Here is a 72,089-nt window from a genome sequence, read left to right on the forward strand (position 1 = left end):
TCGGTATGAATTTTGGTTTAGGTGTTAAAATCGACAAGAAAGTGACATGTGGTAGAATTCAGTATTTTTTTTTTAAAAGAAATATTCTCACGCAACCGTCAAATTTAAAAGTCAAAAGAGAAGGTGACACGTGGCATTAGAATATCTTTATAAAATCATTAATAAAACCAACCTTATGTAATCAAATTCAAATTAGTTTCCATTTATAATATAAAATAAATATAAATACATAAAGGATAGTTAGTTGGGTCGATAAGTAAGATACGTAAACCGTTTTTATAAAGCTTTGTGACAAAAATGTCGAACAACAACTACTACTACTACTCTACTAAGTAGTTATCATAATCTTATTTGAAAGAGACTTAATGGACTAAACGCGACATAAAAGCCACGATATGACCTATAATAAGTTCAATTATTCTAAAGTTTAAAATCATTTTTCTTGAAAAACAAGTTATAAGTTGATTACGATGGAGATTATTTTGCATTTTTATTATTTTTCTTTAAGAAAGTTTTACCCTACGTGTGTATTGTGGACATGATACACTCTCAACTATATCGAGGACCAATCATTTGGTGGGCCTCATTTTCATATCACTCAAGAAATTTTTCGACGTTATTTTTACATATCTTTGACAATATTTGTACGTTGTAGAAAATTTACAACAACAATAATGATGATGATAGTAAAATCTTATCTCAAAGATATTGGGTAAATCATAATAATCTTGTTTGTTTGTAGAGTTTTCAAACCTTAAGAGGCGTATTGCCTTCGTAAGTAAGTTAAGTCCAATTTTAGTCCTGGCAAATGGGGTTGGATTGGGTTTAAATTTATTTTTAAATTATATAAAAATATTAAATTCATAAAATTATCGAAGTTGTTATTTATATAATAAAATAAGATGTTTGTCCCACTTCTTTTGTCTCAATCTTTATCCCTTCATAAAGAAGAGTTGGAATTTAATCTTGTCACGAATCTCGATTTTTTTTTTTTTTTTTTAACTTTATTGTCTTTTCTTAAATTTCTAAAAATAATCATCCGAGTAGGGTTGACAATGGGTCAAATTTTATCCGATTTTATTCGATTGGAAAAATAGGATTCAGATGTAGAAATTGGGATTTTTTAAAAATCAGATTTAGATTTAAAAATCCGATGAAGTTCAGATTGATTTCATATTAACCTCAACCTAATTCAATGATTTATTAATACAAAAGATATGGAATACAAATTACATTTTTTTGTTCTATTCTTGTGGGTCGAGCACTCAAGATCGCCCTTCTTCTCGTTTGACTAGGCATGCTAGGAACTAGGTTCCTAACAATTGGTATCAGAGCATTATTCTGGGCATGCTGTCAAGGATAAAGCTAACAAAGATGAGTATCGTGGAGGAGCGAGTGGACCGTTTAGAAGAAGCGATCGTCACTATGCAAGTTACGATGGTGTCAATCCAACAGGCTATGGAGAAATTGGTAGTTCAGCAACAACCCCGCTTACCAAATCCACAAGTTCAAGCCACAGGATCTGTTAGTGGAGACGTAAGTGTAGGAGATCAGGGTTGTGTCCATGATAATCAAACGATTCAACGACCTAAGGGAGATCAGCCTGAATGATGATTGCTGCCACGTTTTGCGCGGATCGATTTTCCTCGTTTTGATGGGAATGGTCCACTGGAATTCATCTACAAGGCGGAATAGTTCTTCAATTATCATCAAACCTCCGAGGATGAGAAGATCATTCTTGCATCGTTCCATATGGATGGGATCGCTTTAACAAGGTCTCGATGGTTCAATCAAACCAACCATAAGCCATCTTGGATGCAGATGACAACAACCTTATTGGTGAGGTTTGGCTTAGCCGATTATGATCATTTGGATGTGAGCTTCTCGTGAAGATGCAACAAGGAAACTCTATTGTAATGACTTATCAAGATGAATTGGAGAAGATCGCTAATCGAGTTGATGGATGAACTAACCGAGCTCTTATGGGTACGTTCATAAAAGGCCTTTGAGATGAGATTGGCCAAGAGGTCCTAATGTTTCAACCATCCACTCTTCAAGAGGCAATGGGGCTTTCCCGATGACAAGAAGAGAAGATGATGAAGCTACGCCGTCAGGTGTGGCCAGTGCCATATTGACCGCCTACTTCTAACTCACCCATAGTAGTAGGATCGGCCACTTCTACCCCCTTCCTCATATAATTAAGGCAACTCTAGTATTGTCATTGCACCTTTAAGGAGAATATATGTCGAAGAGATGCGGGCCCACTGTGAGAAGGGTCTTTACTTTAATTGTGATGAGAAGTACACTTCGGGGCATTGGTGTAAACAGATGCAAATTTTTATGTTGAAAGGTGACGATCAGATCGAGGGGATCAAAGAATTAGAGGAAGGTGATGATGCTATTGAAGTTTCTCTTCACGCATTAACTGGGTTGGCTAGTTCACAAACCATGCGGCTGTTAGGTTATGTAAAAAATGCAAAGGTGATATCTTAATCGACTCTAGAAGCATACATAATTTTTTGGCTGGGTCTGCAGCCCAACAGTTGGGTTATCCAATAGAAATGGAGGAGGAGTTTGAAACGATGGTAGCCAATGGAAACAAGCTACATTGTGTGGGAAGGTGCACCAAAGTCTGTCTAAGGCTTGGGCCCTTGCAGGTGGTAATTGATCTTTATGTGTTGCCCTTACAAGGTTCAATATCATATTAGGAACGCATTGGTTGCATACCTTGGGTTCCATTATATGAAACTTTAATGACCCTACGATGGCTTTCACTTATGGAAGAGAATCTTACGTTCTGCAAGTGGTACAAAATTTGTCTGTTCTTGTTATTGATAGTAAGGAGATGCATCGTATGTTTCGTCATCATAACTTCACTCTTTTGATGCAATTGAGTTCAAATGCTTCCCAAGAGGAGATAAGTGTTATATGCCTAATGATTTGACTACTCTTCTAGAGGGGTTCAACGATTTGTTTTCTATTCATAAGACTTTACCACCTTAACGAATCCAAGATAATCGGATTGTGTTGAAGCCTAGAACTCGACCAACAAATGTTCGTCCATATCAATATCCCCATCTACAGAAGGCAAAGATTGAGAAGCTAATTAAACCAATGGTGAAAATGAGTGTGATTAGATTAAGCACTAGCCCCTTCTCTTCACCAGTAGTATTGATAAAGAAGAAAGATGGGTCTTGGAGGATGTGTGTTGATTATCGTGAACTTAATCAGATTATAGTGAAGGATAAGTTTTCAATTCCAGTTATTAACGAGTTCCTAGATGAACTACACAGAGCTAAGTACTTCTCTAAGCTTGTCCTTCGTTCGGGATATCATCAAATTCGTGTGTATGAACTAGATATACACAAAACAACTTTTCACTCTCATGAAAGGTATTATGAGTTTTTAATAATGCCTTTTGGACTCACGAATGCGCCTTCAACATTCTAGAGCCTTATGAACGATGTCTTTTGATCACATCTTCAAAAGTTTGTGCTTGTCTATTTTTATGATATTTTGATATACAGTAGTTGGGCAGAACAATTGGGGCATATGAGGTAAGTATTTGAATTACTCCGCCAAAATCAATTGTTTCTTGACAAGTCCAAGTGCACTTTTGACGGGACCAGGTGGAGTATTTAGGCCACATTATTTCTAGTTCTAGAGTAACCACAGATTTTGATAAAATTAAGGTAATGATCGACTGGCCTAAGCCTAAAACCTTGAAGGCGTTGCGGGGTTTCTTAGGGTTGACAGGCTATTACAGGAAATTTGTAAAGGGGTTTGGTCAGATACACCACTTACTCTTCTTCTCAAGAAGGATGCTTTTTACTAGGATGTAGAAGCTGGTGTAACATTTTCTCAATTAATGGTGGCTATGTTCACTACCCTAGTCTTGAAGCTTCCTGACTTTTCCAAGCCTTTTGTGATCGAATGCGATGCCTCCGATACCAGGATTGGTCAAGTTCTTATGCAGGATGATGGACCAATTGCTTTTTGCAGCAAAAACCTTTCATCTCGTCATCGTGTCCTTTCTACTTATGAAAAGGAGGTGTTAGCTATCGTATACATGGTGCAAAAATGGCGGCATTATGTAACCATGGGAATTTGTCCCTTCCATCGTTTTTTCAATGCCTAGCACCTATCAAACGCCTACTCAACACCCAATTAAGAAATTATTGAAGTCCCCAGCGGCGGATAAACGAAATATGTGCTTCTGCCGGTAGAAATTTGATTGTATAAAAAATAATATAGAATTGAGGAGTCTGCCTAGGGGAGGCATCTCTATTCTTTTTCCACTAGTGAGCGCGTGCCTGCGATCGAACTGCAACTGATTGATCATACGTTTGGGAAGAGACTTCAAAATTAGGACTAATCACCAAAGTCTGAAATATTTGTCAGAGTAAGGGATTGACCCAGACGCAACAAAAGTGACAGGCAAAATTGAAGGGATATGATTACGAGATAGTATACAGAAATAGGAGGGAAAGCCTTGCAGTAGATGCTTCTTCACGCATTGGTGAGACAGAAGATGAGTCCATACAGTTAACGACCTTAACTGTTCCATAATCTACTATTATTGCTGACATCAACAAGGTATTGAGTGAGCACTCCAACACTCATACTATTATTTAGCAGTTTTTCAGGAGTGAAACATTACAGTTATGATGGTAAGATCCTTGGGTACAAGGGTCGTATTGTTGTTCCTTTAACATCAAAGTGGGTGCAAAGGCTCTTACATGAGTTTCACGCTTCCCTGGAGACTAGGCATTTTGGAGTATGCATGACTCACAAACGCTTATTAAGGGCATTCTATTGGCCTGGCATGAAAAGGTCAGTTCAAGATTTTCTGCGAGAATGTGATGTCTGCCAACGCAACAATTCAGAAAGTGTGTTTGTTAATTCTGCAGTCGATTATGTTGCTTACAGGTTAGATTATGCCGTTGATTTCGCTCTGGATTATGTATGGTTAAGCCATTGATGAAGCCATGCCATCAGTTGTTTCTTTTGATTTTCGGAAGGAGTGCTTATAAGATGCATAGGTTACTACCCTGACTATATTGTAGTAGTCAATCCTATAGCATTTCCACCAGAAGCATGAAATGTATCACCCTTAAAAAGGCAGCGGCATCACCCATAAGGGCCATAAGGGCATATATCAACAATAAGCACATCTGGCACTTTATGCACATCGATTGTGTTCCAAGATTTTTCACATCTGTCTCTGTTCCAACTTCATGCACTTTATGCACCAAGACTTTGGTAGTTTACCAGGTCTTTGACGACGGTTTTGTTACCACCCCTCCCATCCCAAAATTAATATGGTCAGATGTTTCTTTAGATTTTATAGAGGGGTTACCGATTTCTCAAGGTAAGACCACTATCATGGTTTTAGTAGATCGATTATCTAAATATGCCCACTTGGTTGCCGTATCTCACCCTTATACTGTTGCATGTATAGCTAGTATTTTCATTCAAGAGATTGTTCGGTTGCATGGCATACCTACTTCTATGGTGAATGATAGGGATCAAGTTTTTCTCAGTTTGTTTTGGCAGGAGCTTTTTCGTATACATGGTACTTAACTATGTATGAGTAGTGCTCACCATCCTCAAAGTGAAGGCCAAACCGAGAGGGTAAACAGTGCATAGAAACTTATCTGCGCTGTTTTGCCAGTACACAACCTAAATAATGGGTTAAATGGTTACCGTGGGCAGAATGGTGGTATAACACCACCTATCATATCTCCATTGGGATGACACCTTTTGAAGCCGTTTATGGTCGGACTCCTCCTGTGCTTGCAACTTATGGTGAGCATGGCACAACTGTGGGATTATTGGAAGAAGAGCTATTGGCACGAGATCGCATTCTGAAGAAACTTAAGGTCATTTGCAAGATGCAAAAGTGTGAATGAAACATCAAGCTGACAAATATAGGATTGGACGGGAGTTTCAAGTGGGTGATTGGGTTTATTTAAGGTTGCAGCCCTACAGCCAGAGTACTATTGTTGTTTGTGCTAACATGAAGCTTTCTTCCAAGTATTTTGGGCCATTCCAAGTTCTAGAGCGCATTGGACCTGTTGCATATTGATTGGACCTTCCTACCTCAACTAGGATGTTTCTTGTCTTAAAAGGAAACTTGGTAAGATAATTCGGCCACTTTCCTCTTACCGAAGAAGGCTACTAACAACCAGAGCCAGAGAAGGTGATTGATTGACGTTTTGTGAAGCAGCAAAACCGAGCTGTTATGGAATGGCTAGTGCAGTGGCATGGCATGCCTCTTGAGGAAGTTACATGGGAGGTTGCTTATCACATTCAGCAACGCTTTCTGAGTTTTGAGCCATGAGGATGTGGCGAGTTTCAAAAGGGAGCATTGTTAGAGACCCACGTCTCTACATCCCTTTACGTCCCCATCTTATTTCCTTTTTTACATAGGATTCTTAGTTTAGTTTAGGTATTTCAGCAAGATTAGATTTCTTTGTTAGATTTGAATTTCTGTTGGAGTTAGATTTGAATTTCTATTTGCACGTAGGGTTGGAGTCTATACATATTATGTTTTTAGAAGGTATGGAATAAGAATTACCCTTTTTTGTTCTATCCTTGTGTGTCAAGCACTTGAGATCATCCTTTCTCTCGTTTGAGTGAGCAAGTTAAGAACTAGGTATCTAACATAAATCGGTTCGATTTTATTTTGGGTTGAGTGAAATCTTAATCAGATCAGATTGGATTCAAAGATTCATTGCACTATTCGGATCAAATCAGATCTAATCTACATCATAGGGCAAGGATTTTGGATTAGTAGTGGTTTGGTACTGACCCGATCCATTGCTAACCCTACCTTGAAAACCTTGAGACCAAAGTGTTCAACATCATCTTAGTGAAAAGGGACTTCTATAGGATGAACCCAACATAAAAGCAGTCCAATTATTGTAAAGCTTAAAACCATTTTATTCTTAACAAGATTACGATGGAAATTATTTGCAGTTTCTCCTCTCTCTCTCTCTCTGTTTTTTTTTTTTAAAAGATGTTTTTAAAGGAGAGATCTACCTTTGTGTGTTGTACACACGATCCACTTTCAACAATATCAAGGACCAACGATTCAGTGGACCCCATCTTTCAAATCACTTCTAAGAAATTTTCCAACATTATGTTGAGTACTATTAATAAAATTTTATTCCAAAGATTTGGGTAAATTGTACAAATCTGGTTCCTCCATAACCACTAGCTTCTATCCATCTAATACCAAAGATACATCCAATTGAGACACCAACACATTTTGATTAACCTTTTACTGAGAAGTAACAGATGTATATAATGCTGGGGTGACATTAGGATTTACTGTGATTCTCACATTTCTGACGTTGGGGTCCGCACATAACTGTAGATGGTTTTTACTTGGATCTCGAGGTTACACATCTATGGCTTGCCTACATGAGAAGTTCAAACGTTGAATATAGGAAAGTACAATAGAACTGAGTGTTTTTCGGCAACCTTAAGGTTTATGCAGGGAACATAAATCTTCAAAGAGTCGTGCTGGAGTGACCTCAAGATAGGACCTCATATCGCACATCTTGACGTGAAAGTGGATAGGAACCATAGATGCTTTTCACTCATATCTTGAGGAAAAGCATCTATGGTTCCTATATACTTTACCATTGCGATGTGAGGTCCACTCTTGAGGTCACTTCAGCATTATTCATCTTCAAAAGTAAGATCCCAACTTGGAGAATATGATTGAAATCAAGCCATTTCACCGAAGAAAAAGCTCATAATCGAATTATTTTGTCAGAGAAGGATCAGAATTCACCTATACTAGTGATGGAGAAGAATCAATCTCCTCAATTTCTAACACAAATCTCGAAGGAGTAGGTAAATAATAATAATAAAAACTTGCCACAAATGGTAAAATAAGATCTGTGGTGACGTTAAAACCCCCAATATGGGAGATATGGAATCAGGAGATATTTACAGTGGGGACACTTGCCCCCACAAGAAGTTATGAGCTATTGCAACAGATAAGGAGTTATTTATTATGAGCGATTGCCCCCTCTCTACTTGATTTGTGCTGAATAATGTATCAAAAATGTATAAAAAGATTATTAGTGTCAACGATGTTGGACACAAAATGTCCAATACCATTCTATGAGAGAGAATATTGAGGTGTATAAGTGCATTCAACTTTCCCTAGGATTATGTTAGTATTCAAACAGGACACTGTAACGAATTGATCCAAGAACAAATAAACAAATATGCAATCACACACACAAACAGTGATTTATGTGGTTCCCTCAAAGATTGAGGAATCTTCCACCAATCTAAACCTATTCCACTATGAGGATAAAACTCTTTATAGAGCAATTAACAATATTGCTTACCGATCAGGCTCCACAAACCATAATAGAAAATTGTGAATATTACAAAAATAATTTTATATTATATAAAAAAAAAATTAATCCATAAATTGTTGCAAAAGATCTCAATAAGAGCCTTCTAACAGCTTTATATTTAATACAAACCAACTTAAAGATTAAGAGTAATATCCTTTTGATGAAACCCAAACAAAATACTGACCTAAGTTTTAAACAAGAGATGGAAGGAGAGACATGGTTAGTTGTTATAAAGTAGTTTAACAATATTATAAATTTAGGCATTTTATAACATGACCTCCATACAAGAAAAATAGAGGAGAAAGGTCAGAAGAGTAATATTAGATTCATAAATTTGCCAACATTTGATGGGTATAACTCAGTTTACTTGTTTGTAGTATGTATCAACATGAATTACTACAAATGCAGTGAGTTGTTATGCTTCTAATTCAAACAAAACAAAGAAATAAATGAAATATGCATGATTTACGACAAAATTGGATTTGAAATAAATATATAATACATGATTCTTACCTTCTGATGCCCGCCTTTCTTTGTAGCCAATGGTTCAACGACTTCCTCGTAACCTTTAGCCTTTGTAAGATTGCAGGTCTCCTGGCTGAAGATTCAAATTTTTTAATGGGCAACTCATTCTTTCTTAGATTTTCTCGGCTTTGAGCTAACTGAAGAGGAATCTCAAGATCATTTCTAATAACTGGAATTCTAGGTACAGCCAATACAACCTCAAGACCTAATTCATCCCGTAAAAGTTTGACTACTGCATCCTGCACCTCAGACTCATGGTTAGCAGAACCTTCTTTCCGGGCTCCTAAGATGATAACCAGGACATCCTTGATCGGATTTCCTGCAAAATAAAAATGGAAAGATGCATTAAATTACTGAGGTGATGGTACAAAATGCTTGTATATTGGATAGTAAAAATGTACGGATCACTAGACATTATTGTCTTTGACATTATTAATGTCTTAACCCAACAGTTTATAGTTGGCACCATGGATATTGTTCTGCTATTTAATTCTATCTAGAATGAAGTCTACATGCCCTGGCATGAGCTTGATTTAATGGAGGGATTCACATAAAAGGAATTGGAAAAAGTTATCCATCAGCATCCAATCTTACAAAACACTCGATCTGGGCTTGGGACCAGCAATGCAAGGGCGCTGCTTGACACTGGTGAACTATACGAATGGTAGAAAAATATTAATGTACTAGAGGTTGCCCGTGCCCATTCTCTTTGGGATTAAAGGGATAAAAGAAGACAAATAATAAAGTTGGAGAGGTATTATTAAAAGGGGGTGGGGGGTGAAGTAGAAAGCCAATAAAGTTGCAAGGGGGGAGAAGAAGAAAGAGAATAAAGCTAAGGGTATTTTTGGAAAGAGGAAGAAGAGAAAAAGGTAAAATTGCAAACTTATCCTCGAGATACATTGTTTATGAGGTATAAATCTTGAGACAAAGAGAGTGGGATCCACAATTGTGTTTTATTATATGGATATCAACATATATTTGATCAAGTAACCCTGGCAAAAATAATGGCAACATTGGTACAAAGATTTTTAACGATTAGAAGAAGATAAATGAAAAAGGAGACCGATGAAGGTAGAAAAACCTAAAGACATGACATAACAGACGATATGATCAGTAGATTAAGTGGACAGGCAGAACAGGATTCGTGCAGCCATCCCCAAATGGTTGTGATTCTGTCTAGCGCAAATACCTTTGAATATTTTAATCCTATCAAGACTTGCAATACAAATCCAGTAATACAATGATATATAAAGACGTCCTGAAGAGAGACAAACAAAAATCAGGCCGCCCAGATAGCTGGAAGACAAGAAATGTAGATAATATTGAAAAAAACAAACTTATCAAAAAAAATTAAATAGATAAAAAATAAAGAAAAGGTTTTCAAGTGGGATTTTATGTAATGAACTTTCAAACTTCAGAAGAACAATTGTGTTAGTGTAATCATACTAAAAAGGAAATTATTCTGACCTATAGAATAGCTCTCTTTGATCATCCGCAGAGCTGCGAGAACAACAATCCGGGCTTCAACCTGTTGATACATAAGATGGAATTTTGAGGACACATATAAAAAATGGTGATAGTAATAAAAATTCTCACCAGAAAGCATGGAAAATACAAATCAATTGAGGTTGATTACAAAATAAAAATAAAAAGGAAAAGAATAAAAATTTACCAGAAAAGGGAAAAAAAGTTGAAGCAAACCCAATTACCATGGATGAGGAAGTGAGACACACTGATGCTATTGTCAGTCAAACAGAAGACTAGCGCCTACCTACGTTTGGTATTTCCACATCAGATGGTACGTATGAGTTACCACCATCAAAGTGATTTTTTAAGCTCATGGTACCTGATCCTTAAAACCCCCATATGGTACCCTTGTTGACACAACATGAAATGGGAATATATTGGAGTTGAGTTGGATATGGTTTGGCTTTCCCCAGATAATTTATATGCAAAATATTAGTGCAATGATTATACTAGAAATTGAAAAAATCTGAAGTGTACAACTTTAATATCCTAATTATAGAAAGCCAAATCACTGTACCCTAGGATTTTGGGGGTCAAAGTCAAATATCCAATACCATTTACCAGGATACAACACCTACACTCGTGTAAAATGGGAAGCAGTCCCTAGAGGACTTTATATCAAAATGCAGCAACTATGCCAACAATTTGCTCATGCCCTAGATCCAATATAAAAATCCTGAATCCTGATGATGATCATTCAGTGCAGCCAACATTGCCTTCAGGAAGAAATATTCTACTAGTTCAACTACTGTCTCTAAGTTATGTTTCAATTGACCATAGTCAACCGTACCTTCGTAAGCCCCCGAAGATCAACAGACAAGCTGTCCGCGATATCTTTTTGCAAGTGCGCTGCAATTTTTTCAAGAAGCATACTTTGAGGTTTCCTTGCGTCAATTTTATTATAAGAATTGCATAGGCCCAGTGTGCCTTGATTTTTGTTGTTATCTTGTATTACTCCTTCACACCACTCCTCGATTAGTTCCTTGAGAAAATAATCATTTGGATTGTACCTGCAATAGCCATGCTTTTTTAGAAAGAAAAATATAACCTGAAACATGATAAAGTAGAATAGCGTTAGGTAATGTCTCCACCTAATTTCTATTAAATGGCAATCAGTAAACATTTTTGAAAAAGGAATGATCTGCTAACCAAATGTGTGTGTTTTTAATTTTATTTTTTTAGTGGTATTTCAGATGTTCTTTTTATTTTGAGCATTAATCATGAAAGCCTTGCTATTTCGTGATGTATATATACATCAAAATTTCCAATTCTAAAAACATAAATGGAATTTTTAAACAAAATGTGCAAAAATAGGCTTAACATACCCTGCTTTACGCATATCCTGGTATATGGCCAGGCATTGCTGTACCTCATGCAAAGATCCATACCTGCTACGAGCTCTAAGAATTGTATTATATGTCACCTGAAATAACAACTTTCCGAATTTACCCATCTTTTCTTGAGTCCATAATCCTTCTAGTTCATAATATACTGATTATTATGAAACCACCATCATCCTTTAAAAATTCTAATTTGTGACTCTCCTTTGGGGATACTCATTTTCCATCAAAGAAAAAAAATACTAAACAGAGCTAGCATAGCATTTTCTGTAATAGAACTAGTGAATGATAAAGACATAAGAGATTGTAATATACTCCAAGAAAGCCTAGCGGACCATTCAGTTGTCAAACAAGGATCTGTGATTGTGATTATAATTGTGTATGGCATTAGTTTTATAATTACAAAAAGCAGTAAGCAGGAATGGTAAATTCAAAATGAGGGATGAAAGATTTTGGATCATTGATTCATTGGTAGGTGGATGAAGTTTCGGAAAAAAATGTTTGTTCATCCATAGATGGTGTATTGAATGTTCTAGCTTGTACACCTCCCACCCTAAGATTTTGTTTTCTTTTTTGTTCTGTAGTCAAGAGTAGTTTATCGGACCATGGACGACTTGGAATATGTTTTATATTCTGGAGCGCTCAACCAATAGAACTATCACACAGATGGAATTATTGAACCGAAGACCTCCATAAGGGGATGGTACACATCCTATTACCCGTGTCTTGTTAGTGAGGGAACAAAACTGACAAATAGGATATAAAGAAAATCAAATGAGGCACAGAAAAACAATCTATCATTTATAAAGCTCACCAAATTTGGTTGTATTCTGTATCGTTTCATCTCTTCAAATAATGAGAATGCTATCTTCAAACTTTTGTTTTCTACACAAGCCTGCGACAAAAAGAGCAAGGTGCGTCAGATTAAAGTGGATGAACAAAAAGAAAGGGGACTGAACATCTTAGCAAACATAAGATTAGGACTACACAAGCATCAACAGAAAACTAAATATAACAAGACGAAAAGAAAGTAAACCTTGATGGCTGTTGTATATGCGACAACGTCAGGTTTAATTCCAGCATCACGCATGGCTTTTACTGCCTGTACCAAAAACACATTAAAAATGCAAAAAGAAGGCCATCAGAGAATCTAGATCTTTATAAAAGCTTTTATAGGAAACACTACAATATCAGGAGGACAGGGGGATTACATTGATATGTTTACAGCATATTACATGGAGTACCCTGCGTAGTACTACCGCAGATTAAGAGAAAATCCCATAATCATTTAGGAGCAGATGTAAATTGTGCTTCCACAATCATGAAATCATGAGGAGGTAATAAGACCAAAAGGGACTTCTAATCAGATTTTTAGACTTGAGGAAGGTCAACAACAGATCCATCGACCTATATTGATGTACGACAATAGTTATGACATGGTGAATGCAAGAGATGGACCCTTTGGTGCTTACTGGTTGACAAACATGTTGAACTCCCAAGGAACAGGAGTTCCAATATCCCTAAGGCCTAAAGGCATATAAAATATCATTTCTAAAACATGAATTAACCACATTAATGTTCAAAAAATAATTAACCACAAGATATGGTTCTGAAAACTAGATCTAGATCATAATTTAGTCGAACTAGTTTCCGAAGCTAAATGGACACAAGAAATGGTATTGAAAACTATATCAAAAGGAAAGAGCAATTATTAGCAGTAATTAGCCTCAAATTTGGCTAATTATGTGTAAGGTAAACCATATATAGTTCTTCAAAGTCCAACTATCTATCAAGTCCAGAACCAACGAAAGGAAAATTATTCACATGAATTCTCTGTAAAACATTTTATTATACTTTTAATTTGTGAAACAATAAAACTACCATTAGCTACACGCTTGAATCAACGAAAGACACAGATTTAAATATAATTTCTAGAAGGAAATAATTTGTTCAGAGACCCCAACAATTTGAAATAAGGCTTTGGAGATGATGATGATGATATTCTAGCATCAGCTAGATTAAAATACTATATTTTTCTCCAGAACTAGAAGCAAAATGGCAGAAATTATGTCATTTAGATTTTTGGGCAAGAAGGACAAAATTAAGGTGTTATTTCAGTATAGAAGCGAGTTATTGTTGGGGGTCAACACACAATTGAAGTTACTATTTTCAGGAAAAAGCATGTTCTTCTTCAATACTATGAAGCCATTAACTGCTACAAGTGAAAATAATTGAACCAAGTAGCAACTGGTGTCAACAGTGTTTAAGAAGAACATACCAGATTTCATAACTTCATTAAAATAAAGGAAAAAACATATCCAAATTATACCTGTATGCTACCCCCTACATTTCCCGAGCTTCCACAAATATCAATCAAAATTGACCAGCTTATGTTGTCAGGAGAAAGACCAGCCATCTTCATCTCATCCATCAGCACTTTGGCACGGTAGTAATCGGTACCACAAGCCTTCATCAAAATATTATACGTAGCTGTTGTAGGTGTGAAGGAAACCTCCTTGGCAAAGCTTAAATGAAGAGGATCAGAATTGCAACTTTGCAAATTAGTAGCAATAACATTTCCACTTGAACGCTCTCTAGTTTTCTGGAACCCACTTTCCTTCCAGGACTGGAAAATTCGAAAAGCTCTGTCATACTGGCATGCTTCGACACAAGCATAAAGAAGGTTGTTGCAACACTGTGAATTGGGTTCACAATCAGACAGTAGCATCTCTTCAAATACTTGAATCGCCTGCTCAACAAGACCCGCATTGGCACATGCACTGATCAATGATGACCATGTAACTACATTAGGTGTAACACCAGCTGAAAGCATATCTTCTTTAATTTTCAATGCCATTTGCCACATTTTTGCATCTGCAAAGACCTTTATAATCGTGCTGTATGTGATGACATCCAATTCTAGTGCCCCTGCTGATGCCTTATGCCTTACTTCCTTATAGATGTCTTGCGCCAAATCAGCTCTTCCAGCAATACAACATGCCTTTAAGAGTATATTATAAGATGCCATATCTGCAGTGACACCTAGATTCTGGATATATGGATGAAAAGAGGGTCAACAAATGTTTGACCAATAAAACAGCTTAATTTTATGTAATAGTCAAGATTTCAACTGAGGATTACAAAGGAAAGGTACTAGCTAAGCCATATGCTTGATTACACATAGCCAAAAAAAAAAAAAAAAGAATTGAAAAAGAAAGAAGACAAAAATAACCAAACAAAACAAAAAGAACAGATCCCTTATCATGGTACATTGTGATTCGATTACCTCCTAATAATTATACATAAAAATAAACCAGAATATGACAAACAGATTTGGGAAGAACTGATTTTAAGGTTTACTGAGACCAATCACATAACACATACACTATTAAAACTAGATCTTCAATAGAACCCACCTATAAAGCAAGATAAAGGAGGAGATAGCATTACTTGCATATGCTTGTAGACATGCAAGGTGTAGCCTAAGTCATGTGCATTCACATTCATGAGACTGTTGAGAACGAAAATATTTGGGGTGACCTTCTGAGCAAGCAACTCCTGCAGTAGTACTCAAAATTTGTCAAAAAAAAAGACCTATCTTGCAGAAGCCTGAAAAATCAACAAACATCCATAAACAAAAGCCGCACATGAATACAAGTTGTGTTTTAAGACAGCATGACATTATAGAAACAGAGAAAGAAGAAGAAAGCAAATTATCAAGAAAGAACCAGAATGCAAGTCAAAGTATTCCCAACTGGTTTCCATGAATTTTTACACATAGAATAGAATATCTTATTCTATGATAGCTCCCAAATCTTTTTATTTGTATAGGCAAGTGATGAAGGTGGATATTGAACCCAGGTCTATGGTATTACCACTCACATAACGAACTTAACAGGCTAACATCTTCGATATCTCCAACTCTTAATTGAATGGGAATAGAAACATTAGGATTAACCAGTGTTTCAAAAATAGTATCAGGCCTACGCTTCAGAGCGGGGCTTCCCCAAAACACTCTACATCTGACTAAAAAGAGTAAAAGCTTGTGAAACATATAAGTCATCCACTGAGGCTTTGGAAGGAGGGCTGGGGGGGGGGGGGGGGGGTTGTTTCTCATGCCTCCTGTACCTTTTTTAAAAGCATTGTGTTATAGGTGTAAACCTTACACTTTTATGCTGGTGGTGGAAATTACACGTTGTAGTAGGTTAAAAAGTTGTATTTTTGTTTCCCCCAAACCTTGGTCAAATAATAGTAAGCTTTCTGCATAAACTAACATCAACGAGAACATCTCTTTTTCCCCATATGAAATGCTTGTTCATAATTTTATTTTCTTTTCAATGTACTTATCCTATTTATTTATTTATATATTTCTATTGTTCATATAAAAAGGCACACTCATGAGGGTTATGCATGATGCTTTAGGCCATTGAAGTGCCTTGTCCCACGCCTTCCACATTCATAAAATTGGGATCAACCATACATAAACCTCTTCCTCCATCTAGAAAATTCAAGACTAATTAAGCATGAAGTAAATCAGGAAAAAAAAAAACAAATCATGATTGGGCACTTTACCTAGCTTTCCATATTCCAACTTCTACTCCATCTCAACTTTTTCATTAGTTCTTTCCCATTTTTTAAATTTATTATAATTTATTTTAGCTTTTTATCAAACTTTTATTCCAAAAGATGTGGCTATGGACAAAATTGAATGGAGGAACAAGATTCATTTAGCCTACTCCAAATCTTTGAGATAAAACTTCAAGAATGATGATCCAACTCTTAAGAAACGACCTGTCAACAGGATACATTTTTGGCACCACAAAACTTGTGACGTTGTAGAAAAAACATGTTGTATGCTATACTTTGTGTAATGGTCAAATTGATCCTGGTTTTCTCGAAGGAAAGTGTCCCCAAGCAAGCAATATGACAACATTCATTTGTGATGTTTTTGTCGATGTTTCCTTCATCTATAACATAAAAGTTGTTTTATAGCCAATCTTTGGAAAGGTTTTCCTTGAAAAAAACAAAAAAGAAAGAAGAAGAAGTCTCTAGCGCCGGTGAGAATGTCTTTCTCCTATTTGGCACTGCTAAATCACACCTTGCTACATCTGAGTCATTTGCCACCCTAAACCTAAATGAAGCAAAATCCTACTAGGAAAATGTGTTTTCTTTGTCACATTTAGCCCAGCAAGTGTAGGTGCGACACAGAACAACTTGATACGCTCCCCTAGAAACGAAGGCGACCATGACAATGGTAGCTCCCTAGAGCAAGCACCACAAGGACAAGAGATTGAACCAGTAATGAGATCACCAGGCTCCCCATAACAAACTTAACTCGAATGGAAGCGGTGGAGAAAACTTAGACAAGCAATTTTTGGATGCTCTCTCATTGAAGATAATGGAATGCCATCTTAACTTGTGATCTGCTAGTATTGCTAACACAAAATTGAAGTAAAGGCCACCTCTTGTGGACAAGTAACTAGATTATTTGTGTACGTGAGATTAAGAATCCTCTATATCAATAAAAAACCCAGTATCCTTTGGAGACTGATGAAATAATCAAAAACATTAACAAGGTCTTCACAGTCCTTAAGTGCAATCGATTACTGATATTCAAAGAATGACAACTCAAATGCAATAGAGGTAGCTAATCATAGCATGGAACAAAGTTATCAAAAGCGCGAGACAGGGCATAAATGGTGGAACCTCTAGGGCCTACGAAAGGGTTAAGCAGAAAAAAAAATGTTCCAATTTTTTAATGTTGTAGTAAAGGTCATGCAAAATTGTCAACTAAAAAAAAAGAAAGAAAAGAAATACCAAACAATGATGATAAATATGCCTTCTATCAAACAAAAGCTTGAGGTAGGAGGATACTCCTAGAGAATCCAAATAGAATTGGATCCTCAGAAAATCTGTATTGATCTCTAAGAAATATTTGCTTTGCCTCTCATCTCAGTCGTATATTTGATGGGGAACCACAAAAAAAGAAACAAGCCTTGAACAACAGTTGAGGCTCTCCATCAAACGAATGACTGAATTGGAACATACTTTAGAGTTTCAAGAAAAGCGGATTCCTAGAAACCAATATTCACTCCTAAGAAATACACGCTGGTCTCTAGGAAACCCGTGTTTTCCCTCTCATCTTAGTCGTATGTTTGATGGAGAGCCTCAAACAACATAAAGTTTGATGTGCAATATCAAACATATGGCTGGGATGGTAACAAAATGTTTGAGAGAGAGAGAGAGAGCTTTTTTCAGGTTTGATTGAGAGAGGTTAACACTTAATGCCCTTACCTAATTTTAGTTGAATATTTGACATAGACATACATTTCCAGTTGACATATCCTCTGCATTTTAAAACTGATGATACACCCTTTAAACCATGGTCTTCTATGAGAGACTACCAAAAAAGATCGAAATACCCCATTTTAAAATCCCTCTTCAAATGGATGGCACCCAGGCGCCAAAACAAGGCCTAGGCAGGGCCTAAAAGCATGGAATATGTGGAGGATTCATAGTACCGTATGATGGATTGTAGTATTGATTTCATGTCCTTAAGGTCCATCCAACATAAATCTTTTCATCAGTAAAGTAAAATGCACTTGGACAACAAATAAGAAATACATTGTAAAAGTATATGTTACCATACCCAAAACAATGCTAGAAGCATCTTTTTTTCACATCCAAAATTCCACTACCCAAACAAGCATACTCACACCCCATCCATGAGCATGCCATCCTCATTAAAAGACAGGTCAACCATAGACCACAAACATCAAAGCTTTAACATGTATGCACTCATGCACATGCACAATCATGACATATAATGTAGAATAAAAGCATCATCAACCATGTACAACACAAATCATTCAACTACGCACATGAAGAAGCAAGTCATGCATGAATTATGTGTGTGGATAACCTAGAAAATGTAGAAAACAGACAAATTAAACAATTACCTCATAAATGTATCTAGACTTCAAGTAGTCACCACAAAGACCACAAACATCTATGATAGAACGGCAAGCATACATATTAGGACTGTTTGAATTGCACTTGGAGGCTTCAAATGCAATCAAAGCGGACATCAAGTCTTGTTTCTTTCCAAATTCATGAATGATGGAACTGAATAAAATATGAGCATGTGGAAGAATACATGCATACCTGCACAATAATTGTTAAAAGAATTAAATAGAGGCTAACATATAGAAAATATGAAAAAGATTAGAATGAGAAATATCATTACGAAAATGTTCAAGTAATAACATTGGAAAGAAAATAATGAACATCCATTAACATGAGGGAAAAATTCATTGCACAGCAACATTGGAAAACAATAGCCGGCCAAGTGAAGAGTGAAAAATATAAAATAAAATTCACATCTCAAAGGACCATAATTTTCATAAAAAATTGCTGAGTACAATTATTACCAATTTAAAAGATTGGAATATTCCAAGAACAATTTAGAAGTTCATACGTTGCATTGACGCAGAAATGACCAGAAGAAACATAATTGCCAAGTTGAGAAAAACTATGTCTCACAATGTAAATGCACCATAGAGAACCTAGTTGTGAATAAAAACTCGAAAGAAACCATTGACTGCTTTCTTCTACCATGGATTGATATAGCCCTTAAGTATACAACGGATTGATAAAGAAGCTAGTGTACCTCTCCTCTTTCTGCACTACTGTACCTTCTTCTACAAAATAAGTCATCCTATGCAACTACTATATAAATAAGAAAACTCCAATGGAAACAAGAAATCCACCTTCACCATACTATTGAAGAAAATGCAAAATCTTATGGAAGAAATTCCCATATCTAATTCGAATGCGATAAGTTGGGTATTTGTTACATACCACACTTGAAAGGCTAAATCTTATAAGAATTTAGTCTATTTGTTAGGCCATTAGGAATGTATGCCACAATAGAGCAGCCTTTTTTTCATGACTTTCAAACCGTCATTGCACAGCTGTTCATATTCTGAACTAATTTTCTTTAAAAAACAAGCATAGTTTTCAAATTTTGTTGATAAAGGTTCCAGATAACAGTAAAATATGATCACATGTCTAGTTTGCAACAATTTTTAAATCCTAAACTCATAATGGCACACTGTGTTTTGGCTCCACTTAACTTAGTATGACCTTGATACCACAACATAAGAGCAGCAAAAGAAACCCAAAAGGATTTCTAAAATATTTCATGGTTGACAAATCAGAGACAAAGGAGCAAGAACAAATAGATTAACTTAACAGATCAAATTAATGCTAAGCATTGGGCAATTCAAATGGGTACTTTAAAAGGAAAGGTAAGCCTTCAAAATACTACTTCATGGGATTGCATTGCAGGAATAGTCTTAGTCATACCTTACAGCCAAATTTGGATTGCGTTTCTGAACACACATTTTAATAATTTCTAGTGGCTCGACAAATTCTTTGACCAAGAAACGGAAACCTATAGCAAAATTAGAGCATTGTTACCAACCACAAAACATTTGTGTAACTCAATGTTTGCAACTAAAGCACACATATTTTACAAAAGAAGAAAAAAAAAGATTGAAAAGCTTAGTAAAGAGAAAAGTAACGGCGGATAAAAATCAAGATTTATGCGAATTTCCATAAAAATAACATTTATCTAGATTTGATTAATTTGTTGAAGAGAAAAAAATACCCTAAAATGTGAAACAAAATTTAGTTCATTTTCGAGATTTTTTCCCCATCCAAATTCTCCTTTCATCTAAAACGCCTGAAAGATTTTCCACAAAATCTGATGGTTTCTTCCAATTTTACCAACATTTACAACTAAAGTAACTTGCAATAGTGGATAAAATCAAAATTTATGTGAATTTCCATAAAATCATTTATTTTGATTCGAGTAATTTGTTAAAGAATATATATATATATATATATATATATATATATATATATATATATATATATATATATATATATATATATTTTTTTTTTTTTTTTTTTTAACTCTAAAATGTGCACCAAAATTTAGTTCAGTTTTGAGATTTTCGTCCATCCAAATTCCATTTCTACCTAAAATACCTGCAAGAACTTCCATCAAATCGACGAATTCTTCCAATTTACCAACATTTACAAGTCGACGACATTCCAGCACTAACAACTCCCTCACCGATCCATCAAACAGACTCGAAGGAAGAACACCTAACTTCTGAACTCTACTCAAAACCTCAAGAACAAAATCAAGCTTTCCATCGCAAATAAGACCAGAAACACCAGCAGATACGAGATCGATGTTCAAGAAACTAACAAACATCGAAGGATCAATCCTCGAAACCAAAACAGACTCAGTGATCATTAAGAAATCTTCAAGTCTTCCATCTTGAGCGAGCTTCGAAGCTAGATCTGCATAGTATTTTAAACGGTTTCCGTTACGTGGCGTTAGATCTTGACGTACGTTCATGAGAAGAGGAGGAGATGAAGATTGTAATTTGGCGGGAAAGTGTTTGGTGGAAGGATTGAGAGAGAAGGGTTTGTTGTGTTTGTTTGTTGTTGTTGTTGTTGTTGGGGAGATGGTGAGGAGGAGTTGGGTTTGGAGGGAGAAGAATTGAGGAGCCAACGATAAGTAGTTCTCTCATTTTTGGCCAACCGTTTGGTTTGATGATCTCTCCTCTTTGGAAATTATTAACTGTGATCCTTTTTATAGCTTTTGGAGAGGTCCGAAAGGATTGAATTTGAAGGGCAGGTGTTCGTTAGGGGACTAGGGGAGTCTCTAAACCAAGTGTGACTCCCATGGTTTTTTAAAATCGTCCGAGTCATCTCGGTATCCACGAGATTAGAAGACTGAGTTGTCTCTTTTTCTTTTGAGAGCTGCTATTGTCACACCAACCTTTAGTAATGCCACACCAATTCCACAATTCCACATTTGGTGTGGCATTAGTAATTCTCTCTCTTTTCTCCTCCCATTCTTCTTCTTCCTTTGTTTTTCCTACCTATTCTACTTCCTTCTAGTTATTTCTAGTCATCTAAGTACCAATCACAACTTGATATATTTGTGTTTCAGAGATGAGAGAAAAAGAGAAGAGAAAGCACCTTTCTCTCCACCTTGTTTGGATAAATAAGAGAGAAAATAATAGAATAGAAAGTAATTTGTCCTAGTTTCTCACTTTCTTTCCAAATCTCTCTGATTCAGGGGAGAAAAAACTTTAGTAATTTTCTCTACAACTTTCTCCAATTTTCTCTGTTAACTTTCTCTTCTCTACTTTTCATCCAAACATAATGTAAGGCATTTTGTCTCTAACGAGATAAATCATTTAACTCATTTTATAATTACTTATTAATATTTATTAGAAGGTGACATGTGGAACTGCACATGTATCAAATGATTTATCTGTAATTTAAAATATTAATTAAAGGATTTTTTAAGATGGTAAAAAAGATATTTTTGTAATTTAAAAAATTAAACATCATATTTTATAATTTTCTTTTTTAGCAAAGTGATTTTAATTATATTAAATTTAAAAAGAAAAGTGGAGGTATGTATGGCTACTCAAATTTTGGTGTCGAATCACTGCTACTCCTTTCATTGTAATAGACTTCAAGGTGGCATGTTAAAAAATACATGTATGAAAAAAAGGGTTTATTTGTAAATTAAAATATTGATTAAAGTATTTTTAAAGATTACATGGTAAAAAAAGTTTACTTTTGTGATTTTGAAAATCAAATAATGAGATTATGTGGTTTTGGGTTAACTTTTCTTTGTTTGTTTGTTTTTTTTATTTTTTTATCAAAATGACTTTGATCATAGTAACTTTAAGTATCAAAGTAGGGGCATGTATGACCACTCAAATTTTGGAATTTAATAGTAAAAAAAGATATATTTAATTATATTCAAATATTTAGAATTTAATAATTTAAAGATATACACATCTTTAATATTGTAACCTAAGAAGGTGGAGTAGACGGGAAAAAACTTTGAAGTGGGCTGCCCGCATCAAATTTTCGGTAGAATCCTCTTCTCTGAGTTACATGTGACATATTTAAGGATGTATCCCAAATATTGATAAAAAAAATAGGGGTGTAAAATAAATATAAAAAGTCACGTGTCATATTGCGAAAAAGGGTTCTACCAAAATTTTGAAGCTAGTTACCTGCTTCATAGCCAGACTCAGTAGAAGTGATTCGAAAAAAATCAAGAAAATCACAACCTAATGCGATATAATCACCTTGATTAGTTTTCAAAATTATAAAAGTATCATTTTCTTTTACCATGTAATCATCTAATACCCTATAGTTAATATTTTAAATAACAAATAAGCCTTTTAATATGCGTGCTTTTGCACATGCCACCTTCGAGTATAATATAAGAGTAATGATTTTCAGTCTCCCCAGATGAAATACTCAAAATACTCTCTTGACGTGACAATGCAATTATGTATCCCGATGAGTCAAGATCTACCATTCTAGCACATGTCACGTCAGGAGAGTAATTTGCGTATGGCACGTAGGGGAGTCAGATTATCACGACTCTAAATATAAATAAACTGGATTAGTGTTCTAATAATCATACTAACGGTTCGAGTTGACAAATCGGGCCAACTCATAACTAGGACAAGTCCATGCCTGATCAGGTCTTGGCCCAGCCCGCATGATTCCGGCCTATTTTTGGGCTGGCCCGTGTATTTAAAAGAATATATTTACACAAAATATTTTACATATATAAGTAATCGGGTTGGGCTACAAAATGAGCATATATCCCAAACCTGGCCTATGATGAGCCGGGCTAGATTGGGCTGATAAAGAGCCCATTGATAGCCCTAACTAGAAGTCACCAATAAGATTATTGAATGTTTACATATAAGATGAAAGAGTGACTGTGATTATAAAATTTAATGTGGATACATATACATCACTTGTGGGCCAAGTTGGCCCAGTTTGATTGGTATTAACTATTAAGCCTTTGTCGAGCCCAAATTTATTGGGTTTGAGAATTGCAAACCTTTTTGTTTTATTTTTTATATCATGGGTACCCCCACCTTTCGGGTGGGACTAATCACATGATCACACACACCACCCCCTCGGAAAGTCCTGAATGCAAAAGGTTGAGTCGAGGGTCAATCGGACCCTGGAGGGTTGCCCTAAGAAATTGATAGTTTTGTGGGGTTTCGAACACTTGACCTACTCTTCATGAGAAACTTATCAAAGCTAGGCTTGCCACTAGGCCAACCACTTAGGGTTTGAGAATCCTGAACCTAATCCTACTTTGCGAGCTCAAAATAATGCCCTAACCCTCATTTTATCAGAGCCTAAAATAGCCATAAAAGTGTAAGTGTCTCGAAAAAGTGAGTGTGAGTAAAATCCCAAGATTCAAAGCACCTCAAGCTACACTGTATCCTTTGTTCATTCTTCTTCAAAACTTTATTAAAGTAACATTATCTTGAGACACTAGAGGAATGTCCTCTCATCTCGACGCATCTAAGTAGACGAATGACATTTCAAGTTATAAATATGAGTAATGATAACATGACTCACTCACATGACATACTCAATCGACTCTTCTGACGTGACATGTGCGGCAATCGTAGATCTATATTAATTGGGATACACAACTGCACATCTCCATGAAGTACAATTGTGTATCTCAAGGAAGAGTACATATCTACAATTCTAGCACACGTCACATTGTCACATCAGGGTGACGCGATGTGAGGGAATCATTTTATCACAATTCTAATTATATTCTTGACAAAGTGTAAATTACTCTTTGATCCCCTATAATTTGGTATAATTCCATGTTGACCCCCTATTGTTTTAATAATTGAACTTACCTCCCCTTTCACTAACAATGTTAAAATTCATATGTTATTTTACTATTTTACCCTTTTGTTTTGTTTTTATTATTACAAAAATATTTTTAAAACGATAATTAAAATTTCTCCCATCTAAGCATTGACATACTTAAGTATGAACCCATTTTTTGACAGGGATATTTTTGTTTATGAAAAAAAAAAAATTTTAAAAGGGTGAAATGGTCTTTTAAAAAATAAACATAATTCTGTTTGGCTGACGGCAAGTAAACGGAAGTGATGGTAAATGAGCCCCTTAGATAACTATAAGGGAGGTAAGTGAAATTATCAAAACTTTAGGAGGTCAACATGAAATTATGCCAAATTACAAGGGGGTCAAAGTGTAATTTACCCTAAAATCAACTCTCAGTGTTTCTTTCTGGCATTAATCACAGTGCACAGTAACCCCTTAAACAATGCAAAAAAGATAAAAGAAATAGAAAAAATTACTCTTAAACTTTAACATAAATCCATTAGATCATAAACACTAATTAATAAACAATAAACAATCTATCTCCTCCCCTTATTACCCAATAAAATTAATTACCAGAAGGTCCTTATATTTAAATTAAAATTAAAAACTAAAAACACAAACAACAACAACAAAAACAAAAAAAAACACAGACACCAACCCATAACCCAAAACTACACCATCATCTCTAACTATGCCCACATAGCTCCTCAAAGCTGGTAAAAATAGTAACCTTCCCTTATCACTAAGAAAACATCTTCCCAATTAAGAAAAAAATAAAAATCAAGTCTTCTAGGTGTACGAGGTGATAGGAGGGGCAATAGAGCAATCAAAGCTTCCCTACATCTTCTTCTTCTTTCCCTTCATCCCACTTTCTTTGGTGAACACACCTATAAATAAATGAAATATGATAGCTTTGATCATCCCTCTCTTTGGAGGAATCCTTACTTTTTCTTGTTTTGGAGACTGAAACTTAACTTCTCTGTTAGACATGTTATAGGTTTTGTAGGCAAAATTGAAACTATAGGAAAGACGAAACAAGAGTATGAGAAAAAACAAAGACAATAGAAATAGAAACAAATTTATATGAAACAAGGAATTGAGAGATTGTATATATATATATATATATATATATATATATATATATATATATAGAAGAAAACAAAGGAGTAAAGAATATATGTTCTTTCTGGTTCCCACTTGAAATGGTCTTTTATTGATTTATTTACTTTTCCTTTATCTGATGTCATCCTATGATAGTTTCATCATCGTAGCTAAGGCAGTCAAAGTCAATGCTAAGGTGTCTACTGTCATTTGAGTTAAGACCTTGACCCCATAAATGTAGTCCGAGTTCTAAAATTCTAACTACAAAACTAATAAAATTTGAGTTGAGCTGAGATTTAATACCAGTTTACTATACCTTATAGATATATTTGCAATATGTATTATAGTTAGACATATAATTTTGTATTATATAAGAATTTAACTAAAAGTAAAATAAAATGTTTAATTACAATTTTACTCTCATATATAACTACTAGTGGTTAAATAAGACATTAATTTCGTATTTGATTTGATAATTTGCACATAGGCCCTCATCATGCCCCCCTCCCCCTACACAAATATTTTAAAAGTAATTTTTTTCATTAAAAATGTTAATTTCAATTTTTCTTTTCTTAGCCTTGTTAACCAATCAACTCCAAAAGATTGATTTGATAGATAAGGGGAGAACTATGAATATAAGAGGGTCACACTCGAGATTGAAGGAAAATATACACTCAACACTACCTCTCACCCAAAAGATGGAAAGATTCAATCCCGTGACCTATACAAACCTAGTATTTTGATATCATATTGACAATTATTTATCTCAAAATATCGATCTTATGGAAAAGGCATCATTACGCATATGAAAAGGCCACAAGTCGAATTAGGATACAATACATGAGCACGTGACACCCAAGAACGGAGGTAGATAACACAACACTCAACAGAACTGATTCTATTAAGGTCAGGTAAGGCTTAAACTTAGGCTCAATAAAGATATAGTTCAGGTGAATCCCTAGTCTCCAAGCCTAAATCCTGATTGATCAACAACTAGTAAAGCCCTAACTTGACACTTATGAATAAGTGACCCAAAAACCCATGTTTCGCTGACTAAACCAATTTTATTATAAAATTCGGGTCGGACCACCAATTCGGGTATGCTTTTTAAACCACTGGAATCTGGATACATGGAGAGAAGAAAATGTGAAAAAGTAAAATGGTTAGTTGAAGAGAGAATATATGCTTCCATTGAAACATCTATAACTTTTGCTATCAAGTATTTTCTCTTGTAAAAATATTACTTTCGAAAAAGCACTTGAAGAGATCAAATAGCTTCTCTTGGTAATTTGGGGGCTAAGAGAGCCTTGGAACTTTGATTTTGAAGGAAATGAAGTAGTAAAAGCGGCTACTGTCGAAGTCAGGCAAGATTTGATAATTTATTGGTGGGGTTACATCATGGTTTCAAAACTTAGTTTGTCGTCTTGTCTTCTCCCTTCCATGGATGATACCGAGTTGTCTTGGAGTTGTCTTGGACGAGTCAACTTGTGCCAGACAAATCTTTTTATCGATTTAGAATGATTGATTTATATATATTTAAATTAAAATAATTATGATGTTTTAGTAAAATAAATTAGATTAAAAGATGTTTAGTCATAAAATCATATTTAAATTCTAAAAAAAATTTAATTATTTTAATTAAAACCTACAAAATCCTAGTTTACCCTGCCATAATTTCTAAATATCGTTGGAGAGATCTTGTTGATCTCGTGAGATGATATGAATGTTGAGACACCTTGTATAGTTGTTGAATGAGACCGAAATGACTTTGGCGGGTCATCTGGGTATCGGACGAGATTTAAAACCATGGGTTCAATTCGATTAATTCAACTATATTTATAAAAATTTCATAAAAAAATAATGAAAATTTTGAGTAAAAACAAATGATATTTTTGGGTTTTTTACCAAAGTCCATCTTCAACCTCCTTAAAAATCCTATCTTCTTCAGGTTTGAATGGTGAAGAAAATTAAAATTTCAAGGTAAAAGGTACAAATATTATCATATTTCATAATTAATTGATAAATAGTCGATTCATTCCTTAATTAATGGATTTAATTTCTTAGAGAATTTACTAATAGAATTAGAGAGTGGAAATGGAGTGAATTATTAGGAAACCCTACCTCAACCCTCGACTAAGCCTCCATCAAACAAACGGTGAAGATGCTAGCAATTTTCGAAAAATTTTACCAAAAGAAAAGTTATAACAATCCCTAAGAACTCTACTAGTCTCGAGGAAATATGTTTTTTAACCTCTTATCTCAATCGTTTATTTGATGAGAGCCTCTTCCGCTGTGAGTTAAGGATAAAAGAGTACAAAGTAGAAAATGGTAGGTGGTGTACAAAAGACCTGTTACCCGCCCGTAACCGACACGAAAATACCCAAACCGAACTTGGCTTGGTTCAATTCAGTTACGACTTATATGGTCTAGAATGGACTCGAACGTGTAAAATACTCAATACTTGTACTTGATGCCCATTACCCATAAAATATTTAGATTTTTAAGTTAAAACTATGTAGAAATGTCTTATATAATTTGCATATACTCCATTTTTTATAAAATTTTCTAATATAGTAAGATTTATATATTTATAAATTTGAACTTTAATTTAAATTTAAACTTTAAAGTTAAACTAACTTATATAAATAAATCAAATTTTAAATTTTAATATACGTCCAAATTGGTACCCAACCCGAATCTATACCTGTAAAATACCCAAAAAAATAGGTTTTGGTAGGATACGGATACACCCTTTTGATATTTATACGTACTAAAAAATTAATGGATTGATTCTGATTTCATGTATACCCGATCTGTACCCGAAAAATCTGGTCGGATTCGGTTCTGTCATGGGCTTATAGCTGTCGTCTCTTTTCATGACACGTGTCACTCCAGCATTAATCTAAATTTTCTAAGGCCTCCTTATGACACACGCCCTCATCACATAACCTTACATCATTTGCCTTGGGATACGGATAATTATAAAAAATTTCTTGTGTATCCCGAGGCAAATAATTTATGATTATGTGATGGGGGTATAATACTAGTGTGTGTCATATTATCACGACTTTTTTTTATATTGCATGTTGTGATAAGTATTTAATATCCAACCAAAAAAACAAAATATTTTACATATATAAATAATCGGGTCTGGCGACAAAATGGGCATATATCCCAAACCTGGCCTATGATGAGTCAGGCCAGATTGGGTTGATTACTAGCCCATTAACAGCCCTAACTACAAAAGTTGAATGTATATATATGTATAGGTCCCGTTCAGCAACAAACATTTTGGCAAAACATTTTTGAAAACATGGGTTAGAGGTTTTGGAACGGGCTGATTTTTGGTGAGGATGATCTCCTCGACTTTTAGCCCCAGTTTAAAAGTTGAAAAATCGTGGACCGTTCATTTTTTGTAAATCATTTTTGATGGGGTTAGAAGTTTTGGAATGGGCTGATTTTTGGTGATGATGATCTCCTCACCGTAGAGATCATCCTCACCAAAATCAGCCCATTCCAAAACCTCTAACTCATGTTTTGAAAAATGTTTTGCCAAAAAGTTAGCCATTGAACGCTACCCATATATATATATAATGCATGATTTTTAAACTTGTTCGAGACCGAGACGTATCGTCCGAGTTAACTCAGTATCAGAGCTGAACGAGAACAACTCACAAAGTCATTTCTTGACCGAGTTTTATGACTCACGTGTAATTTTTTGATTTGTCTCACGAGACGTCTCAAACGTATCAGAAAACTCGTCTGAGACGACTTGGTATCAGAGCTGAACGAGACGAGACGAGATACCTAGTTTAAAAACCATGATATAAGGTGAAACATTACTTGTATATAAATAAACCGGATTAGTGTTCTAATAATCAAACCAAACGGTCCAATTAGATTATGTAATAATGTTGATTCAACGGTTTAGGAAAAAAAAAATGTTGGTTCAGTTTACTCATGTAGATGAGGCATGAGCATTCACTAATAAATATACATTGAATTTGATTGACCAAAAAAATGATAAAATCAATATCAAATCCAGAAACTAGAAGTAGGGCTGTCAATGGGCCGGGTGGGGTTCGGGTTGACAAATCGGGCCAATTCTTAACTAGGATAAATCCATGCCAGATCAGGTTTTGGCCCAGCCCGCATGATTCCAGCCTATTTTTGGGCTGGCCCGTGTATTTAAAAAAATATATTTATACAAAATATTTTACAAATATAAGTAATGGGGTTGGGCTACAAAATGGGCATATATCCCAAGCCTGGCCTACGATGAGCCGGGCCAGGTTGGGCTGATAAAGAGCCCATTGATAGCCTAACTAGAAGTCACCAATAAGGTTGAGGCCCTGTTCTTTTGGACTTCAGGAACCAGTTTTTTTTTTTACTTTTTCTGCTTTTAAGCCAAAAAAGTCAAGTAAATAACGTTCGTTTGGGCTTTTTTGGCTCCCGCGAATTTCAATTGAAGCCCAAAAGTGGCTCCTAAAAGAATTCACCCAAGAGAGGCTTCTTGAAATGACTATTGCGGGAAGTCAAAAACGTAAAATGACGTAAGTGTAGTTATCAAAATACCCCTCATCTTTAATTAAATTTCCAACTAAATTTAACTTTGAAAAATGGAATGAAATGACTAAAATACCGTTCATATTTAATCAAATTTTCAACTAAACTTAATCATAAAAAATAAAAGAGAATTACCAAAATACCTTTCATGTTTACCAATTACCAAAATACCATTCATCTTTGATCAAATTTCCAACCAAATTTAACTTTAAAAAACGAAAAGGAATTATCAAAATACCCTTCATCTTTAATCAAATTTCCAACTAAACTTAATCTTAAAAAATAAAATAGAATTACTAAAATACCCTTCATCTTTAAATAAATTTTCAACCAAACTTAACCTTAAAAAATAAAAAAGAATTACAAAAATACCCTTCATCTTTACTATCTAGATCAAAAGTAATTCAACATCATTACTTTCTTATTAAAATACTCTTTATTTTTATGTGGATGTTGGATTGTGTATTATGCATGTATTTTCTTTATCATATGTTCATTTTTAAGAAGAGATATTGTTAAAATTTTGATACAATTACAAAATTTATAAATTTATTTAAATTGAAAATAATTATTTTTATAATTTTTTAATATAAATTTATTATATTTATATATATTTAGTGTAATTATATATTTATTAAGGTATTCTGAACTCATTTTTTTTGCATTCTAGGTGCATTATCAACATTAAGGGTATTTTGATCATTTTATTAGAATCTATCAATAAAAAACTGTCAAATGAACATCAATTTTTGACTTATGTGTTTCTGTAACGAACAAGTTTTTGTTGGATGTGACTTTTTACGCTCTAGGCTTTTGCTTCTTCTAGTAGCCAGCTTCTAGAGCTAGCTTCTGTAAATAACAAACCTTGAATGTCTATATATAAGATGAAAGATTGGTTGTGATTATAAAATTCAACGTGGATACATATACATCACTTGTGGGCTAGGTTGGCCCAGTTTGATTGGTATTAACTATTAAGCCTTTGTAGAGCCCAAATTTAGTGGGTTTGAGAATCGTGAATCTTTTATTTTTTATTTTTTATATTTTGGGTATCCCCACCCTTAGGGTGGGACTAATCCTGTGGTCACATGCACCACCCCCTTGAAAAGTCCTATGTGCAATAGGTTGAGTCGATGGTCAATCAGACCGTGGAGGATGGCCCCTAATAGCTTTGTGGGGTTTTGAACACTTGCCTTACTTTTCCTGGGAAACTTATCAAAGCTAGACTTGCCATTAGGCCAACCACTTGGGATTTGAGAATTGTGAACCTAATCCTACCTTGCAAGCTCAAAATAATATCCTAACCCTCATTTTATTGGAGACTAAAATATCTCAAGATTCAAAGCACCTCAAACTACACTGTATCCTTTGCTCTTTCTTCTTCAAAACTTTCTTAAAGTAACATTCTCTTGAGACACTATAGGATTGTCCTCTCATTTGAGCGCATTTACGTAGACGAATAACATATCAAGTTAAAAATATGAGTAATGATAAAATGACTCCCCCACGTGGCATACGCAAGCGACTCTCTTGATGTGACATATGCGATAATTGTAGATCTGTACTCATCGAGATACACAATTGCACATCTCCATAAAATGTAGTTATGTATCCCAAGGAGGAGTATGGATCTACGATTCTAGCACACGTCACATCAAAGTGAGTCGATGTGATGTGGGGGAATCATTTTATCATGATTCTAATTATATTCTTGACAAAGTGTAAATTACACTTTGACCCCTTATAATTTGATATAATTCCATGTTGACCCTCCTATTGTTTTGATAATTGCACTTACCTCCCCTTTCATTGAAAATGTTAAAATTCAGATGTTATCTTACTATTTTACCCTTTTGTTTTGTTTTTATTATTACAAAAACATTTTTAAAATGATAATTAAAATTCCTCCCATCTAAGCAGTTACATACTTAAGTATGAACCCATTTTTTGACAAGGACATTTTCGTTTATGAAGAAAAATAATATTTTTAAAAGGGTAAAATGGTCTTTTAAAAAATAAAAATCATTTTTAACTGTTTGACTGACGGCAAGTAAATGGAAGTGGGGGTAAATGAGCCCCGTAGATAACTATAAGGGAGGTTAGTGAAATTACCAAAACTTTAGGGGGTCAACATGGAATTATACCAAACTACAAGGGGGTCAAAGTGTAATTTACCCTAAAATCAACTCTCAGTATTTCTTTCTGGAATTAATCACAGTGCACAGTAACCCCTTAAACAAAGGAAAAAAAGATAAAGAAATAGAAAAAATAACTCTTAAACTTTAACATAAATCCATTAGATCATAAACAATAATTAATAAACAATAAACAATCCATCTCCTCCCCTTATTACCCAATAAAATTAATTAACAGAAGGTCCTTATATTTAAACTAAAATTAAAAACTAAAAACACATACAACAACAAAAATAAAAAAACCCATGTCCCCAAACTACAACACCATCTCTAACTATGCCCACATAGCTCCTCCAAGCTTGTAAAAATAGCAAAAGAGCTACTTTTCAGTGAAAAAAAGAGACCCTTATCTACAATCTCCACCTTCCCTTATTACTAAGAAAAGATCTTCCCAATTAAGAGAACAAAAATAAAAATAAGGTCTTCTAGGTGTACTAGGTGATAGGAGGGGCAATAGAGCAATCAAAGCTTCCCTACCTATTCTTCTTCTTCTTTCCCTTCATCCTACTTTCCCTGGTGAACACACCTATAAATAAATGAAATATGATAGCTTTGATCTTCCCTCTCTTTGGAGGAATCCTTACTTGTTCTTGTTTTTGAGAATGAAACTGAACTTCTCTATTAGACATGGTTATGGATTTTGTAGGCAAAATTGAAACTATAGGAAAGAAGAAACAAGAGTATGAGAAAAAACAAAGACCATAGAAATAGAAACAAATTTATGTGAAAGAAGGAATTGAGAGATTGGATATATATAGAAGAAAACGATGGAGTAAAGAATATATGTTCTTTCTGGTTCCCACTTGAAATGATCTTTTATTGATTTATTTACTTTTCCTTTATATGATCCTCCTCCTTGTTAGCAATTCCGAATATGGCAAAAATTCGAGTTCTATTCGAATTTGGACTGCAAAAATCCGATCTAAAATTCGTCCAAAAATTCAATAAACGTGCAGCATATGCTTCATGCGTATGTTTTCCATTTCATTTCAAAAATTCAAAAACAAAAAAATTGGCCATATGATAATGATGTTAATAGTGACGGTAATGATGAAATTGGTGATGTTAATGGTGATGGTAATAATTATGGTGTGATTTCAAATAAATGTAGAGGGTCTTGTTATTATTTTTATTTAAAGATAAAATGAACATTTGTCACATAAAAAAGTGGATTCCTCCAAAATTTTGAAGTATGACTGTTTCAAAGACAACTTATGTCAGATGTTACAACTTACAAGTTTATAGTTTGCAACATACAAGTTATAGTAGCATTTTTTTTTCTCATTGAGTTTTATAAAAATTCGTAAAAATCATGTTTTATTCTTTTCAAACTTAAAATCTGTGAATTGTTCAAAATGGTTCAATAATTCAGAGAATAATACTTTCATTGAAAAAAATTAAAAATTTTGTGTTTTTTTCAAGAATTAAATGGGAGATTGCTAACAAGGGCCCTCCTATGATAGTTCTATCATTGTAACAAAGGCGGTCCAAGTCAATGATAAGGGTGTCTACTGTCAATTGAGTTCAATGGCCCATTATCTGGCCCTCCCAAAAAATTTGAGTTGAGCCGAGATTTAACAGTGCCTAGCATGGCTCGACCCATTTACTATATCTTACACATATATTTACAATATGTATTATAGTTAGACGTATAATTTTGTATTATTATTAGAATTTAACTAAAAGTAAAATAAATTGTTTAATTACAATGTTACTCTTATATATAACTATTAGTAGTTAAATAAGACATTAATTTCGTATTTGATTTGATAATTTGCACAAAGGCCTTCACCATGCCCCCTCCCCCCACACAAATATTTTATAAGTAATTTTTTCTATTAAAAATGTTGATTTCAATATTTTTTTTTCTTGGCCTTGTTAATCAACTAATTGTTATTCTCTAGTATTGATTTCTTATAGAAAGAGAAGAAGTTTGAAATAATTCATGATTTTTAAATTGAATGTAATATAAAAATATTACCTAAAATAAATGGTTGAGGTATGTACAAAGTACTATCCTAAAAAGAAATTCGCCCCTACAACGGTACCACAGTCTGGTGGCATTTGTTCTCTAGGATACAACAACCTATGTTTTTAAAAGGATACTTTAATTGGAATGTAATTTCGAACTTGACGATATTGTGTGCTCTCACAACGAAGAATAAAAGTATACTGATAGTTGAAAATCTTAAATCAAATAAAAGATCAGAGATTAAGTATTTTTAAATTGTTTTAAACAAGATGACATAAATAGAAGAAAAGTGACTGTTTAAAACAATCACAAACCTCTTCGAATTGTGTTGGTGGTAGCTCAAAACAGACACAAAACCCTTTTGCAATCAGAACATATACATTGGTTTAGAACAAAACGAAACGAATTAAAATGACTAGAATATTAAATAAAAGCGGGCCTTTGTGCACACCCACGTGAGGTATAAATTCGAGATTTTGCATCCCGTTGTGTGCAAACATTAAGGTTTTCAGACCAATGGATCCAAATCCCAATTGAAGCCTTGGATTTTTCTATTGGGCCCTTGTGTGTGTGCTTGAGCCTACCGACTACTTCTATTAACTTTAAAGCTATTAGAAATACAATTATTTAAGAACTGCAAATCACTTTCTCCTATTCGATGTGGGATTAAAATTACACAAGACAAAAAACAATACTAACAACTAAAGCTTAAAGCAATATAGTAAAAAACATGAAGTATAACCCTATGGTTAAAGATTGGTTTATCAAATGATTAAAATCTATTGAATATTAAAGGAATTTCAAATTCAACCCTCCAAATTCTAATACCAATTAATCCAAAATATTGATCTAATGGAAAAGGAGAGAATTGTAAATATAAGAGGGTCACGGGACTTAATTGGAATTTGACAAACTCGAGAATGGAGAAAAATATATATTCAACATTCTCCCTCACCCATAAGAGGTAAATATTCAAACTCATGACCTATACGAACCTAGCATTTTGATATTATATTGACAATCATTTATCTCAAAAGACCGATTTAATGGAAAAAGTGCAACTATGAATATAAGAGGGTCACAACTGTAATTGGGACATGATACATGAGCACGTGACACATAAGAGCAGAGGTGGATAACACAACACTCAACAGGACCGAGTCTATTGGGGTCAAAGTAGGGCTTAAACTTAGGCTCAATAGGGATATAGTGTAAGTAGATCCCTAGTCTCCAAACCTAAATCCTTATTGATCATCAACTGGGAAAGCCCTAACTAGACACTTATGAATCTGTGGCCCAAAAAACCCATGTTTGGCTGACCGAATCAATTTCATTATAAAATCCAGGTTGGACCACCAATTCGGGTCTGCTTTTTAAATCACTTGAATCTGGATACATGGAGTTTAGTTGAAGATGTGTAGTTTTCAATGGACACGTGGCAGTTTGAAAGGGAGAATAGATGCTTCCATTGAAAACATCTATAACTTTTGCTATCAAGTATTTTCTCTTATAAAATATTACTTTCAAAAAAGCACTTAAATAGATCAAATAGCTTCTCTTGCTAATTTGGGGTTGAGAGAGACATGGAACTTTGATTTTTGAAGCAAATGAAGTAGTAAAAGCGGCTAGTGTCAAAGTCAGTCAGGATTTGATACTTTATTTGGTGGGGTTCCATCATGGTTTCAAAACTCGATTTGTTGTCTTATCTCGTCTCGTCCATGGATGAGACCCAGTTGTCTTAGACGAGTCAACATCTTGTTTATCTCGTGAGATGATATGAATGTTGAGACGCCTTGTATAGTTGTTGAATGAGACCAAGATGATTCGGGTGAGTCACTTGGGTCTTGGACAAGATTTAAAACCATGGTTTCAATTCGATTAATTCAAATACATTCATAAAAATTTCATAAAAAATTATGAAAATTTTGAATATAAACAAATGATATTTTTGGGTTTCTTATTAAAATCAATCATCTTTAACCTCCTTAAAAATCTTATCTTCTTCAGATTTGAACGATGAAGAAAATTAAAATTTCAAGGTAAAAAGTACAAATATTATCATATTTCATGATTAATTGATAAGTAGTCGTTTATTTCCTTATGAATAGAATTAGAGAGTGAAAATGGAGTGAATTATTAGGAAAACCTACTTCAACCTTCGACTGAGCCTCCATCAAACAGACGGTTGAGATGCTAGCGATTTTTGAAAAATTTTACTAAAAGAAAAGTTATAACAATCCCTAAGAAATCTATTAATCTTGAGGAAATCTGTTTTTTAACCTCTTATCTCAATCGTTTTTCCGTTGTGAAAGTGGTAGGGGGTGTACAAAAGACTTGTTACCCGCCCAAAATCCGGCCTGAAAATGTGCCCGAAACTAACATGAAAATACCCGAACCGAACTTGGTTTGGTTCAGTTCGGTTATGACTAATATGATCTAGAATTGACTCGAACGTGTAAAATACTCGATACTTTTACTTGATACCCATTACCAATAAAATATTTAGATTTTTAAGTTAAAAATATTTAGAAATGTCTAATATAATTTGCATACACTCTATTTTTTAAATTTTTTTCTAATGTAGTAAGATTTATGTATTTATAAATTTGAACTTTAGTTTAGATTTATACTTTTAAAGTTAAACTAACTTATATAAATAAATCAAATTTTAAATTAAAATATTTTAAATTTTAATATAAGTACCCGACCCAAATCTATAACCCGTAAAATACCCAAAAAATCAGGTTTTGTTAGGATACGGGTATACCCTTTTGATATTTACACGTACTCAAAAATTAATGGATCAGTTTCAATTTCATCTATATCCGACCTGTACCCAAAAAATCTGGTCCGATTCGGTTTGGTTTAAGAGTTGAAAGTCATGCTTGCATCAAGATCTACTGGTGGTTTTTGGGTTTATATCTATCATCTCTTTTCATGCCACGTGTCAGATGTATGATTAAAAAGACATTTCTTGAGCTTTACGGAAGCAATTGAGGGCCACATGAGTTTTCTTTTATTAGTAATAATAAGATGCTATATTCGATTACTCGGTGAATTGGATTTAACGACAATGAATAAGAATTCTCATTCAAATGAAAGGGTAAGCTTGATTTACTTGCAGTTCATCTCGTTCAGATGTATGTTTATAAATGCATTTTATTTGTATCGTGGAGAACACATATCTACGAACATGCACGCCTCCATGTCAAAATGTCCTTGTGTGTGCCCCCCACCGAGGTCACTCCGGCATTAATTTAAATTAATTATTATGAATATTAGAAGAGTTGTATGTCTAAACATTATACTTGGACAAAAATAATATAAAATATACTAAAATATGAAGAATAAGTATCAAGTAAGGATCCCGTATAGAATTGAATGGTGTCTACTTAACATCTTTTACGTGGAGATTATAACACATCGGGATAGTGTAATGATTTTCATAGGCCTCCCGATGACACACGCCCCCATCACATAACCATAGATCATTTTCCTTGAGATACGCATAATTATAAAAAAAAATTCTTATGTATCCTGAGGCAAATTATTTATGATTCTGTGATGAGGGCGTAGAGTGGGTGGGTGGGTGGGTGGGTGGGGTGTTAGATGGGGGCGTCATATTATCACGTCTCTTTTTTTATATTGCATATTGTGAGAAGTATTTAATGTCCAATCAAAAAGTAACTCATAGACATTGTATATTGCTATAAGAACCGATCACCGTTCTGGACCGCAACTAAAATATGAATTGTTGAAAAACAAATCTCATAAAGAAAAAAGTATTTAAAAAAAAAATGAATGCAAAAGTTGTAGATGCTCCTAAATTGAATGGCACTTTCTAAACATTTGGATCCTCAATTTTTTCAAGTTTAAGAAGACAATGATGCAATCCATAAATCCAACTAGAATATGTAAAATCATTGATAAAGGCTAAGAATCATTCAAAAAAGGAAAAAAAAAAAAAGTTTTATAAAACACTAGCCTTAACTAGGGATGCTCTCGTTCAAACCGAGAATCGAACCAAACTGAGAGCTTTGGAGTGGTTTGGTTCTATTTGAAACAAGTTACGGTTTGGTTTGGGGTTACGAAAATGAAAAATCGATCAATTTGGTTCAACTCTCGGATCAAGCTTGTATGGAACCGAACCAAACCGAGAACCAAAGTCCTATGCAATAAATGAATAAATATATATATATACTAATTATTAAGAATTATTTTAAGAGTTATGTATATACTAATTATTAAGAATTATTTTAAGAGTTAGTACATAGATTATTGATTTTTTATGGATAAACTAATGATTTTTTATAGATAGATTTGTGATTTATTATATGAAATTTTATGTTTATTTTTTCATAAAAAAATATTATTTATAATTTATAAAATATTTACAATCCATGGAACCGAACCGAACCGAACCAAACCAACTTTAATTCGGTTTGGTTCCAATGGAATTTGGTTCGGTTCTGGTTCTTATTTAATAGAATCGACCTATGTCGGTTCGGTTCCAATTTGACCTCAAATCGAACTGAACCGAACCAAGTTGCACCCCTAGCCTTAACCATGGGTTGGGACTCTCCATCAATCTGATCGGTGGGATGCTTGGGATTCCCAAGAAAAATGCATCCCTCTTATCCTAACCGTTTGTTTCATGGAAATAGATTAGGCTAGCAAAGTCCAAAAAGTTTGGGGTGTGTTTGGAAACGGTAGTTATCCCAAAATATTTTACATATATACATAATGGGTCGGGCTACAAAATGGGCATATATCCCAAACCTGACCTACGATTAGTCAGGCTAGATTGGGTTGATGACTAGCCCATTAACAGCCCCAACTAGAAAGGTTGAATGTCTATATATATATATATATATATATATATATATATAAGGTGAAAGATTGGCTATTGTTAAAAGGTGAAACATTACTTGTATATAAATAAACTGGATTAGTGTTCTATTAATCAAACCAAACGGTCCAAATCGATTATGTAATAATGTTGATTCAACGGTTTAGGAAAAGCAAATGGGGTTCGGGTTGACAAATCGGGCCAATTCTAGGATAAGTCCATGCCAGATCAGGTCTTGGCCCAGCCCGCATGATTCCAGCCTATTTTTGGGCTGGCCCGTGTATTTAAAAAAATATTTTTATACAAAATATTTTACATATATAAGTAATCGGGTTGGGCTACAAAATGGGCATATATCCCAAACCTGGCCTACGATGAGCCGGGCCAGATTGGGTTGATGAAGAGCCCATTGATATCCCTGACTAGAAGTCACCAATAAGGTTGAATGTCTATATATAAGATGAAAGATTGGCTGTGATTATAAAATTCAACGTGGACACATATACATCACTTGTGGGCCAAGTTGGCCCAGTTTGATTGGTATTAGCTATTAAGCCTTTGTAGAGCCCAAATTTAGTGGGTTTGAGAATCGCTAATTTTTTTATTTTTATTTTTTATGTCACGAGTATCCCCACCTTTCAGGTGGGATTAATCCCGTGGTCACACGCACCATCCCCTCGGAATGTCCTATGTGCAATAGGTTGAGTCGAGGGTCAATTGATACCTTCGTGGGGTTTCAAACACTTGACTGACTCTTCCTGAGAAACTTATCAAAGCTAAGCTTGTACTAGGCCAACTCCTTGGGGTTTGAGAATCGTGAACCTAATCTTACCTTGTGGGCTCAAAATAATGCCCTAACCCTCATTTTATTGGAGCCTAAAATATCTCAAGATTCAAAGCACCTCAAACTATACTGTATCCTTTGCTGTTTCTTCTTCAAAACTTTCTTAAAGTAACATTCTCTGGAGACATGATAGGACTGTCCTCTCATTTGAGCGCACCGACGTAGACGAATAACATATCAAGTTAAAATACATGAGCAATGATAAAATGACTCCCCTATGTGGCATACTCAATCGACTCTCTTGACGTGACATGTTTGACAATCGTAGATCTGTACTTATCAGGATACATAATTGCACATTTTCATAAAGTGCAGTCGTGTATCCCAAGGAAGAATATAGATCTACGATTCTAGCACACGTCATATCAAGGTGAGTCGATGTGGGGGAATCATTTTATCACGATTCTAATTATATTCTTGACAAAGTGTAAATTACACTTTGACCCCCTATAATTTGATATAATTCCAAGTTGACCCCTTATTATTTTGATAATTGAACTTACCTCTCCTTTCACTAACAATGTTAAAATTCAGATGTTATTTTACTATTTTACCCTTTTATTTTGTTTTTATTATTGCAAAAATATTTTTAAAATGATAATTAAAATTTCTTCCACCTAAGCATTCACATACTTAAGTATGAACCCATTTTTTGACAGGGATATTTTTGTTTATGAAGAAAAATAATATTTTTAAAAGGGTAAAATGGTCTTTTAAAAAATAAAAATCAATTTTAACTGTTTGGCTGACGGCAAGTAAATAGAAGTGGGGGTAAATGAGCTCCTTAGATAACTATAAGGGAGGTAAGTGAAATTACAAAAACTTAAGGGGGTCAACATGGAATTATGCCAAACTACAAGGGGGTCAAAGTGTAATTTACCCTAAAATCAACTCCCAGTATTTCTTTCTGGCATTAATCTCAGTGCACAGTAACCCCTTAAACAAAGGAAAAAAGATAAAAGATATAGAAAAAATAACTCTTAAACTTTAACATAAATCCATTAGATCATAAACAATAATTAATAAACAATAAACAATCCATCTCCTCCCCGTATTACCCAATAAAATAAATTAGCAGAAGATCCTTGTATTTAAACTGAAATTAAAAACTAAAAACACATACAACAACAAAAACAAAGAAAACACAGACACCAACCCATATCCCAAAACTACACCATCATCTCTAAGTATGCCCACATAGCTCCTCCAAAGCTTGTAAAAATAGCAAAAGAGCTACTTTTCAGTGAAAAAAGGAGACCCTTATCTACAATCTCCACCTTCCCTTATCACAAAGAAAACATCTTCCCAATTAAGAGAAAATAAAAATAAAAATAAGGTCTTCTAGATGATAGGAGGGGCAATAGAGCAATCATACCTTCCCTACATCTTCTTCTTTCCCTTCATCCTACTTTCTTTGGTGAACACACCTATAAATAAATGAAATATGATAGCTTTGATCTTCCCTCTCTTTGGAGGAATCCTTACTTGTTTTTGTTTTGGAGACTGAAACAGAACTTCTCTATTGGACATGGTTATGGGTTTTGTAGGCAAAATTGAAACTATAGGAAAGAAGAAACAAAAGTATGAGAAAAAACAAAGACAATAGAAATAGAAACAAATTTATGTGAAACAAGGAATTGAGAGATTGGACATGTATAGAAGAAAACAAAGGAGTAAAGAATATATGTTCTTTCTGGTTACCACTTGAAATGATCTTTTTTTGATTTATTTATATGTTCTTTCTGGTTACCACTTGAAATGATCTTTTTTTGATTTATTTATATGTTCTTTCTGGTTACCACTTGAAATGATCTTTTTTTGATTTATTTACTTTTCCTTTAAAGGTGAAAAGGACTTCATCTGATGTTCTATGATAGTTCGATCACTGTAGCAAAGGTGGTCAAAGTCAATAATGGTCTCTACTGTCAATTTAGTTCAATGGCCCATTATCCGGCCCACCAGAAAAATAAGGGTTAAGACCTTGAGCCCACAAATGTAGGCCGGGTTCTAAAATTCTTACTTCAATGCTAATAAAATTTGAGTTGAGCCGAGATTTAATAGTGCCTAGCACGGTTCGGCCCATTTACTATATCTTATAGACATATTTGCAATATGTATTATAGTTAGACACATAGTTTTGTTTTATTATTAGGATTTAACTAAAAGTAAAATAAATTGTTCAATTACAAATTTACTCTTATATATAACTATTAGTAGTTAAATAAGACACAAATTTCATATTTGATTTGATAATTTGCTCAAAGGCCCTCACCATGCCCCCCTCTCCCTACACAAATATTTTAGAAGTAATTTTTTCCATTAAAAATGTTGATTTCAATTTTTTTTTTTCTTGACCTGTTAACCAACTAACTATTCCAAAAGATCTATCTAATGAAGAAGGGGAAAGCTATGAATATAAGAGGGTCACGGGACTTAACTGGGATTTGACATACTCGAGAGTGAAGGAAAATATACACTTATCACTCCCCATCACTCATAAGAGGAACAGATTTGAACCCGTGACCTACACGAACTAAACATTTTGATACCATATTGACAATCATTTATCTCAAAAGATCGATCTGATGGAAAAGATGTAACTATGAATATAAAAGGGTCACAACTTGAATTAGGACATAATATATGAACACGTGACACCCAAGAGCGGAGGTAGATAACACATCACTCAACATGACTGAGTCTATTAGGGTCGGGGTAGGGCTTAAACTTAGGCTCAATAGGGATATAGTGCAAGCAGATCCCTAGTCTCCAAACCTAAACCCTGATTGATCCATCAACTGGAAAGCCCTAACTCGATACTTATGAATCTGTTGCCTAAAAAACCCATGTTTTGCTGACCGAACCAACTTCATTATAAAATCCGGTCCACCACCAATTTGGGTCTGCTTTTTAAACCACTTGAATCTGGATACATGGAGAGAAGATGTGAAAAATGGACACGTGGCAGCTTGAAAGAGATAATAGACGCTTCCATTGAAACATCTATAACTTTTGCTATCAAGTATTTTCTCTTACAAAAATATCTCTTTCAAAAAAGCACTTAAATAGATCAAATGGATGCTCTTGCAATTTGGAGGCTGAGAGAGACTTGAAATTTTGATTTTGAAGCTAATGAAGTAGTAAAAGCGGCTACTGTCGAAGTCAGTCACGATTTGATAATTTATTGGGTGGGGTTCCATTATGGTTTCAAAACTCGGTTTGTCATCTTGTCTCGTCGCTTCCATGGACAAGACTGAGTTGTCTTGGACGAGTCAACTTATGTCGGACAAATCTTTTTATCGATTTAGAATGATTGATTTATATATATCTAAATTAAAAGAATTATGATATTTTAATAAAATAAGTTAGATAAAAAGATGTTTTGTTATAAAATCATGTATAAATTTTAAAAAAATTAATTATTTTAATTAAAATATACAAATTCCTAATTTACACAATCAAAATTTCAAAATATCGTTGGAGACATTTCATTTATCTCATGAGATGATATGATTGTTGAGACACCTTGTGTAGTTGTTGAATGAGACTGAGATGACTTTGACAAGTCTCGGATGAGATTTAAAATCATGATTTCAATTCGATTAATTCAAATACATTATTAAAAATTTCATTAAAAAATCATGAACATTTTGGGTATAAACAAATGATATTTTTGGGTTTCTTACCAAAATTCACTATTTTCAACCTCCTTAAAAATCCTATCTTCTTCAGATTTGAATGGTGAAGAAAATTAAAATTTCAAGGTAAAAGGTACAAATATTATCATATTTCCTGAGTATTTGATAAATAATTGATTAATTCCTTAATTCATGGATTTAATCTCTTAGAGAATTCACGAATAGAATTAAAGACTGGAAATGGAGTGAATTATTGGGAAAACCTACTTCAACCCTCGACTAAGCCTCCATCAAACAAATGGTTGAGATGCTAGCAATTTTTGAAAAAATTGTACTAAAAGAAAAGTTATAACAATCCCTAAGAACTCTATTAGTTTCGAGGAAATATGTTTTTTAACCTTTTATCTCAATCGTTTATTTGATGGGGAGCCTCTTCCGCAATGAGCTAAGGATAAAAGAGTACGAAGTAGAAAGTGGTATGGGGGTGAACAAAAGACTTGTTACTCGCCTGTAAATGTGCCTGAAATCGACACAAAAATACCCAAACCGAACTTGGCTTGGTTCAGTTCGGTTACAACTTATATGATCTAGAATTGACTCAAACACATAAAATACTCGATACTTGTATTTGATAACCCTTACCAGTAAAATATTTAGATTTTGGGTTAAAAATATTTAGAAATATCTAATATAAGTTGCATATACTCTATTTTTAAATTTTTTTTCTAATGTAGTAAGATTTATATATTTATAAATTTGAACATTATATAGTTTACATTTATACTTTTATATAAATAAATCAAATTTTAAATTAAAATATTTTTAATTTTAATAATATAAGCCCGAATTTGTACCCAACCCGAATATATAACCCGTAAAACACCCAAAAAATCAGGTTTTGTTAGGATACGGGTATACCCTTTTTTACATTTATACGATAATTAATGGATCAGTTCCGATTTCATGTATATCCGACCTGTACCCGAAAAATCTAGTCCGATTCGGTTATGTTTAGGAGTTGAAAGTCACCTTTGCATCAAGATCCGCGGGTGGTTTTTGGGTTTATAGCTATCGTCTCTTTTTCATGCCACGTGTCAGATGAATGATTAAAAGACTTTTCTTAAGCTTTGCGGCAGCAATTGAGAACCACATGAGTTTTCTTTTATTAGCAATAATAAGATGCTATATTCGATTCCAAAGAATAAGAATTCTCGTTGAATTGGAATGCACGTGTCATTTAATTTATTTGTTCTACAATCTTAATTAATAATAATAATAATAATAATGAGTAGGGTTAGAATGACTGGGTGACATGACGTGGTGGCGTGTATGATTATAAATGTGTTTTACTCGTATTTGAGAAGAAACACATCTACGGGCATACACGAGCCATCATGTCAAAATGTTCCTGTGTGTCCCTCGTTGATTTATTTAGATTAATGTTAGAGTGACCTCAACGAGGGACACACGGGAACATTTTGACATGATGGCTCGTGTATGCCCATAGATTAATGAAGATTAATAAAGTAAGGGTCCCATGTAGAATTGAATAGTGTCTGCTTAGCATCTTTTAGGTGGAGATTATAACATATCGACCAATAACCAAGCAATTTATTTTATTTTATTTTATATAGTGTAATGATTTTCTAAGGCCTCCCTATGACACACGATCCCATCACATAACCATATATCATTTGCCTTGACATACACATAATAATAAATATTTTCTTGTGAGAAGTATTTAATGTCCAACGAAAACGTATCCCGTAGGCATTGTACATTGCAATAAGAGCTGAACACTGTTCTGGACTGCATCTCAAATATGAATTGTTGAAAAACAAATCTCATAAAAGAAAAAAATATTTAAAAAAAAAAAAATGAATGTAAAAGGTGTAGATGCTACTAAATCGAATGACATTTTATAAACATTTGGCCTTAACCCTCAATTTTATCAGATGCTAAATAGCCATCAAAGTACATTGTACCTTATTGATGGTTCAACTTGGTGATTGGATGATCCAATTAATTTGGTGTTGACTGTGTGCGACTGGGAATGCGAAGCGACAGCTAAAGTTACATGAAACTTGAACATCCATTTTGCGGCAATTGTAATTGAATCTTAAAATTAAAGGATTATGCCCGCATCCTTTACCAACCACAACATTAGGGCCGTCCAGAATTGGAAGGATTCCTCTTTCTTTTCAAGACTTCCTTAAAGTAACATTGATACTATAGGAATGTTCACTCATCTGAGATTTTGACCACTACTAGGGCACACCTGCTTAGAAGATGGCATGTCAAGTTATATTCTTGACAAAGTGAGTCTAACACCACCGTAAATATATCTCTCAAAGTGAAAAAAAAATGAGACTGATATTATACCAAAGTTTTGCCATCTTTCATGCAAAGCTCCTTAAAGTGTAGGGAGTTGAGGATGCTCAGCTTTTGAACTTTCTTTTTCAAGGCTCTGGTGTGAAAGAAATCTGACTACTAAACAAAAAGAAGAAAGAAAGAAAGAAAGAAAGAAAGAAAGGAAAATTACTTAAAGGAATCTGATGGGGGGATTTTTTTACTAAGTAGTCCTTAAGTTTTGTGCGATATCTTAGTGGTCAATTTAATAAATTTTTCTTTTTTTTTTAACAGTCATTAGATCTCATTTCCACATTTCTCACAATTGAATGTCCTAACTGTTCAAAGTCATTGTTTTCATCCAAAAAATTTGGATTTTTGGCATCTCAATTGAGTTTTGGATACTCCATTATGTCGAAAAGGATTTAAGAAGGAATAACACATAATGCCCTGAATTGCCAGCCACATTATGAAAGAATACCACGTATTCTTCTCTTATGCCAAATCACCTTCCTCCAATCTACTTTTCCTCTATTCTCAGTCAAAACACTGTAAGCACTTTTGGATGAGAATTTTTCGTTGGGTCTCCTCTTCCAAATAATTTTATCTTCCATAATCATTTTAGGAATAGACTGTGCTAATACAAGATCAATTACCCCTTGCATTCTTTCATTATGCGGGATTATTAGTCTCCATATTCCATTCTCAACAAGTTGGCTAATTGTTGTTTCCAAATTACTATCAAACTGATGGACTACCCTTGTCCCAAATCTGGATATTAAATACCGTCCCTCTATCCACATTTGAGTGGTTCGACCATCACCACCAACATATGTAAATTACCTACCACACTATCTCTTGACTTCAATATACTTTTCCATGCCCAAGATGATGCATTTTGTGTAGCTTGACATGTCCAAATATTAGTTCTTCCCACATACCAATTCCTCATCCAAGTCAACCACATACTGTTGTTCTCAATAAGAGACCAAAAAAGTTTCATCATCCCTACTTTGTTACTTTCCCTAAGGCGGCGAGTACCAAGACCTCTGGATTCAATAGGAGAGCAAACTTTGGTCCACTTCATAAAGTGAAAGGAACGTTCAAGAGAAGGACCCCTCCACAGAAAATTGTTTAACAAGTTTTCTAATTTTTTTTTAGAAAACTGATAGGAATGCTAAATGAGGCCTACCAATAAATTTGGAAACTTGGGAGAACTGATTTAATAAGTTCTAAACAACCAGCATAGGATAGAAAATGAGACTTCCAACCATCCATTCTTTTATGAATTTTGTCAATTAAAGGTTGGCACATTGTATGGGTTAAATGAGTAGAGAAAAAAGGTAACCCCAAATAAGTGATTTGAAATGAACCTTCCCTGACTCCTAGTTTTTCTAAGACTGGATCTTTTGGGTTACAAGAGTTACTGAAAAATAAATGACTTTTGCTTTCATTAACAAACAACCCAGATAGCAAATCAAAGGTGGAGAGGACATTCCCGAAGGATTGAAATTTTTTTTATCAAACAAGAAAAAATGTAAGTTAAATTACAAAAAATATTATTCTAAAAATGTGTAGTTTAATTAGAGGTTTTTTAATAATTAAAAAAAATCATTTATCGTGACAAATTTTAATTTCAAAATTGTTAAATTATCATATTTGGAATTAAAATGACTAATGAGGTGGAACGATAATTTGACAATTTTTATCTACTTTTTTGGTAATTTCCCTTTTTAAGTAATAGTTTAGGGTTTCCCAAAAGAGTGAAGCCCTATCTTGTATGCCATAGGGACAGGGGTACTTTACCAAAAGAGTGTCAACAAATCTTTCCACTTTGCCTCAAATAGCATTTGAAAATGACTAATAATTTTAAAAGACATGGTAAATCTCAAACCCTAAAATCTGACCACCAACTATAATTAAAGACCAAAATTCATAAACTTGTTACTTATAAACAACCAACGACAAACATCTCTTCATTCTCTATGGCGAGGGCTGAACATAAACCCATTTCAGTTTGCATTCTGTGGTATCTCTAGGCAAGTTCTTTTGAAATAAAAACAATTCTCAGTATTTCTTTCTGGTATTAATAACAGTGCACAGTAACCCCTTGAACAAAGGAAAACAAGATAAAAAGAAATAGAAAAACAACTCTTAAACTTTAACATAAATCCATTAGGTCATAAACAATAAACAATCTATCTCCTCCCCTTATTACCCAATAAAATTAATTAACAGAAGGTCCTTATATTTAAACTAAAATTAACAACTTAAAAACATTTATACAGATATAGGGGAAGAAGAGCAACAAGAAGAAAAAAGTTACACCAACCCATATCCCAAAACTAAACCATCGTCTCTAACTATGCCAACACAGCTCTTCCAAATCTTCTAAAAATAGCAAAAGAGTTACTTTTCCAGTTAAAAAAACAGAGACCCTTTCCTCCTGAAAACCCATAATATCCTCCACCTTTCCTTATCAGTGAGAAAACATCTTCCCAATTAAGAAAAAAAATATAGATCAGGTCATCTAGTTGTAGGTAGTAGGAGATGCAGTAGAGCAATCAAAGCTTCCCTTCATCATCTTCTTCTTCTTATATTTCTTCTTTCCCATCATCCTACTTTTCTTAGAGAACACACCCATGAATATATGAAATATGATAGCTTTGATCTTCCCTCTCTTTGGAGGAATCCTTACTTTTTCTTGTTTTGGAGATTGAAACCGAACTGCTCCATTAGACATTGTTGTGGGTTTTTTCAGCAAAATTGAAACTTTAGGAAAGAAGAAACAAAAGTATGAGAGAGGTTGTTCCCAAGGTCTTAGGTTCAAATCCTTTGAATCCTTTCTTATACTAATGTTAGCTGTTAACCACTAACCCCACCAGGGAAAAAAAAAATAGAGTATAAGGGAGAGGGAGTTCTGTGAAAGAAGAAAGTGAGAGGTTGGAAATCGAGAGATGAAAGTGATGGAAACGTTCTTGCGTGGCTAACGGAGTGAAGAACAGATGTCCCTTTTAGTTTCCACTTTATTTATTTATATTGATACGCTTTTTCTACGGCTGAGAACGGTAGAGAGTTCATTTTCAAGGAATCTCTTCCCATCTCAGCCGTTCGTTGGAAATAAGAAAATTCTCTTTTTATTCTTTAAAGGTTAAAAGAACCTTGTCAGTGTTTTCAAACTTGAAGGTCCACCTCTTATGATGATGGTTACAATCATTGTAAGTTAAAACCAAGGTGGTCAAAGTCGATGGTAAGAGTACTGTACGCGTCAACTGTCAATTAAGTTGACTTGGGAAAAATGTTTGGTTGAAAGAGAGAATGGCTGCTTCCATGGAACCATCTATTCGCATTATGACACGTGGATTTTTGTCCTTAATTCACATCCCTACTATTTCATCAATATTTGATATATCTCTTCAATAGCCACGTGTCATTGTGCAAAGGGGTTCCTTGAAGCGGAGGGAGCCCGCTTCAAAGCTTTTTCCAACTTTTGTTGTCTCGTATTTACCCTTATAAAAATGAGAGCGGATCCTCAATAATGTGTTTTCCCTAGAGTACCCAATAGTATTTTTTTAATTAGTAGAGATTAAAATCTTAAATTAAAAAAAAAAAAAAATCAGACAACTCAACTTTGAATGAATCATGGTGTAGATTAGAATTGGAAAACTAAAATTGAAAAAATTGAATTCTTTGAGTCCGATGAAAGCTTTGAAGATTGTGGTCCATGACTTTCAATTTTTTAATGAAACAGGTTTTGTGGCTATGTGACGTGACTATCCTTCAGTGTCTAATGTCACTACAGGGTATTGAGGAAAAACACACCACAGAGGATCCGCTCCCTAAAAAAAATGAACACTTTCAAAAAAACACTTAAGTAAAACAAATAGCTTCAATCTTTCATGAATTTGGGAATTGAGAGAGTCACTTAAGTAAAAACGACTAATGTCAAAGACTTATGTATAGTAACAGAGTTTGGATTTGTTAATTATTAGGTTGGATTTCAATTCGGTTAATTCAAATACATTAAAAAAAAAAAAACTCATAAGAAATCGTGAAAATTTTGGATACAGACAAATGATGTGTTTGGATTTCGTACAAAAACCCATCATCTTCAACCTCCTTAAAAATCATATCTTCTTCTAGATATTTGAATGATTAAGAAAATCAGAATTTTAGGTTAAAAAGTAAAAATATTATCATATTTCATGATTAATTGATAAATAATAGATTAATTTCTTAATTCATGGATTAATTACTTAGAGAATTTACTCATAGAAAGAGGTGGAAAGGGATTGATCTTATTAGGCAAACCCAACTCAACTCTCAGTTGAGGCTTTCCATCAACTAAACAATTGAGATGCTAGCGATTTTTGAAAAAAATTGTACGAAGAAAAACTATACCAATCCCTAAGAAATATGTACTAATCTCGAAGAAATCTGTTTTACATCTTTTCTCAACAGTTTATTGATGGGGAGCCTCCTCGACTGTTTGTTGAGGCTAGAAAAGTGTGAAGTAGAAAGTGAGGAATTTAGGAGTTGAAAGTCACGTTTACATCAAGATCTGTTGGTGTTTTTGGGATTATTGTTGCCGTCTCTTTTCACCACGTGTTAGATGTATGATTAAAAAGACTTTTCTTGGTGAATTGGATTTAACTACATTGAATAAGAATTTTCATTGAAATGGAATGCACGTGTTATTTAAATTATTTGTTTGACAATCATATATAATAAATTAATTATGGCGAATAATATAAGAGTTGTATGTCTAAAACTTTATAATAGTCTTGTATTGTAATATAAAGAATCATCATCAAGTAAGGGGTCCCGTTCTTAAGAAAAAATCATATAGATCAGGTCTTCTAGTTGTAGGTAGTAGGAGGTGCATTAGAGCAATCAAACCTTCCCTTCATCATCTTATATTTCTTCTTCTTTCCCATCTTCCTACTTTCCTTAGAGAACACACCCATGAATAAATGAAATATGATTGCTTTGATCTTCCCTCTCTTTGGAGGAATCCTTACTTTTTCTTGTTTTGGAGATTGAAACCAAACTGCTCCATTAGACATTGCTGTGGGTTTTGTCGGCAAAATTGAAACTTTAAGAAAGAAGTAACAAGAGTATGAGAGTGGTTGTTCCCAAGGTCTTGGGTTCAAACCCCTTGAACCCTTTCTTAAATTAATGTTAGTTGTTAACCACTAACCCCCACAAGAAAAGAAAAAAGCTTATGAGAAAGAGAGAGAGAGAGTTATGTGAAGAAGATAGTGAGAGGTTGGATAGAGATATGAAAGTGATGGAACTTTCTTGCGTTGCTAATGGCATGAAGAATAGATGTCCCTCATAGTTCCCACTTTATTTAAAGTTTAATTTATATAACTTTTTTACGGCTGTGAACGGTAGAGAGTTCATTTTCAAGGAATCTCTTCCCGTCTCAGCCGTTTGTTGGAAATAAGAATTTTCTCTTTTTTTTTTTTTTCTTTAAAGATGAAAAGTACCTCTATCAGATTTTTCAAACTTGAAGGCCCACCTCTTATGATGATGGTTCCATCATTGTAAATTGTAAACAAGGTGGTCAAAGTCGATGGTAAGAGTCCTGTACACTTCAACTGTCAATTAAGTTCACTTTGGAAAAATGTTTGGTTGAAAGAGAGAATAGCTGCTTCCATTGAGCCATCCCTACTTTTTCATCCATATTTGATATATTTCTTCAATAACCACGTGTCATAATGCAAAGGATTCCTTCAAAATTTTGGAGTGGATTGTCCACTTGGAAGTTTTTTCCAACTCGTATTTACCCTTATAAAAATAGGAGTGGACCCTCTATAATCATGATTTTTAAACTCGTCCGAGCCTGAGACATATCGTCCGAGTTAACTCGGTATCAAAGTTGAACGAGATTGACTCACAAAATCATTTTTTTGGCCGAGTTTTATGTCTCACGTTATATTTTTTTAGTTATCTCACGAGATGTCTCAAACGTATCGAAAAACTCGTCCGAGACGATGCGGTATCGGAGCTGGACGAGACGAGACGGGATACCATTTTAAAAACCATGTCTATAATGCGTTTTCCTCGAGTACCCTATAATAGTTTTTAATTAGTAGAGATTAAAATCTTGAAAAAAAAAATTAAACATATCAATTTTGTACGAATCATGGTGTAGATCAAAATTAGAGAAACAAAATTGAAAAAATAAAATTCTTCGAGTCCGATGAAGGCTTTGAAGATGGACGGTCCAAGACCTCCAATTTTTTAACAAACAGATTTTGTGGCTATGTGATGTGACTATCCTTTAGTCTCTAATATCACTACAGGGTGTTGTAGGAAAAACACACTATAGAGGATCCACTCCCTAAAAAAATATGAACACTTTCAAAAAAGCTCTTAAGTAAAACAAATAACTTCAATCTTTCATGAATTTTGGAATTGAGAGAGTCTTGAACTTTGATTTTGAAGCAAATGAAATAGTAAAAGCGACTAATGTATAGTAACAAAGTTTGAATTTGTTAAGTATTGGGTGGGATTTCAATTCAGTTAATTCAAATATAGTATAAAAAATTCATAAGAAATCGTGAAAATTTTAGGTACATACAAATGATGTGTTTGGATTTCATACAAAAATCCATCATCTTCAACCTCCTTAAAAATTATATCTTCTTCTTGATATTTGAATGGTAAATAAAATCAAAATTTTAAGGTAAAAAGTAAAAATAATATCATATTTCATGATTAATTGATAAATAAAAGATTAATTTCTTAATTCATGGATTGATTACTTAAAGAATTTATTGATGGAAAGAGGCGGAAAGGGAGTGAACTAGTAGGCAAACCCGGCTCAACTCTCGGTTGAGGCTCTCCATCAAATAAACGATTCAGATGCTAGCGATTTTCGAAGAAAATTATACTAAAAAAAACTATACCAATCCCTAAGAAATCTGTACTAATCTCGAAGAAATCTGTTTTACCTCTTTTCTCAACAATTTATTGATGGGGAACCTCCTCGACCATTTGTTGAGGCTAGACAAGTGTGAAGTAGAAAGTGGAGAATTTCGGAGTTGAAAGTCACGTTGGCATCAAGATCTGCTTGTGGTCTTCAGGATCGTCACTATCGTCTATTTTCATGTCACATGTCATATAGATAATGAATAAGCCTTTTCGTGAGCTTTGCGACAACAATTGAGAGCCACAAAGTTTTATATTATTAGTAGCTAACAAGATGCTATGTTCAATTCCTCTGTTGGTTAATTGGATTTAGCTGCATTATTGTATAAGAATTCTCGTTGAAATGGAATGCAAGTGTTATTAAATTATTTGTTTTATGTTCATAATAAATTAATTATTGCGAATAATATAAGAGTTGTATGTCAGTACTTTATATTTGGACAAAAATAGTCTTATAAATCATCATCAAGTAAGGTGTCCCGTTCTTATAGAATGAAATGGTGTCTAGGGCAGGAAATGAATTGAAACAAGTTTATTCGATATAGTGTCTGACATAGAAAAATTAATCTAAAAAATATTGAAAAATTATGATTAAAGAGTGTAACTGTTCTAAAACGTTCAAACACCAGAGATTTATAATTCCTAATAACTCTTTCTCTCTTTCTCTTTAACTCACCTTGGACTCTGAGCACTCTAGAATGAAATTTCCTAAGTGCAAGGTGGAATTCATTTACTTATTGAATTTTCTTTTTCCATAATCATTTTTTCAAGAAATTTTTATTTCCCTAAAAATGAATTCCTAATCAGATCCGAGAAACTTTTGCTTATCATATTCTCGAAATAGCCTCTTAATTTCATAATATCATTTTTATGTATGTTTTGGGGTGATTTAGATGTACCCATCAATGTTTTGGTGAATATTGAGATACTCCATATATTTTTAAAATGATGATACGCTTCTTAATCTTGGTCTTTTGTAAAAGACTATTGAAAATAAACTAAATGCTATCATTTCAACGCATTGTACAAAAAACTCCTTGATGTTTCTTATTTGAACAAAAGATTTTGAATATCTTAGGTATTGTTTTCTTTCATTCATTAGCAACCTTAAGATTGTATTTACTTTTCCAACCTTCAAACTTCAAGAACAAGATAAAATTATTCAACAAGTACATAAGACGATGAAATAATAACGAGTTTTAGAGACATGGATTGAAGATGAGATTGATTACATTAGTGGCCAAAGCATCCCTCTAAAAAGGGAGAGGTCTTGAGTTCAAGTCCCTTTATTAGCTATTCATAATAATTTATCCTTACTTACCTAGTGTAGACACCCCAATTTGAACGGTCCCCTTACTCGAAAATGCCCAAAAATATTAATTTTTCAAATAAGATTGGCCAACGGGCCTCAAAAATCCGAATCACTAAAACATAATATTTTATCAAATTGAGAGTCCTTAAGTCCCCCTAAAAGTCTAATGGGTCTACCAGAAAGACTTGGCTTACTCCACACCTTCCCCACCTTCACCGTTCCCCTCTCGAATCCGAAATGACCCTAAGCCTGCTTAAAGCTCATAAACCCTCGATTCACCAAAATTCATTTCTTACCTTATCTAACCTAACTTCATATCACCCAAACCCTAAAAACCATCAACCATTAAGCCACATCCTAAAATAAACCCTACCCAATATCAAATTACCTATAACCCTTCAAAAATCAAAGTTCAACACACAAAAGCCCATTAGTCATTATCCATATCAAATCCACATTCATAATTCATAACCCATAACCCACAAACTACTACCCACATTAACTAATCACCCTTTGATCATTAAGGGGGACATATGTCATCATCCCAACTCACCTCTCTCTAAACATCACCTCAGCCTATACCCTTCCCTAACTTACCACATCATCATTTCTCTAAACAAATTATCTACCCCCATCTCAAACCCATACCCTTCTCTAACCTACTCTCATCATTACTTACAAACCCATTTCTACAAATCAAACCCACACCTCTCATTTCTAATCAAACACTCTTACTTTCCAATCAACTCATCTAATCACCTCACCTCTCAATCCCTTTTGACACATGTCATCATCCCCTTAATCTTTTCAAAATCCAATCAACTAATCCCTTACACAACCTATTCTCTTAACCTAAACACATCACCTATTCAACCTACCTAACATTCAACCCACAAACCACTCCTTTACACTTTCATTCTTTTAAATCAAACACCCATTATCTCATCTCACTAAACACTCCACCAAAATGGATTGGGTAGGATCCAAATCATTTGGGTTAAAAATTATTCATTTACTCTCATTATACAACTATCTTCATTCTGACTTCAAATTTCATACCCTCATATTTAAAACCCATGTCATTCTCTACTTTTCTATCACTCCACCCCATTATATCCTTAAAATAACCTCCAAACACCTATAAATCCCCCTTTCCCTTCCAAAATGGGTATTCAATCCAAAGTTTAAAAAAATCTACACTCAACTCAACTTTCTACTCATTTCTTCTTTACTCTCTCACTTTATATATTCTAAAGAGTTACATTATCAAAAATTACTAAGGACTTAAGAAGATATAGAAGAAGAATGAATGAATGAATGAATAAAGGAAATGAGAACAAAATTATAGCTTCAAGGTGGGTCAAAATGAACACCCCCCTCTCTCTACCCTCTCTATATCTTTTTTCTACAACCTCCCTCACTTCTTTTATTTTTATTATTAAAAAAACTTAAGATGTAATTCTCCCCCTTTCCTATCTCTGGTAGAACAAACCTCGATTCGGTTGAAAATATAGGGGTTGTAACCACTTTTAAAACAAAATCGATTTAATCTTTCAAATTATTTTGAAGCACTCGGCATCCATGTTATTTTTGACTCATGATAATGGACCCGTAATTGAAGCCAACAATTTTAAAAATATGTTATTTCTAAGGCTAATGCCTATTCGGATCATCTCTATCGATGAGATAATCCTTATAAGTCAAAGTCGATAATAAATCCCTACTTAGAGTACAAATTATCGACACATGACACTTTGTTTTATTTTGTACTTTCATCCAAAAATAATAAAGTTGAATTGAAATTACCACCACTTAGTGGAGAGAAAATAATGTCTAACACCTTTTATTTTCTCCAATTGAACCGTTTACCTCAATCTCAAGTTAATTGGTACCTTATCTAAACGAGAGCCACTAAACGTAAAAAATGACACTTTTTTCTAAAAATATACATCGGGTGACCATTCACACCCTTTTACACATATGAATGATGGTGACTCCAAACCTTCGTAAAGTGATATTGAAAATTCAAGAAACATGTATTTACACCTGGTATATATGATTCATGGGGTATTGCACGTACCCGAGAAATTTGGGTGAGATATGATCTTCTAAGAGGTTAGTTGTCTTTGCCCCTACTACTCAAGCATAGAGGTCCAGAATCCCTTCCTGAGGGGTTTATCAAAGTTTGACTTGCCACTACTCCAACTCCTTAGGGTTGGTCAAAGAACTTAATTTGATAAAAATTTAATTGAAAAATTAAAAAAATTTAATTTTTTTATTTGTGTGTGTGTTATATATAGATTAAAGATGAGGACACTTAATTTAATTTTTCATTAATTTATAAAAGAAGACTAAGGCCAAGGGGGCATATTATTAGTGTCGAAACAATATAATATGGGAGTATCTAAAAAATTCATCAAAACATGAATGGGGTTACATCTAAATCACCCCAAACTTTTTCCATTGATCGGTTGGTAGGGTTGATGCCCACTTGACTTCTAGGCAGATAAAGTTCACATCGTGCTTTTCGTTTTCGAATCGTCGGCGTATCCGTCAACTTTAACAAAGTACATTGGTGAACAACTTTTCTTCTACATTGGGATTTGAAAGATTTTTCATTTGAAAAATCATTAATTCTGACTTTGTACGAGCCACGTGTCAGGTACATCACTGAACAGATCTTTTCTTGTGCTTCACGACAGCTTCCTAGGGAGTGACCAAAAGCCACAACCCCTATTTGTTTTCAAAATGACGAGTACATACACATTTTCCCTTGGTCTGCTATTATGGACTAAACGAAAATGACCTTAATGCCCTTATCATCATCATGAGCATTAGTTTTAAGACAAAATAATTATTTTTAAGTCATTTTCTATTACGAAGGTTAAGGGATATGTAATCAATTTGAAAACATCGGAATGTTTCAAATATTTAGGAGAATGTGCGGTGCCACACATCATGAAAAGAGGAGGGGTCTTCCAAAATTTTGAAGCGAGTTACTCCTTCAAAAGTTTTTTTTTTTACTTTTCTAAGAACCATTTCAAAGATACTTCGGTTAAAATATGAGTGCACGTGATATTTAATTTATTTTTGCTAGAGTGCGGATCTTATGCACTCAGTGTGGAGGGTTGGGTTAAAAATATCCCCTCCCCCCAAATACATGACATGTAAGTTATAATTCAAAAAAAATTCAAAAAAGAGATATTTTAAGTACTAATTCCTTAGATTATGACTTACATGGCATATATTTTGGTGTAAGAGGAGGTTTTCAATCCTCCACCATAAGTGTACACGATCTAAATTGAGACCTAAAATAATTGATCCGGGTTACAAGTAAAATCCCTAGCCAAGTACCAAGCATGTGCCCAACCTACAACTTTAATTCATGGGTGGCTATAGACCAGGTTCACTAAAGTCATATTTAATAAGTGAATAACATAAAAATCTTTATTAATTTTTTTAATTTTTGCAATACATACAAAAGTTTTATTAGTCCCTTAAGGCACCCATTCACCTATCTATCATTTGCACAAATATATTCACAAATAAAAATAAAATTATAAAATATAATGTACATAATAACAATAAAAATTGAGATATACCTTTCTCCAATTTTGTTGTTTTTTTCCCCTTCAAAATTTCCATCGATGAGCCTATATTGAGTTATTTTTTCAATCTTATATCAATCCTTTAGGTTTATGCAGTATTCCGCCATTTTTTGTGTTACTCAACTTTGATAATCATCTACTGCACGTTTACCTTTCCTAAATATTGATTACAAAATTATTGTAATCTTGAGATGATGCATGTATGATTTTAATCAAATGCTTATATATACTACATCAAAACTCGTGAAAAATGATGGCCCAAGTCCGTTGTTTTTCGTTAAAAACAACTGATTTGGCCGTCACAATGACATTCATTAAAAATGGAGTTGTTTTTCATGAAAGACAATCTTGGGCAGTAGGGAGAGTGTCACTAAAAACAACGGTTTTAGTATGTTGTAAATAATGACAGACAAAGGCAGTCTTTTAATACGTTGTTAATAACGACAGAGAGATTCTATTTGCACACCAAAGTTTACTTACAATGAACCAATCCAATATAGATTGAGATTTTTACGAAAACATGCAAGACTTTTGTTCTAATTAGGATTTCGGTTCATTGTTCATTTTAATTCCCTAAACATGCACATGATACACTGTTCAAATTTTCGTAGATATTAAAAGCGATCAACTTTTGAGTTAGTAGAAGCGTAAAAAGTGAATAGTGTACCGTGTGTGTGTTGGGAATTAAAATGAACAGTGTACCAAAATAGGAATTTCGGCATAATGCACGATTTGGAGATTCACCCATACATATTGTTATGCAATAAGTAAAAATTGGTGTGTTAATAGAATTTCTCAAAATATTATTATCCCAAAGATTTACCAGCACATCCAACACTATATAATAATAAAACCATTTGGAATCACCGTCAATAGCATGATCTCGAAGAATTGGGGTCAACTAACTGAATAATAGGTTCAAATAGGTACACCGGTCAATGGGGCTTGATGATAGTACATACCTCTACTGATTTTTTATGGAATCCCTTTCTTCCTGTGTACTATCGAAGTCATAGTTGTAGAGAAAAAGTAACTCAAAATCAAATATGATAGATGTGCTTCGTAAAAAATCGAAAATATTAAAGGCATTACATAGAGAATGTATTGACATCCACTCCAACATAGTTGTCAAAGGTAGGGCTGTCAACAGATGCTTATCGGTTCGGATACAGTAATATCCGAATCCGAATATGAAAATTTTATCTGATATCCAAATTTGAATTCGAATCCGATGGATTTTCTAAAACTCTATCCAAATTCGAATCGGATTATCTTATCGGATATCGAATAATATCTGATTAGAATTCGAATAATTTGTACATATAAAAAACATAATTTTTCCTTATCCAATTGGTTTTTCATTATTAAAAAAATTATTCTATATTCTATTATTTATATAATAAATAAAATATATTATATTATTTATATAACAAATTAATCAAACAAAATAATATATAGCACATATTATTTCGAATCAGAAATTATCGGATTCGAAATGTTAATATCCGAATCCGTATCCGAGAAGGATTCAAATATATAAAACTATCCGAATTCGAATCGGATTTGAATTTTCGACTATCCATTGACACCCCTAGTCAAAGGCATGTAACCATGGATACCTAACTAAAGTGAAAAGCAGAGAAGAGATGAGCTGGACTAACAATAAAGTCAGTCCATACCTTCAATTTGGATCAATATAACATGTAGCATGAATATTATGTATGAGATTCATCCATTAAAAGATTAGCTAATTATTTTTCACAACAACAGAATTAATTAGCAAAAGGGATAATTATTTCATAGCAAATATATAAATAAATTAGACAAAAAGAAATAAAACAAAATAGCTTGAATTGCCTTTAGAATGAGTTGGAAAATAGTGTCTTAGGATTGATATGCATCCCACACCATGAACTAGACTTCATCTATATGCATTTATACACTTCGAAGAATTGTCCAATAACTTCGGATTTAAAATTGGCATCAACAGCCTGAAGTACTAAATAATCCATTTAAGCATATTAGACACTTATGAAGAAATTGAGCATATCAGAAGTAAGAAAATGTATACCAATTTGTTAAGACCTAATTTCCAAGCATGTGCTTTACTACTTCAATCTATATTCTCACCTTTTAGAGTCTTTGTTTCACCAAAGCGCTCTGGCCTAGTGCAAGTTCGTAGTCTAACTGATGTACATAACATCCTTACATCGCGAGTTTTCATTAAAAACTCATCTATCGTTGGCCCTATCTTTTGCTGAAAACTTATTTTTTATTTGCTGTTATGAACAAGACCAATGTAACAGAACATACAAAAACAATGAAAAGGAATGACAAAATGCACTGAGAATGTATATTGAGTAACCAAATATCCTAATGCCATTTTTTCTCAAATAAAATGATAATCAATCTTAATGTGTTTTGTACAAGCATGAAACATCGGATTGATTGTGAGATGGAGAGCTGAGATATTGTCACAAAAAAGTGTCGGAGGCTGATCTAAATAAAGACCAATGCCCCACAAAAGAAATGTGAGCCATGTAATTTCAGCAGTTGTAGAAGCCAAGGCCCTATATTCAGCTTTTGCGCTTGATTGTGAGACCATAGACTGCTTTTTGGCACTCCAAGATATACAATACTACAGTAAAATAGGGCTATAGCGACGGCCGTGACCGTCGCCATAGGGGGAAATACCGTCGCAAAACACATGTAGCGACGGCCAGGGAGGCCGTCGTTGGTCGTCGCTAATAGTCCCATCGCTATATGCTATATCGACGGCCAACTATTACGTCGTTATATACATGACTTATAGCGACAGCCGCTATTGGCCGTCGCTATAGGGTATCGTTTTTAAAAAAAAAAAAACAAATTTACTCTTTAGCTGCGCTTTTGGCCGTCTTTGTAGAGGTTTCTGAAGAAAAATTTTTTTTAATTACACCAGCCCCCTCATGTATTGTAGAATATTGGAGATACCCCTACGTTTTGAAATTCATGACCATGACCCCAATTATCAATATGAAAAGACCCAAATGCGCACTCTACTAGAGCTCATTGTGTTATTATTACCAGATTATGATACAAGATGAACTACTAATTTTACTTTTATATTACAAAAATGAATGGACATGGAGTAATTATAACTAATTAGTTGCCTTTGTTGAGGTCTTGATAGGATATGAAGCATCCGTGGCTATACCACATATTCCCTCTTCATCGACTATGCCGCGCTGCAATCTTATGTAACCGTCCCCATGAGTTCTTCACTATCCAATACTTGATCGCCACCCCATGATCTAGTTCTTTGCCACAATCTCCCATGAATACGCCATGTGATCATAGTCCAGTCAATTCATGCATATAAATTAAATTCAAAAGATTGAGGCCATACCCTCTTGAGCTAAATTTTTAGGCTGTTTAGATAAATGGGCCAAGATTGGTCTTTAGAATTAACAACAAAAAGGTCAGACTCTGACCCTTATTGATGGGCTAGAATGGCCTTACATCTAGTCCAAACTTGGCCCATTAACACCCTTAGATAGGCTAAAATGATACAAATCAAACCAATATACCAAGACATTAATGCTATAATGGTGTAGAAATTACACTACTGTGATAATTTTATAGATAGTTAAAGAGAGCTTCTATTGCCACACAACTTTTGCTAACACCACCCTAAATATGTGTTAGTCATTGGTGATTTACTCATGAATGATTGTTTGTGACGTTAAAACGCCTTAAGCCATTTGAGCTGGCTGAGTTTCTAATGGGTCTGACCTGTTAATCACTTCCTGTTGATTCCTAAGGAAATTCACATTGGCTAGAGTCAATGGACTTAAAGGGATATTCACACGCTTCAACCACCAATTGATGTCCCAATGATCACAAACATGAAAAAAAAATGCAAATACTGATAAAACCATAACTATAGAACTACAAAAACCCTTGAAGAAGTATTCAAATTTTAAAACCCACTCTCCTTCCTTGGTTTGAAGATACATGTAAGTGTAATAAAGATGATTAAATCTAGGTATGGCAAAACAAAACAACAATAAAAGAAAAACATAGAAAATAGATCTCATCACACTATCAAACAAATAAATAATTAATAATTAAAAAAATTCTCTCTTATCAGTACGTACTTGTCGACAATAAATTTCAACGGATCTACCTCGAGATCCGCGAAAAATAATCGCAAATGATTTTATTGATTTTTTTGATGAAATGTGGATACAGATCTCAGTGTTTCCTCTGATTAACAGTCAAATACAAAAATAGTGATGATGACGTATGTAGCTTTTCTTCTCTCCGAGCTTCGTGCTTTATCGACTGAGAAGGATGCTTTGACGTTGGCTTTACTTTGTGCTTGATCTTCTGTAGAGGCTTCTGTAGATATTCTTCTCTCCGGGCTTCGCGCTTTATCGGCTGAGAAAGTTTTCTTGACTTCCGGAGAAGAGCTTTATGCTTGATCTTCTCTTTAATCGGAGTCCGGATCTCTGAAGAACTTTTGCTTTGTCTCTGGAGGAGGGCTTGAGAGCTTCTTCTTCTCTAGAGGGAGAGCTTCTGTCTTCTGAGAGAAAGTGATCCCGATCCCCTCTCAATGAGAGAAGCTCTTGAATTTATAGACTTAAAGGTAATTTAGCTTTCCAATTATACCCCAACTTAAAGAGGTTTAATTGATTTGTTTAAAAGACTAAATTTGTCCAAATCCTATTTTAAGGATTCTATGGATCATTATTGGGCCAAACTTATTTATTTGGATATAAGGCCCAATACTTAATGTGTGGATCACTTGATTTTTATATAGATCATGGGCCTTATCTGCGAAAGTCCAAAATCCAAGCTTGTAAGAGGCACGTTTTCCATTTAATGGACTCAATTTGGATTTGAGACCCATTATAAAATTAGGGATTTTTATTTATAAAATTTGTAAAGGCCTCCTCAAAATTTTGGTGCCTACAAATGCCCCCTCAAGGATGCATCATCGAATGCGAGGCTGAGGATGAGGTATCCTTGATTATGTCGGCCGACACGTGAAAGCTTTGAGTTTACAAGGATTTACCACGTGTCTTTGGAACCTTGTAGTAGGCTTTTTTTTTTTTTTTTTTTTTTAAACTAAAGGATGGGTGATCCTTGAGAACAATTTATCCCACATGAAGATGCATAACCCCAGTATACTTACCTTTCCCGTAGTTGAAATACATGAGATTAAATTCATGTGTTTGGTACATGCATATACTAGAAGATAGTATCGGTACTTCATCAAAAGCACTTAGAAATAATTGTTGGGTTGCTTGGCTCTGAACCCCTCCTAGCTTCAACATTAAAAAATTTGCGCGAGTATTTCCTGTGAGGATCTTGCTGATGGAGACTAAAATAAAATTGATCATGATACACAATAATCATTGATCAAGGTATTTCTCACTTAAACTCCTTCCTATGCAAACCAATGGCTCATGTATTGGCTTTAGAGGCCCACATATTCAGGCCCACTGCTTTTTTTTTTATTTTTTATAAGCAACCAAAAGACTCAAGCCCATTAAATAATTTTTTTGGGCCTAGAATCATTACACCCAAAGTTAATTATGTGAGAAGCATAGGATCATATCTCCTTGTCATCATCTTCAACACTTGAACAAAACTTAAATTGGAGAATCTAACTTAAAAGCTCTCTGTTGTGGTTCAAAGGCATGTAAATCATCCGGTAATGGCTTAGAGATCCAAAAATTTCAGCTCTCAAAAGAAAAAATTAACATTGGGGGTTAGATTAGATGGTGAAATCAAGTTTTTCACCTTCTAGAAATTCCAATGGCTGGATTGGAGTGGCAATTGTTTTTGGTGGTTGAACCAAAAGGTTTTTTTTTTTTTTCGTTGAGGAAATGATAATCAATGGCTGAATCAAAATCTTGAGAATGAATTTGGATTGAAGGATCGAAGGATTTGGTCAATCGTCAAACGTTTGTGTTTGAATCAACTAACTAGAATTTTGGGATGATCTCAAGAGCTCCTTTGAGTTGCATCTGAGTCACCTCAGATTTAATTGGGCCGAGTTAAATGGGTAGCAATGGACCCGATTTGTTGATTGTTGGCTCAAAAAATTTAGTAAGATAAGAAATCTTACAAATTGGTAAGGCTAGTCTCACCCATAAGAAAAGTCCGAATCAGACTCATTCAGTTTTTTTTTTTTCGTCTCCAAACACGCAAGACGGGTTCAAGAAGGACTCTTCCTTCTATAAGTCAATCGAATCAATTCGGTGAAGATCTTTCAATCCTCTTCAAACACTAATAGCCGATTTCAAGGAGGATTCATCTCCTATGAATAGAGCACACGGCTGTTATAGAAGGTTCATCGTCTACTGTTCGTCTCGTCCTCTTTTTTCTTCTTTGCAGATTTTGATGAGGGAACATCAAAGGGGGCAGTAACAACTACCTTTTTCGGAAGATTTCTTGCTAGGTTTACCCATCTTAGGAATCTTATTTGATGTACAAAGAAATTTATAAGAAGGGAAAGAACATCAAAATCAGGTTTGCTCTTGGGGACTGAAACAGGGTCATTCTTTACAGTCTCATCGTTAGAAACTTCTTCAACGTGGCAACAACAACATTGGATCTATTCTTTTCTTCCTCAAAATCAGAATTATTGGAAGAATTTGAGCGGCGCAAAGCGATTTTTTTTTTTTTCAATCGTTCGTCAAAACAGAGGTTGGGCTGGTTTCTTTTTGGTAGCAACCACAGTCAGCAGGTATTTCCTCTTTCCTCTTTCTTTTCTTTCTCTTTAAATTTTTTTTTATTTACCAAAACAGAGTCTGCATCTTGTATTCACAATGCAACACATACATGTACGCATAGCTCCCATCACACCCACTGATACGCAGATGTATATGTACATGCTGCTAGATCTTTTTTTTTAAAGAGAAAAAAAAAAAATAAATAAATCAGGAACTCAAACATATCATATGTGATATTGATATAAGTTAGTCAAAAGAGTTTTGACATTGAGACTTCTAGGATGTTGGTCACTAGAATGGCGATTGAAAATAACATTCAACCTCTTTTTCATCAATTTATTCACCAACAAATACTTGAACATTGTGCATCACAGTCCAATCTAATGTTGAAATTTCTTTATGATTTATCTTTTTCTTACAGATCCAAGACTATCAATAGCATTGATATAAAAATTTGATTCTTTTGAACCGATTGCAACTCGACTACAGCTTTGAAACCAAAGGAAGGTATGAATCTTAATCATTCTTCCCATATATTTTCTTTGAACTTTGTCATCCTCGCATTTCCTTTCTTATTAATTGTAACCAGAATTACAAATTGAGAACTTATAACCCTTATCAGTCAACCTTTAAAACATTTATCTGTTAGTTTGCTTAGCGGTGACCACTGTTGAATTGTTAAAAGTATTGCTTGATAAACGGTGTACACGTAGAAGAACCATGCGACGACCCATTTGTCCAGCTAGTTGGCTGACCTCTAAAGCAACTTTTTTATCAGTAATGCTTAGGAGGGGATGACGTCAACTGGCTTGCAGAATTATGGGACACAAGATTTATGCACGTAGAAGATCCATGCGACGAACCATTTGTCCAGCTAGTTGACTAACCTCTAAAGCAACTGTTTATCAGTAACGCTTAGGAGTGGATGACGTCAACTGGCTGACAAACGTCAACTGGCTAAAAGAAACACGGTACGCAAGCTTTATGAATGTAGAAGATCCATGCGACGACCCATTTGTCCAGCTAGTTGGCTGACCTTTAAAGCAACTGTTTATCAGTAATGCTTAGGAGGGGATGACGTCAACTGGCTGACAAACGTCAACTGGCTTGCAGAATTATGGGACACAAGATTTATGCACGTAGAAGATCCATGCGACGAACCATTTGTCCAGTTAGTTGACTAACCTCTAAAGCAACTGTTTATCAGTAACGCTTAGGAGTGGATGACGTCAACTGGCTGACAAACGTCAACTGGCTAAAAGAAACACGGTACGCAAGCTTTATGAGTGTAGAAGATCCATGCGACGACCCATTTGTCCAGCTAGTTGGTTGACCTCTAAAGCAACTGTTTATCAGTAACGCTTAGGAGGGGATGACGTCAACTGGCTGACAAACGTCAACTGGTTAAAAGAATCGCGGTACGCAAGCTTTATGCACGTAGAAGATCCATGCGACGAACTATTTGTCCAGCTAGTTGGTTGACCTCTAAAGCAACTGTTTATCAGTAATGCTTAGGAGCGGATGACGTCAACTGGCTGACAAACGTCAACTGGTTAAAAGAATCACGATACGCAAGCTTTATGCACATAGAAGATCCATGCGACGAACCATTTGTCCAATTAGTTGACTAACCTCTAAAGCAACTGTTCATCAGTAATGCTTAGGAGTGGATGACGTCAACTGACTGACAAACGTCAACTGGCTAAAAGAATCGCGGTACGCAAGCTTTATGAATGTAGAAGATCCATGCGACGACCCATTTGTCCAGTTAGTTGGTTGACCTCTAAAGCAACTGTTCATCAGTAATGCTTAGGAGTGGATGACGTCAACTGACTGACAAACGTCAACTGGCTAAAAGAATCGCGGTACGCAAGCTTTATGAATGTAGAAGATCCATGCGACGACCCATTTGTCCAGCTAGTTGGTTGACCTCTAAAGCAACTGTTTATCAGTAATGCTTAGGAGTGGATGACGTCAATTAGTTGACAAACGTCAACTGGTTAGCAGCGTCACAACGTCAATTGGCTGACAAACGTCAACTGGTTAGAAAAACCATGCGACGAATCATTTGTCCAGTCGGTTGGCCAATCTTTAAAACAGTTGTTTATCAGTAATGGTTAAGAGTACACAACGTCGACTGACTAGCGGCATCATAACGTCAATTGGCTGACAAACGTTAACTGGTTAGAAAACCATGCGACGAATCATTTGTCCAGCCGGTTGGCTAATCTTTAAAATCAGAGCATTATTGAGCATGATGATTTTTTTTTTTTACTCATACTCTTATGTATCTCTAATCAATGTGACCTTAATACTTAATGGGACATAACACTTTTTTTTTTAATAAATGTATTCGGTCTTCCCCCCCCCCCCTTTTTTTTAGAGATGGCTAGAGACATTATTTCCAAAGGTTTAAAGAATAAGAACCATTCCAAACGGAACTTACCGCGTGAAGGCTGGGTAGATGATCCTGCAGATCCTTCTCAAAAGGGAAAATGGCTTTGTTTTCCCCATGTTATGATAACCGATCGTTCAAGAAGAGGGAACATTTCATCTGTGGAGCTAAAGCTTGTTGTGCACACACCGATGACTGGTCCTTTGCAAGCACAAGATACAGAAAGGGACACATCACTTGATATGACAGTTTTAAATGAGTATCCTCCAACAGCTGACTTACTCCCTGGAGATGAGATTGGTACAGAGCGTCAGCCATCTTTATGTCATCCTCCACATCATGACCAAACTCGTAATTGTCCACAAGCTGTTTTGGCACAGAAAATCATGCAACGTTTCACTCGATGGGGTTCAGATATTGAACCTCGAGGCGACATTCGATATCTTAGTGGTTTTTGGGACTGGAGCTTGGATGTGAGCCATAAACTACAAAGCCAAAAGTCGACAACTTTCCTTAGTGAAGCTATATTTGCAGCTAGTAAGGAGTACAGTCGTCCTAATGGCATGTATCGAGCTTTATGTGAGTTTTGGTGTCCCGAGACTAACACTTTTGTTACGGGTCGTGGGGAAGTTGGCATTTCTTTATGGGAAATGCAGAAGATTTCTGGGCTTTCTATCACGGGTGAGTATTATGAAGAGGTGGTGCCTAGTTTTGATGAACTCATGGGTTGCAACGGTGTTCTAGGTCTTCCTCTTTCTTGCCAGTATCTATTTAAGGCGTACGCTTTACTGATTTTTGAGAAGGGGAGTGACTGTGTTAGTCACAGTGAATGGCTTGATTTCTGGTACACTAAAGTTGAACGGATTTCTAATCCTCGTCTGACAGTAGAGTATAAAGAGAGAGCAAAATCATTTTACTTTGATCGTAGTGGCTGTCAGCATCCTAGAACAAAATTACGAAGACCTTTTTCTTCTCGAGTTACTTTGGCTAAAGGAGGTCGTAAAGAGGGAGAAAATCCATTTATCAGGCTCGGTTTTCCTGCAAATCAGAATGTTGAAGATGAAGCTATGACAGCTGCATACCTCTCCTTGTGGTTGTGTCGTTTCGTTCTCCCCTGTGAGAATGGTGATCTTATTCGTCCAGGCACTTTCAAGGTAGCAGCATTGATGGCCCGAGGTACTACGTTCAGCTTGGTACCTCCACTTCTGTGTTGTTTATACAAAGGTCTAACTCAGACCTATTGGGGTATGAAAACACAGAAAGTTGTAGGTGCCTCCACGAGTTATTGTCCCCTTCATTACTTGTTTGGGTGGGTTGGACTTCATTTTCCTCGGGGAGTATTTGGTAGCATTGATGCTGACTTTGGACCTCCGTATCTGGTTCGCACAGCTGGTGTTTCCAACTCATACTTTTATTGGGAAGATAATGCTAAAGATGCAAGGAATCTGATAAGAACCATGGATTCTAGTGATTTTAAATGGTATCCGGAAGAGATTTGGCCGCCAAAAGGTCATAGAAGGATGCGGACTGATGATGGTGATGATCCTTCTGAAATTCAAGCTTTCATGATAAGCTGTCGTCCTGGATTTGTTATGTTTCGATATGGTGATGTTTACGAGGTGGAAATGTATAGCCCTCACAGGTTTGCTCGTCAACAAGGCTTTCGTCAACGTATCCCTGGAACTCCGATTCCTTTCACAAGATCCGTTGATGGGATAGAGTTATACAGTTTATGGTTGTCTTTGACTCAGACCAAAAGTCGAGTCAATTTTTTTATTCCTCCAAAAGTGCAAGACATGAACCGGCAATTTGATAAGAGTTATAGGGATTGGTGGGTTCAAGATGTACTACCTCATTTGGATGCCCTTGATTTTCGTCTTCTTGAAGATAGCGTCTCCGTTCCGAACTTTAATTTTGATGAAAGAAAGGGGTTTGAAGATCGTGAGGCACGTCGTGCTTTGCTTGTCACACAAAAACCTTCTCGAAAAAGAAGAATAGAACACACTAGCATTGATGATACGCAAAATGTCATTGCAGAACGTAGATTGAAATTGCGTTTCAAAAAAAAACTGCCGACTCCAACGACTACTCGAACAGAACAGGCCAACATTCTTGGGGTAGATGTAGAACAAGTTGTTCATAAATCAAGTCCCGTTAGTTCTTTGAAGCCTGTTGTTCAGACTAAGCCTAAAGATACGAGTGTGACTCCGGATAGGCAAGAAGCTGAAGCTGAGAATGATGTGTCTCCTAGGAAAGGTAATTTTACACACTTTTTTCCTTTCTTAGAAATTTCATGTTTTTTTTTTTTTTTTTTTTTTTTAAATCTTTTGTGATTTAATTGTTCTCGCAGAATCATCAACCAATATACACTTCATTGCCGATTTGTTTGCCTCAGAAGATTTTCCAGCCCTCCCTGTTTTCTCGGGTATGGGAGATGTTTGGAATGTCAGTCATCTTAGTAGAGGGCTTTCAAAATTGATTGATACTGAAGACCCCTCAAAGAGTGATGGGGACGAAGTTTCTTCATGTCCTCGTCAAAATTCTCATGGCATTTCATCAACTTCAACTACACATACGGCTCCTACCGCATTGGCTTTACCTATTTCTAATAAGTTGGTTGATTCATCTGTGATTGTTCCGAAGTCACGTGGAATGCTTACTATTTCTACCCAAACTCGACAAGCTTCTTTACATGATAGTGACATCGACTTATGCGTTCAACAAGCATTACATAGAGCTCGTGATGAATTTCTTCGATCTAGGGTTGAGTTGATGCTCAATATTGGCTTTTCCAACCTAAGAGAATGGCAATCACTTCATATGCCGGCCATCATCTCTTCTCTCAAGAATGCTTTCAGAACTGATCCTATGCCTTTTGCTAACTTCTTCGAATCACTTATAACTGGAGTAGAAGCGTATCTTTCAAGACGAGAGAAGGCTTTATCATCTTTGTCAGCAGATGATAGGGATCTTCAGCTATCTGTCTTAGATCAGGAAGCTCAACTAAAACGTCAATCAGTGGATAGTTTACGTACGCAACTGACTGAAGTTAAAGATAAAGAAGTTGAACTGACTAAACGAGAAGTTGAGATAGAAATCGAGTTGACTCAAATCAGAGAAATGCTACCACAAGTCGCTGCTTCTAAAGAATCTCTTAATACTCAAGTTCAGGAAGAGGAGGAGGCTCTACTTACTGTTGAAGCGGAGTGTACTCGCTTATCTAATGCTCCAATCATTGATGATGATGAAATAGCTGCTTGCGAAGCCGAGAGAGAGTCTTTGAAGAAGAAGTTTTGGAACCTTACTTCTTTATATTAAGTTTTATTTATTTATTTATTTTTTACTGTATAGGACTTAGGAAATTATATCATTGTTCACTTCATTTGAAATTAATAAAATTCCCCATTTTCCTTATACGAGTATATCTTTTTTTTTTGATGTGGTTGAACCTGAAGTAACTTTACAGGCTGCCTACGTACCCAAAAACGGGATCAAACCATAACGTAGTTCAGATGGATGCTCTAAGTTTTGCCTAGATCGCCCTCTCGGGTTTTCAATCTAGCGAGCTCAATTCTTTTTTTTTTTTTTTTTTTTCACAGTTTTAACTCATGCGGGTCAGGAGTATCATGTAGTTTAAGCTCGAACGATAATGAGTATTGCTAAACAGTTTAGGTTCGTGCCGAAGAGCATTGTCAAACAGTTTAGGCTCGTGCTGGGGAGCGTTGTCAAACAGTTTAGGCTCGTGCTGGGGAGCATTGTCAAACAGTTTAGGCTCGTGCTGGGGAGCGTTGTCAAACAGTTTAGGCTCGTGCTGGGGAGCGTTGTCAAACAGTTTAGGCTCGTGCTGGGGAGCATTGTCTTTCAAGCATAGTATCGTTTGAGAAATTTCCCGTTGATCGGACCAAGACGTAATCCTTCTGGTGTTACAAGAAGATATGCACCATTAGTGTATACTTCTTTCACTACATGAGGCCCATCCCATTTTGGATCAAACTTCTTTCCAGAACGGTGTGAGAGGATGATTGGTCGTTGTACAGCGAGAACTAAGTCGCCAACTTGAAAAGAACGTGGTCGAACTTTCTTATTGAATGCACGTGACAGCCGGGCTTGGTAACATTCTAGCCGTTGTTGTGCCTCCAATCTTTTTTCGTCCAATGCTTCAAGTTCAGCCAGACGTAACTTAGCATTCTCATCGCAGGTCAAACCTTCTTGGATTGCAATTCTTAATGAAGGTATCTGACATTCCAAAGGGAGAACAGCTTCAACTCCATAAACCAATGAGTAAGGTGTGGCTTGTGTGGAGGTGCGGTATGAGGTTCTGTATGCCCATAATGCTTCTCCAATTCGTTCGTGCCAATCTTTTTTCGATTTTGAAACAACCTTCTCAAGAAGCTTGCAGAGAGTTTTGTTGAAGGCTTCAGCGAGTCCATTTGCTGCGGCGTTGTACATTGTAGAACATCTCTGCTTAATGTTAAACTTCAGGCAGAATTGATCCATCAGCGCATTGCTAAAAGATTTCCCATTATCTGTCATGATATATCGTGGAATGCCGTAACGGAAGACGATATTACTTTTGATGAAGTCAACTACCGTTTCTTTCTTGACCTCTCGAAGGGGAACTGCTTCTGCCCACTTAGAAAAGTAATCTGTTGCGGCGAGGATATAGAGATGTTGCCTTGAAGATTTTGGGAGTGGTCCAACGACATCAAGTCCCCACCCGTCAAAGGGCCAAGATGCGATTGTAGGATGCAATGGCTCCGGTGGTTGACGAATGTAATCTCCATGAAATTGACAAGCTTTACACCTCTTCGCATGGTTTAAAGAATCTTTCACCATAGTTGGCCAGTAAAATCCCATCCTCTTCAGACTGTGATGGAGTTTCGGCCCTGACTGATGTGAACCGCACACTCCAGAGTGTGCTTCTTCTAAAGCATCTCGGATTTCATCATCTCCGAGACATCTCATTAAGATATCGTCGAAAGAGCGACGGTATAACTTATCGTTGAAATATAAAAATCGAGGTGCCCTACG

General features: G+C 34.8%; 2 protein-coding genes across 2 annotated transcripts; one reads left to right on the plus strand and one right to left on the minus strand.

Annotated features, from left to right (window-relative positions):
* Positions 1 to 8,704: 8,704 nt before the first annotated feature.
* On the minus strand, positions 8,705 to 21,493 carry LOC147384670 (Tetratricopeptide repeat (TPR)-like superfamily protein). Its single transcript, XM_086425262.1, is given in 12 exon segments — positions 8,705 to 9,228; positions 10,377 to 10,437; positions 11,227 to 11,446; positions 11,762 to 11,859; positions 12,591 to 12,671; positions 12,813 to 12,878; positions 14,106 to 14,825; positions 15,227 to 15,334; positions 18,736 to 18,940; positions 20,144 to 20,231; positions 20,831 to 21,309; positions 21,311 to 21,493. Coding segments are annotated over 12 exon segments (2,535 nt in total). The 5' UTR covers positions 21,385 to 21,493; the 3' UTR covers positions 8,705 to 8,893.
* Positions 21,494 to 63,821: 42,328 nt separating this feature from the next.
* Positions 63,822 to 70,930, plus strand: LOC147384671 (uncharacterized). The gene is made up of 4 exons (XM_086425717.1): positions 63,822 to 64,677; positions 65,085 to 65,170; positions 67,047 to 69,314; positions 69,409 to 70,930. The coding sequence occupies exons 3-4, from the start codon at positions 67,049 to 67,051 to the stop codon at positions 70,374 to 70,376; spliced, it is 3,234 nt and encodes a 1,077-aa protein (XP_086281843.1). The 5' UTR covers positions 63,822 to 64,677; positions 65,085 to 65,170; positions 67,047 to 67,048; the 3' UTR covers positions 70,377 to 70,930.
* Positions 70,931 to 72,089: the final 1,159 nt, after the last annotated feature.

The sequence above is a fragment of the Akebia trifoliata genome, chromosome 15 (assembly GCF_017979445.1).
Source record: "Akebia trifoliata isolate Shusen 1 chromosome 15, ASM1797944v1, whole genome shotgun sequence".
Taxonomy (NCBI): domain Eukaryota; kingdom Viridiplantae; phylum Streptophyta; class Magnoliopsida; order Ranunculales; family Lardizabalaceae; genus Akebia; species Akebia trifoliata.

What these genes read in the sequence shown, in the direction of transcription:
- LOC147384671 (XM_086425717.1), top strand. Translation starts at nt 67,049, where the DNA reads ATGGCTAGAGACATTATTTCCAAAGGTTTAAAGAATAAGAACCATTCC. An exon ending in TGATGTGTCTCCTAGGAAAG is followed by an intron (nt 69,315 to 69,408) that starts GTAATTTTACAC and finishes TTGTTCTCGCAG; the next exon opens with AATCATCAACCAATATACAC.